Source organism: Chenopodium album, chromosome 3 (genome assembly GCF_948465745.1).
Source record: "Chenopodium album chromosome 3, dcCheAlbu1.1, whole genome shotgun sequence".
NCBI lineage: Eukaryota > Viridiplantae > Streptophyta > Magnoliopsida > Caryophyllales > Amaranthaceae > Chenopodium > Chenopodium album.
The window spans coordinates 58,700,819-58,772,907 of NC_137836.1; the positions used below are offsets into that span (position 1 = coordinate 58,700,819).

At 36.5% G+C, this 72,089-nt stretch overlaps 1 protein-coding gene across 2 annotated transcripts; it reads right to left on the reverse strand.

Annotated features, from left to right (window-relative positions):
- Positions 1-37,254: 37,254 nt before the first annotated feature.
- On the reverse strand, positions 37,255-42,067 carry LOC145614242 (uncharacterized). 2 transcript variants are annotated; one of them, XM_081669265.1, is made up of 5 exons: positions 41,869-42,067; positions 40,364-40,582; positions 39,879-39,955; positions 39,220-39,354; positions 37,255-37,603 (listed from the first exon to the last, which is right to left on the reverse strand). In XM_081669265.1, the coding sequence occupies exons 3-5, from the start codon at positions 39,892-39,894 to the stop codon at positions 37,437-37,439; spliced, it is 318 nt and encodes a 105-aa protein (XP_081525391.1). In that variant the 5' UTR covers positions 39,895-39,955; positions 40,364-40,582; positions 41,869-42,067; the 3' UTR covers positions 37,255-37,436. The 2 variants fall into 2 exon arrangements, 1 of the variants encoding a protein (XP_081525391.1); XR_014107080.1 differs by lacking the exon at positions 37,255-37,603 and having other exon boundaries at positions 39,043-39,354.
- Between the last annotated feature and the right edge of the window lie 30,022 nt (positions 42,068-72,089).

Genomic DNA, 72,089 nt, shown 5'->3' on the forward strand with positions numbered 1-72,089 from the left:
TTTTCTCATCTTGTGGACAAAATTGTTGAGAGAGTTACCGATTTTCTTCTCTCTCACTGGATTTAGATATATGCCTCAAGTCCTGAGACATGTATTTTTATATTGTGGACACCGAGTATTGCGTTTTGACAAGCTAATTGTCGAGAACTTTATTTACATGTTGGGCTGCAAAAGCCGAAACACCCTTTTTTATCATCCTTACAACTTCTTAAACTCAGGCTAAGTTTCAATGACATATCGGGGGACTTTAGACCAACGATGACATGACTTAGAGGATATCCTCCCCTTTACGCCTTTTTAAACCGATTTCTTCTCATCACGTGACATCACCTAGAACACCTTTACTCGTAAAAGCGTTCTCCAATTGCAAAGGATTAATCTAGATTCTTTAGCGCGTTAAGACCAGAAAATACTTTTTTCTAACCTTAATAGATATTTGTCTCAAGCACTTAGCAAATCAAGGAACGTTTCGACATCCTTAAACATTTCTGAAAGATTCTCTATTCTTTGAGAACTTCGCAAAATAAGTCTCGGATCTATTTCCTTGACTACTTTGATCCAGATCAAAGTGGGGGCTAACTGTAGACATCTACTTTTGGCCTCTGGTCCCGACAGGAAGTGCAATGACGATAAATAAAACCAACTTCGTGTTGGATTAACGTGGAGCACACTTATGGATAACTCATTGAATCACAAGAACATAAAAATAAACTAGCCTAACCCAAAAACAAAATCATTAAGGTCCAATCAACTAAGCCCAATCATAATTAGGCTTAAGCCTAAGCTTAAACCCTAAAAATGACAGATTTAAAAATCAAAGCTGCCGCAAAGAAATCCGCGCACATCTCACTGAGTCGCGCTGGTCTGGTGCGCTTAACTCACAAGGTTGCGCACAACACCTAGCGCAACTGCTAGTGATGCGCTTTCCGAAGATTCAAAATTTCATAAAAATATGAAATCGAATCTTACCACAATACCGCGCGGAAGACAATTAGTTGCACTGCCTATAGTAGCGCAACCTAATTACTTGCGCTGGGATGCCGCGCGTAACCCTTTCAGATGCGCGCGACACCTGCTACGACAGAATGTTTAAAACACTAATCATACCCATTCCCTATAAATAGGGGCTTCATACGAGGCTCAAACAGATGGAAATTAATCTAAAACTCTGGAAGAAACTTTGTGAACTTGTGTGCTGCCAAACCCTCTTGTCCTTAACACTCACCCCTTTTAATACTTGTTACTACGGTGGAGGTTCCCGAATAATAAGGAGTCCATAAAGTTTAATAAACAAATATCTAGCAAAGAGAAATGGTAAATTCCCGAGCACTTAGATCAATCACCTTTATTTTATTGTTTACAACAACTTCAATTAATTAATTGGCGTTGTTTGATCACTTTAAAAGGATTTCTTATTAATCAATTCCACATAGTATACTGCGTTAAATAAGAATAGAATTGAATAATTAATTATTGGTTGATCACTTAAGCTAAGGCGAATCTTGTTTCTTTTGTTTAATTCACGAATATTGATTAAATAAGAATAATGACTTTTGCAATGTAATTCCTACGTGATTAATGCATGTAAATAAAATCAGCTAACTTAGATTTAGGTATCACATTTCATATATTATTTTGGTGATGAAATTGTGAAAAAGGAAGAGCTAGTAGAGGTCGTAACTAGGGCTAGAATAGCGATTCCTCCCTAAAAGGAACGTTATTTTAGTAGCCTCGCTCCCGAACTCATTTCTGGTACATGTAGACCAATTTGGGCATTGGTAAACTTACGATTCGTGTTAATTATCCCTTGAATTCTACTTGGGAGAAAGGCATGAACGAGGTTTATGAGTTTTCCTAAAACTCATTGGCGACTCCTACTTGTTTCTTACAATAAAAAGCATGATGAGAGGATCATTTCTAATTCAAGGTCCCCAAAACAATCAAGAATTCAAATCCTAGGCTTTTAAAGGGCCATGGGAATTTAAGGAGAAAGATCCCCTACAATGGGAACACCCTCCTTACACTTGTGCATACCTTACTTGTGATGAACTAACCTCTTGTGTTGAGTTGTGTTTGTAAATAAAGTCTAAAAAAAGTAATCATTGACTAAAAGGACTTTGCTTTTAAAATTGGTTAATTAATTTGAATTAATAAAGTCTAAACATACTTGACTTATCAAGACTATGGGCTTACCACGTTAAAAGAATTACTGAAAAAAAATTACACTAATGTTCTAGTTTTCGTGCGGAAGTTGGTTTATACTGTAAAACGTTAGCCTCATCGTGACGTGATAGTCTTATCGCGCCGCGATAGAGTTAGCGTGTCGCGATGGTTTAAATTTTTATTTTTAGTCTTCGTGTTGAGTCTAAACTTCTTGATTAATTAATTTGATTAAATAACTGAGGTCTTAACTTAGTCTTTGTTTGAGTCTAATCACATAATCAGTCCCATGGTCATTACACGAGTCTTGACATTGTCACTTTCACTCACAAGTTAATGCAAACGACTTGTATATGTGTTTTCACTATGACCATGTCTAGAATATTGTGTGCGTTTTTGCGTTATTTTTTAAGGGGGTAAGTCGGATATTAACCTAGCCTCCCAACATAAACCATGTTGTTGCTTAAAACTTGATTTGATCCCCATACTAGATTCCCAAAATATGCACCCATTTTTTTGCCGTTATAAAAAATAGGAGTCAATTTCAATCAAATCATTAAAAGAGTCAATGGTTTAATTTAATATAGCTTGGTCAAGGAGAAAAGGGCATTCAATCAAGGACAACACTTTCGTTCAAGTACTACTCTTTGATATACTGATTCGACGCAGGTAAAAGTTCGTAATTGTAGACACCCATTTGTGTCTCCCCAAAACCAAACCCAGTGATGAGTACCTTTCACGTCGAATCATAATCGAATGCAGTGAAAGTGTGGAAAGTCTAGTGTTTCGGTTAGTTTTTATTTCTTTTCTTTTTCTCTATTTTTGAAAATCTATTTTAAGAAAACAATCAATCTAGTTTAGTTTGGTCCATGACAAGGGTCCAATAATAGTGTAGTTGGGTCAGGTTCGAAAACAGCTTTCCAACGATATATTATAAGCCCAATTCCAATGAATAATGAGGAAGTTATGGCAAAATTACTAAACTGGGCCCGGTTTGATCTTTATATGCGGCCTAATGATCTAGAGGAGGGCCTAATATTGATTTATCATTCCTAATGTGATTAAAATTGATTATAGTCTTCTAGGTTCTTCTAGAAAGTTCTTTTCATTCTTAATTTAATTAGCATTGATAAATTGACTTTAGTTGACTTTTTAGAGTTTTAATCAGAATAAAAGAAGTGATTTGAAGGAAAATACGATTTTCCCCTCTCGTACGATTAAAATTTTATCAAAATAAGAAAACGCGTGGAAATTTATTTCCAGCATCTGGCGACAAGACCAGCGTCTTGCGACAGACCTGGCGTCTGGTGTCAGACCTGGTGTTTGGCGCTGCACTCCAGCGTTTGGCGACACGCGCGTGTTTGGTGCTACGGTCGTGTATTATTCTTTTCGAAACTCTAATTCGTTTTTTATCATATCCGGCTGATTTTCTCTATAAATAGCCTCCTAAAACCTCCGTTTTCCATCACCAACTCTCATCAAGAATTTCTTGATTACTCTCTCTCTCTTTTCAAAACTAGCCTTTTACATACAAAATTCCGCATTCACAAGATCTAGAAACACCTAGCCAAATTCGAAGTTGTCGTCGCCTTGGACGTGAAAGATTTTGATTTCTGAGGGTTTGGTCCCAAATCTAGTCTAAACTTTCTTAATCTCTATTTCAATTATTTGATTTAATTGTTTGATTATTATTTTCCTTGAAGTTACTAACGTGTGTATTTTGTTATTAGAAAGAGATACGAGGCATCCAAGTAAGTGTTTTAATTGTTTTCATTGTTATTATGATATAAAAATCATGTTTAGGATGTTATTTTGATTCCTAATATCATGTTAGGATGCTTTTCTTAGTATGATATTTATGGTGATTTGCAAATATGACAATTGTGATTCCTACGATGCTTCCTATTTTCTTTCCTAATATTCATGTTAGTATCATGTTAGGGCTAAAGCTTTGATTTTTATTGTTTAGTGATATGCTAGGGTTTGTTATTAATCTTGTTAATATCATTCCTAGGATCTTACTATCATTAAGCTTTAACATGATTATGCTTATGATTGATATTATGATCTATCATTATTGTTATAATTATTATTATTATGTTGCTTGATATATATTTATTGTTATTGCTTGATCACACCTTTTATGCATGTTTAAAGGAATTTTTACTTGTAATCACGCTTAATACGATAATTAATAATCTTGTTTAGGGTTAATGTGATTATAATTCAAGTGATCTCCAATAATAGATTTATTTGTGCATTAATATTCAACCAACATAGATTAAACAGGTTTAGGATAAACCTATTTAATGATTGCATGTTAGTCAGAAAGCGCACATGAATACGATCAGAATAAAGTAGAGGCCTATTATTAGGGCAGGTTCAATCTCTTTTAGGTTGGATTTATACCTTCATCCCCGAATTTCCAGTCTTGGTTCCAGACCTATTGGAGTTAACGATCTCCTGGATTGTTAAGGGGTGTAACCTTCACCTTGTGAACGGTTTACAAGTTCCTAAAACTTGTTGGCAACTCTTTTGCTCTATCTTCATTCCCTTTGGACGCCGTCGTACTTTAGTGTATGATCACAGTGGGATTCAAGTTTGGGGTAATGCTTGAAATATTCCCTATACTTTTTGGCGACTCCACTGGGGAGGATTTCTATTTTAATTCCTAAAATTTATTTTGGCAATGATTTAGAATGAGTGGATGAGACTCGAAAAGTTCTAAGTATTTCCTGTGCGTAATTTTGATTAACATTATTATCATATGCATAAAAAAGTTCTCATTGGAAAGACCATCCGTAATGAGTTAAAACATAGGATTTTTACACGTAGGAAATTTGAGGAATATCTTTCACAACTAGGATAGAAAAAATGCTGCGCAAAACTGGAAAATTTTATCGAGCACAGAAAGCTGCTGAGGCATGTAAGAACTAGCGTCAGAAAACAGAGTCTGTCGCCAATGATTTGACTCTGGCGCTAGGCGATACTCTTGTCGCCAGAAGCCAGAGCCAAATTCCGGGGACGCCCTCTGTTTGCTGGCGCCAAGTTCTTCCAATACCGAGCCAGAAATATGCATCTAATTTTGACCGATTTTGTAGCACTGTTTGCTCGATCCTACTTCCTGATTGAGTTTTTCTCACTTTTTTTGAAACCCATATGTGTTCTACATATGGATATAACCCTCTGGGAATTCATGCTCCATCTACCTGATTGAACGCTTTGTGCAACAAAAGGTACATCCGAGAATGTTGAATTCACCAAACCATGGAAGCGAGTTTTTAACTCGCGGTGTCCCATCCACTCGCGCCAACCCTTCAAAAGGTAAGGCTTTTGCACGATGCATCCGGACAATTAACCTTGGACCCTCTTTGACTAACCCATATCCCTAACTTTAGAGAACTAGAGCCATGGTTAGGTTGCAAACTCATTGCATCATATTGTGACTACTTGACTACTTGTGCATCTCTTACTTGTGCATACTTATTTTGTGATTAAACTAACCGTTTGGTTTGACTTGTGATTAAGTCTTAATAAACTAATTAATGAATAAAGGACTTTGCTTAATTAATTAATTTGAGTTAATAAATATGTCTAAAATCGAGTCATAATTCTTTTGAGTCAACCCGGATTTTTATTCACGTATACTGCACAAGCGTCAACTTGTTTTGGTCATAGCCGGAGTTATAAGAAGAACTACGAGTCTTAAAACCTATGGATCTGTATCCCCAAGTTTTATCTCTAATTTGGAGTTTGTTTCATCCCAATCACAGTCACAGATCAAAAGTTATGACTAAAATACCACAGTCTGTCCAATTTAATGCATATACGTGAGGTCTTAACTTAGTCTTTGTTCGAGTCTAGTCACATAGTCTAGCCACATGGTCATGACACGAGTCTTAACATGTTACCTACACTCACCAGTCTTAGCACACACTTTGTGTATATGTCACCATGAACATGTTTTAGGTACATGCATGAGTTGGTTTTTTCCGTCATTTGAGTTGGGGGTACATTCTATTCCTAATTTTTTCATATCTCCCCGTCTGCATGATTCCTTCATATCACAATATTCATTTTTCCAACCTCCTTCCATCTATTGAATGTTGAATAGAGTTTGAGTCAAATAATTAACAAAGAATATCTTTAATTTCCCTTTCCACAGTACTTGGTCAAGGAGAGAAGGGCGATTAATCAAGGACAACACCTTTATTTAAGTTCAACTTTTTGATAAACCAGTGATTCGGAAAAGAAAAGATAAGAAGATAATAGCAAGTCAAGAAGAAGTCAATGAACTCAAGAAGCAGTTGGCTAACGTGACTGAGACATTGAAGGCTTTAACCCTCAAAATCAATGACCCTATGAAGCAACAACAAATGGAGCTCATGCAAGAGAGCTTGAGCAAGATATCCAATGATTATAAATTCCAGGGCATTAGTTCACAAGGGGTCTCGGTGGACAATGAGCTTCTTCCGCAGAAGTTCAATGCCACTGAAATCCCTAAATTCAAGGCAATAGATAGTCCTTATCTTCACTTAAGAGCCTTTGAAACTATAATGAACATTAAGGGGATTGATAAGAAAGTCTTTCATTCCTTGTTTTCCTTGTCTCTTGAAACCGTTTGCCAACAATGGTTCCTCTCCCTTGACAAAGAGAAAACTTCTACCTGGGAATCGATAGTAAGCGCTTTCATTGATAGGTATAAATACAATATTCAAATCGAAACCGATTATAGACAACTTAAGATGCTAAGACAAAAAGAGAATAAAGGCTTTACCTCTTTCTTCAATAAGTGGAGAGAAACTTCCACTAAAATGATTAAGGTGCCCTCTGAAAAAGAATCTATGAGGATGTTCATCAAGAATTTAAAAGAAAAGTATTCAAAGCACTTAAAATATCAACACAATTTGAATACTTTCAAGGCCATCTATGACATAGGCATCGAGATTGAAGATGACCTTGCAAAGCAAAAAGCTACTAACAATAATAACCACAGTGGCTGGAAAGGAAAGAAGAACAATAATCCTTCTTCTTCCGAAAACGCCCACTCTAGTAACAATGTTAGTACCTTTGATCTCAGTGAAGTTTTAGCCATGGATAACCAAGGATCTAAGAAGCAACTAAGGAAAGACTTCACCCCCATTGGGATAAGCTACGATACCGCCTTCGATCAACTCCATGCTAAGGGACTCATTACTCCCATTGGACCTATTCAAGATCCCGCACCTGAAAAGAGATTGCCTAGTTGGAATCCAGATGCACATTGCAAATATCATCGAGGTAGGGGTCATACTACTGAGAGTTGTTGGACGCTAAAGGAGGTTATCCAACATTTGATCGATAACAACAAGCTTCCCATGCCTCCAGCTAGCAAGAAGAGCGAGTGATGATAAAGCAAACGACACAAGACAGAGGCGAGTTTCAACAACGAGATTTCGTGACCTCCTCTTTTCTATTTATTTTATTTACCCTTTCCCCAATAAGTCTAGAATAGGCACCTTTTTATTCTCCTTAGATTTATTTTGTAGGAACATTATTTCTTCTCCTTTAATAAAATGAGAATTTATTTGCTTGCATATGATCATTTCATTACATTGCATAAAAAAATAAAAAAATAAAAAAGAAATTGTCGAACTAAGCACAAGATATACCAATGATTTGAGGCACCCCTTGTAGCCACATCATGTCACCTTTCACCCTTCAAATATACAATCCTTTTTTGATAAACCACTTTGAGCCTCGTCTAACGATACACCCTTCATTTCTCAACCCATATCTACCTAACTTTGGGATGGGATTTTGTGCAACTTATGCAATTTTAAATTTCATAAAAAGCTTGAGTGACTTCAAAAGATTAAAATAGAAAAAAATAAATAATAATAATAATAATAATAATAATAATAATAATAATAATAATAATAATAATAATAATAATAATAATAATAATAATAATAAAAGTGTACAAAAGGGCAAGTGTTCCATTGTCTTTGATATGAAAATATCTTCAATAAGAACACGTCTCGGATTGCGTTTCTTATCGAGTGCTCGGTACCGTGCATGAGAAACATGAATGCCAAGTGAGTGATAAACCGCATGATCGAGATTGTCCACACTTATAAAAATAAAATAAATAAAGCAAAAAAAAAGAGCTAAAAAAGAGTGAGAAACCTCAAGCATGAAAATACAAATATTCAAAAAGCAAAGTTGCACACCTTGGGGGCTTATCTAAGGTCTTGAGCCTTTTATCCCCTTCTTCAACCTTTATCCTAACTACGTTACAACCCTTAAAAAGACCTTTTTGAGGCATACACACACTTGTGCGAGGTTCGGCTAGAGCTACGTTCGACCTGATTCCTAACGGATACGTAGGCAACCTCACACCGAGGTGTGGCCGTAATAAAAATGCATTCACATTCACATTCAAACATCATGATCGTATCAAGGGATCTCCTATGCTCATCCCTATCTACTTAGAGCTAGACTTGGGGGCTTGATCCCTACATCATTAGCTTACCTAGCCTAAGAGTCACCACCATTTGACTATTTTCAATATATATTTTTCCACACACTTAGCCCTTGCGGCCTAACTTTAGTGTCATTATCACATACTGCACAGATACATGACCAAATATACTTCCCGTAGAAACCCTTTGTCATGAAATCTTAATACAATGTTGAAGCATGCCTTGTCATATCATCATCAATCATCATTGCATAACAAAGTATGAAATACTTAGCTTCCTCGCCTAAGTTGCCTAAATACTTTCATTATCGAGTCAACTAGGATAGTCTAAGATGTTACAATCCTTGTACTATGAGAGACAACGTTAACGGATTAAGCTCATTCAACATGCACCATAAAAAGCTTCTTCCTTTTTGCATCTTTCTTTTTCGGGAGAAAGTCAATACCCTCCACAAAAATGACAGAAATTTTTATTTTTCTGCATGAGTCAACACCCCGCACACACGAGTCATATCGAGTCGAGTCAACCTCGAGTCAGTCAATCACGGTGAGTCAAGTTTATACCTTGAGTCGTGTCAAGTCAATAAGTCAAACAACGCTAAGTCTTAGGTCAACCCTAATATAATTAAAGAGATGAGCAAAGTCCTATAGTCAAAAATATAAATGCAGGTGCATCCCAGCAAGCAAGAACATTCTCGAATTTTTTCGAAAAAACAGCAAATACGCTAGATGAGACCCTTCTAAGATGAAAGGAGTTTGAGAAAAATTACATGGATTAGTAAATTGGAGATGAAGATCTTTAATTTACAAATGATTTGAGCGGATTTGATTAAAAGGAAACGAGCAAATTCAAAGTTTGAAGTGAAACCGAGCAACGAACAGCAAGGGAAAAATAGGGAAAACCTGACTCTAGCGCCAGGTGACAAGGTTGTCGCCTGGAGACAACATCTGTCGCCTGGCGACAAAAGAAAAGCACTGCGCCAGAGTCCTCCAGCAGGCGCCAATGCGGCGAAACAATGCGCGGTCCCCATATTGGATTATGCAGACCTCATACAGAAATTTCGGGTTCCTTGGTACGCCAGTTAGCCCCTATAAGCAATTTAAAATGATTAATTAGTCGACTTGATTACAATCACATAAAGTGATCGACTTGATAAAAGATCGTCTCACTTAGCTTAAAGAGCCTAAACATTGGCTCAATTCAAAAGCACCGACATAATGGTTCACAAAGAATTCCTAGGATGGAAGATTTTCATAAATCAAGTTGAAGCCTTTAAGAATCGCAAATATGGTTCTTGAAAAAGATTTTCCAAATATGGAAGGGTTGATTTGAAGATTTAAGATGACGAAGCTTTTAACAGGGGGGCTTTAAGTCTCTCGCTTGGATTTGAGAAGGACAGTTTGAGATGAAGCGACCTTCGATAGCTTTCACTATGATTGAGGAGGTTATTATTTGATTTGAGAAAAGAACAATTCCAGATGAAGCAATCTTTGATAGCTTCCGCTATGATTGTGGAAGTTATCACTCGATTTGAGAAGATAGCACGAGATCAGCGGTCTTCGACAATGCTCGCTAAGATTGTGGAGGTTGTCACCAAGATTTGAGAAGATAGCACGAGATGTGCGGTCTTCGATAGCATTAGCTAAGATTGTGGAGGTTGTCACCAGGATTCGAGAAGATAGCACAAGATGGGCGGTCTTCGACGGCATTCGCTAAGATTGTGGAGGTTATCACTGAAATTTGAGAAGAGCGGTTTTTAATGAGGCGATCTTCGACGACTTTTGCTATGATTGGAAATTTTGTCACTATGATTCAAGAAAAAGGCTCGAGATGTAGCAGTATTGATCGACGGCGTTCCCTAGCTTGTGGAGGGTTGTCACAAACAACTGGAGGTGATTTCAAGAGAAGTTATCTTCGATGGCATTCCCCTAGATTGTGGAAGGTCGTCACAACAGCAAAGCAACAAATTGGTTACGCCTTTAGAAACGTGTGCTCGACGGTGCAAGATACGCGTTTCTTAACTCTCTTATCTGTTTAACTAACGCTAGTTTTGTAGGTATCGGCGTTACAAGAGTGATTTAGGATCGCAGAACGTTCTGAATCATTCTCCGTCCCTATCGATACTTTGACTTTTGTTTTTGAAACTTGCGTTTCTCCAAACTCAGTCAAAGTGGGGGCTTATGTAGACACCCATTTGTGTCTCCCCAAAACCAAACCCAGTGATGAGTACCTTTCACGTCGAATCATAATCGAATGAAGTGAAAGTGTGGAAAGTCTAGTGTTGCGGTTAGTTTTTATTTCTTTTCTTTCTCTCTATTTTTGAAAACCTATTTTAAGAAAACATCCAACCCATTTTAGTTTTGTCCATAGGGTCCAATAATAGTTTAGTTGGTTCGGGTTCAAAAAGAGCTTTCCAACGATATATTATAATCCCAATTCCGATGAATAATGAGGAAGTTATGGCCAAATTACTAAACTGGGCCTGGTTTGATCTTTATATGCAGCCCAATGATCTAGAGAAGGGCCTAATATTGATTTATCATTCCTAATGTGATTAGAATTGATTATAGTATTCTAGATTCTTCTAAAAGGTTATTTTAATTCCTAATTTAATTAGCATTGATAAATTGACTTTAGTTGACTTTTTAAAGTTTTCATCAGAATAAAAGAAGTGTTTTTAAGGAAAAAACAATTTTACCCTCTCGTACGGTTAAAATTTTATCAAAATAAGAAAACGCGTGGAAATTTTTTTCCGGCGTTTGGCGACACACGCGCGTGTTTGGTGCTACGGTCGTGTTTTATTCTTTTCGAAACTCTGATTCGTTTTTTATCATATCCAGCTGATTTTCTCTATAAATAGCCTCCTAAAACCTCCATTTTCCATCACCAACTCTCATCAAGAATTTCTTGATTAATCTCTCTCTCTCTTTTCTAAACTAGCCTTTTTCATACAAAATTCCGCATTCACAAGATCTAGAAACACCTAGCCAAATTCGAAGTTGCCTTCGCCCTGGACGTGAAGGTTTTGATTTCTGAGGGTTTGGTCCCAAATCTAGTCTAAACTTTCTTAATCTCTATTTCAATTATTTGATTTAATTGTTTGATTATTATTTTCCTTGAAGTTACTAACGTGTGTATTTTGTTATTAGAAAGAGATACGAGGCATCCAAGTAAGTGTTTTAATTGTTTTCATTGTTATTTTGATATAAAAATCATGTTTAGGATGTTATTTTGATTCCTAGTATCATGTTAGTATGCTTTTCTTAGTATGATATTTAGGGTGATTTGCAAATATGACAATTGTGATTCCTGCGATGCTTTCTATTTTCTTTCCTAATATTCATGTTAGTATCATGTTAGGGCTAAAGCTTTGATTTTTATTGTTTAGTGACATGCTAGGGTTTGTTATTAATCTTGTTAGTATTATGCCTAGGATCTTACTATCATTAAGCTTTAACATGATTATGCTTATGATTGATATTATGATCTATCATTATTGTTATAATTATTATTATTATGTTGCTTGATATATATTTATTGTTATTGCTTGATCACACCTTTTATACATGTTTAAAGGGAATTTTTACTTGTAATCATGCTTAATAAGATAATTAATAATCTTGTTTAGGGTTAATGTGATTATAATTCAAGTGATCGCCAATAATAGATTTATTTGTGCATTAATATTCAACCAACATAGATTAAACAGGTTTAGGATAAACCAAATTAATGATTGCATGTTAGTCAGAAAGCACACATGAATACGATCAGAATAAAGTAGAGGCCTATTATAAGGGCAGGTTTAATCTCTTTTAGGTTGGATTTGTACCTTCATCCCCGAACTTCCAGTCTTGGTTTCAGACCTATTAGAGTTAACAATCTCCTGGATCGTTAAGGGGTGTACCCTTCACCCTATGAATGGTTTACAAGTTCCTAAAACTTCTTGGCGACTCTTTTGCTCTATCTTCTTTCCCTATGGATGCCACCGTACTTTAGTGTATGATCACAGTGGGGTTCAAGTTTGGGGTAATGCTTGAAATATTCCCTACAGTAATAATGGCCAGTCAAGAAGCTTCAAGAGACCGTGAATGGACTTGCTGAGATGCTCAAAGGACTCATCACTTGAGTCGACAACCCTAACAAGAAAGTACCAGTCGAAACCATAAAGCGCATGGAGGATAGCTTGAGTCAAATTTCCAATGACTACAAGTACTTTGGAATAAGTTCTGAGGGAGATTCAGTGGATAAAGTGTAATACCTCGTATTTTATACCTTTTTTTAATTTAAATAAGTACTTTTTTAAAAGTAATTAAATAAGTTGAAATTAATTATTTATGGGGTTTTATTAATTTAAAGAGTTTTATTAAAGATCTAATTAATTTATTTAATAATTTTGGAAATACTTTATTTTATAATTTGAAGATATTAGGGCATATTATTTGATAAAAGGTACTTTTTGAAGTCAATGATATTTAAAGAAAATTTAAAATAGTAGTTGGAATAGGAAAGGGATCATTAAGGGTAAGAAAGGAATTTTAAGTAGGAGATTATTGAGAGAGGGTATAAATACCCATCATATGAGCAAAATCAATCTTTGTCTAAGGTGGAGAATACCCAAAGGTAACTCTCTCTCTCTCTCTCTTTCTCTCTCTCTCTCTCTCTCTCTCTCTCTCTCTCCTCTTATTTTCTCTTTCTATCTTTTATTTATTTTGATTTTTATTCCACCACCACCGCCGCCGCCCACCACCACCAACACTCGTCGACAACATCAGCCACCAGGTAGGCACGGCTGCAGCAGGCCATGGTGGTTTGTGCGCCGGTGGTGTTCACAAAAAAATATTATTCTTTTTGTTTTAATTCCTAATCTAATTATTGTTTTTAGTTTTTGTGATGATTTTTAGATGTTTGATTATAAGTATGATGTATATAAATTTATAGATTTGGTTTTGAATTAAAAAGCCCCAAATTACAAACCCTAGATCTCTAATTTTATGAATATTGATAGAAATTGATTATGGGTTTAAATTCTTGAAATAGGTGTTTTAAAACATAAGTAGTCTTGTAGAGAATATTTCAAGCGTTAACCCCTAGCTTGAACCCCACTGTGATCATACACTAAAGTACGGTGGCGTCCAAAGGGAAAGAAGATAGAGCAAAAGAGTCGCCAACAAGTTTTTTAGGAACTTGTAAACCGTTCACGAGGTGAAGGTTACACCCCTTAACGATCCAAGAGATCGTCAACTCCATAAGGTCTTGAACCAAATAGGGTTCGGGGATGAAGGTACAAATCCAACCTAAAAGAGATTGAATCTACCCTAATAATATGCCTCTACTTTATTCAGATCGTATTCATGTGCGCTTTCTGACTAACATGCAATCATTAGGTTTAACCCTAAACCTGTTTAATCTATGTTGGTTGAATATTAAATGCACAAATAAACTATCATTGGCGATCACTTGAATTATAATCAAATTAACCCTAAACAAGATTATTAATTATCTTATTAAGCGTGATTACAAGTACAAAATTCCCTATGAAAACATGCATAAAAGGCGTGATCAAGCAATAACAATAAAATATCAAGCAACATAATAATAATAATTATCATAATAATAATATTCATGTTAAAGCATAATAATAGCAAGATTCTAGGCATGATACTAACAAGATTAATAACAAACCCTAGCATGTCACTAAACAATAAAGATCAAAGCTTTAACCCTAACATGATACTAACAATCATAAATATTAGGAAGAACATAGGAAGCATCATAATAATCGTACTTGGTATTAAAGTTACCCTAAACATGATACTAGGAATATCATAATAACAACCTAAACATGATCCCTACATAATAACATCAATAAAAACCATTAAAATACTTACTTTGGTGCCTCGTGCCTCTTTCTAATAACAAAATACACACGTTAGTAATTTCAAGGAAAATAATAAACAAAATAATTAAATTAATTAATTTAAAGAGAGATTTGGGACCAAACCCTCAGAAATTAAACCTTTCTTGTCTAGGGCGAAGGCAACTTCAAATATGGCTAGGTGTATCTAAGTCTAATGAATGCGGAATTTTTATATTTGAGAGAAGGCTAGTTTAGAAAAGAGAGAGAGAGAGTAATAAAGAAAATCTTGATGAGAGTTGGTGACTGAAAACGGAGTTTTTATGACGTTATTTATAGAAAAAATCAGCCAAGTTAGCGCCAAACGCTGACCTTAGCGCCAGACGCTAAGGCTAGCGCCAGGCGCCAAGCGTAGCGTCAGGCGCTACAGCTGGCGTTTGGCGCTGACTCAGAAATTCACGCGTTTTCTTAAAATCAGATAGAAATTGGCGTACGGGAGGATAAAATCGTATTTTCCTCAAAAACGTTCTTTGATCTTAAATAAAACTCTAAAAAGTCAACAAAAGTCAATTTATCAATGCTAATTGAATTAGGAATGAAAAGAACCTTCTAGAAGAATCTAGAAGAGTAAAATCATTCCTAATTGCATTAGTAATTATAAATCCATATTAGGCCCTCCTCTAGATCATTGGGCCGCATATAAGGCTCAAACCGGGCCCAGTTCAGTAATTTGGGCATAACTTCCTCAATATTCATCGGAATTGGGCTTATAATATATCGTTGGAAAGATCTTTTCAAGCCCTATCCAACTACACTACTATTGGACCCATATCATGGACCAACCAAACTGGATTGACTGTTTTCTTAAAATAGGTTTTCAAAAAACAGAGAGAAGAGAAAAGAAATTAAAACTTTCCGCAACACTAAACTTTCCACACTTTCACTTTATTCGATTATGATTCGACGTGAAAGGTTACTCATCACCGGTTTTGGTTTTGGGGGGACACAAATGGGTGTCTACAAGTCTTAAACCGTGCAATGCACGCCTGTCTAATGTATTATAATATATATTTTTGTATTTGAACGTATAATGGTTTATTGATCTAAAAACTCTAATAAATTTTTAAAAATTCAACTATACCATTAAACAAATTTATCCCCAATAATATAAATATATGAAACTGAATTTCATTAAATCAAAAAAGATGTAAATTTTTAACCAAAAATATTAATATATTTAAGTGAAATTCATAAAATGGAAAAAATGTATGTATATTCTTGTCAAATAAACACTGGAAAAAAGATGGATAATCAGATGATCACGAGAATTCTGCCTAATAATACTCAATATTTTGACGGAAAATAAATTAAATTTCCTTTCCACGTTAAAAATAAATTTATTTAATTTATTAACCAAAAATAAATTTTTCAATTGACAATTCTTATTAAATCACTACTACAAAAATGGTCAAAGGAACCTATAATAAAAGACCCATTGATTAATTCAACGGCTCTCTTTAATATAACAGATCTGATATTAGAGATAACGGATCTCTTATGTATCAAAGGGCCCACCAAAAGATGGAGGGAAAAAAATAAGAGACCCGTAATTGACTTAACAGGTCTCTTATATGTGTAAGGTCCCACCACTTAAAGGATTGATAACAAAACCCTACCTATATCTTTCTCTTCATATTCCCCCTTATTCCCATCACTATTCTCCTCTTCACGCCGCTTTCATTCTCTTTGAATAAATCAAGTCTAACTTTCAAGAGAGGGAAAATGATAAAGCTCTCAATCTACAATAATAATGGGTTCTTCATTACAATCCTAGATCCACTTTCTCTCTCTTCAGAAACTGCTCATTCGGTCATTCCCTTTCTCGGTTCTCATTCCTCCTTTTGATCCGTCGTTCCACGGCTTCTCGTTGGTGGTGTGGTGGTGTGAGGTGTCCACCTCTGAAAACAATTTCAGATCATATTTGGTATAAATGGTAATTGTTCTTCGGTATTCTCTTCTTTGTAGATTATGATTTTAAGGTTTTTTTTTTTATTTTAATGCTTATTTTTTATTTTGATTTTATTTTGATGTATTTTTCTTAATTATTCAGCAAATTGGGTTTCAAATTGTGTAAATTTCCTTACTTTTCTCGTCAATTTATAGTAATCTTCTTGTTAAATTTGTTCATTGTTTTTTTTTTCTGCAAATATATCGATCGAATCAATTGATTCTCTTATCTCCTTGTTGTGATATTAACTTTCTTTGATTTCGGCCTCAATACCCTCTCTTTTGCATGAACTTCCAGATCCACTCATCCACACAAATTGAGGACACAAAATTCATGATTAAATTAATACCTCGGCTTCTCACGGTTTCTCATTCCAAATTAATTTCAAATTGATGAGTAAATTGAGTAATTGAAAACAATTTCTTCTAGTCAATTTGCATAATTTTTTTTAAAATCTTCTTGGTTTCTTTGCTTAATTTGCTTTTGTTGATTGAGTATGTAATCTGATTGTTTTTCTTGTAGTTATTTGTTTGATTAATTGATTTGCTACAAATTATAATATTGAAATGTTTCTCGATTTATTACGGAGTAAAATGTAAAATTTAATTGGGGATTTTCTATTCTCTAATTTATTTATTTATTTATTTTTGGGGATTTTAGTTCCATTATTCATGAGTATTTATTCTATTTTGTAGATCTACTCATTTGTAAGGGAATTGCATCAATTCAATTTGCTCATTGAAGATCTGCTACTTTTGTCTTTTTTTAAAAAAATAAAAATAAAAAATTTGTTTATATGGAATTCTCAATTATACTCGTGATATTTATTATTTTAATTTTGTTTTTTCAGATCTGCTTGATTTCAATTCGTTATAATCAAACAAAGAAGGTAGCAAATGGAGCACTCAAGTCTAATTATGTAATTATAATTGTAAATTTCAATAAATTCAAAAAAAAAATTTGTTGGGATTTTATGTTCATTGATTTTTATTTTTTTAATCTCATCAATTTGAAGTGTAATTTTCATGTTACATACAAATTAAGTGTACAAATTACTAATACCAATTAATATTTTAGCTCCTCAATTCTGCCAATTGTATAAAGCGTAAAAACAAAATTAATTAAAATGCAAACCGCAAAAAAAAAAAAAAAAAAATAAATTATTTTTTTTTTTCAAAATATAAAGAACAAAGAGACCCGTTATTTGACCTGACAGGTCTATTTCATCCAGTTAAACAGACTCCTTATATCAAACAACGGGTCTCTTTCTCTTCGAAACTATCAATCTCATCGCGTAAATAGCAGACCTGTAGTCACTGGCAATGGGTCTCTTTGTCCGCACAAACAGACCCCTCATGAGAAAGGGTCTCTTAATCAAAGAGATCCCTGAGATAGAGACCCGTCCAGAGGTGGTCTCTCAAGCATATTTCAACGGGTCTCTTTGCCCATTTTTGTAGTAGTGAATAAACATTGCAAAGAAAGTGAATTTCATTATAAAACAAAAAAAAGATGTAAATTTTGAAAAGATATACATTGCAAATAAAAAGGATGATCAAATTTATCACAACAATTCTACATACAAGACACTCACAATTTTCTATTTTTCTATGAAATTAATGGCAATTGGATACAAAATTTGTGACAATGTTAGATTGTAGATTCACTACTTCTCACTGGCTTACTTTTATCAAAGCAAATCCTTCCAAAACAGAATAGTCGTCTAATACTATAACAAAAATTTTATTCCCGTAAAAAAAAAAGAGAGAAAAAAAGGGGCATGCAATTCAGAATTTCAAAATCCTAAAGTTCTTAAACTCAAATTTTAGACCAAAATAGCCAAAACAATCCCAAGAAAAATACAATTTAAATTCATATTATCACAAATTTTAAATTAAAATCATACAATCAAAAAATTCACAAATTCGATTGTGAAATTGACATCTAAACTAAAATTCGTAGATCGTTCCAAAAATAAATGTTAATTTCACATAAACATACCTTTATTTTCCCTGCAATCTTTATCGCGAAATTAGTATAAATTGCTGCAAAATTTAAATTATTTGCGAATTCATCTCCAGTGATCCGCTTACAGCAAGAAAGAGAGAATTAAAATTCTGAATATGCTAATTCTTGGTTCTAATATTAAGATAATACATTAAACAGCAAAAAACGATGATGTGACACTCTAAAATTTCCTTAAGTTTCCCTGTTTTAAAATAATATAGTATAGATTTTTACAATTTTATATGATTTAATAAAGCTGGAATTTTTGTATATAAGCCATAATTAAGTTTCTTGAAATTATTTTTAACCACCCATTAATTGGGAATAAAAGTGAGGGTTTTAAATTAAATTTCAGCTTATTTTAAAGGATTTATGAGTGATTTAAGAAGTGTATTATTGCTGTAATTTTTTGTGAAAAAGATAATAATGCCTCTTTGTAATTTTGGATTGTAGGAAATTTTCAAGTGAGTGATTTTGTGTAGTTGTGGCGATTTTGAGATCATATTCGGTACGTTCGCGTACTTAGCAATTATATGAATATGTAGAAGCATGATAGGCTTTGATTTATAAATTCCAAGTAGTTTCATGATAGGTATTGATTGGAATTGTGGATTGGTTTAATATTGGTAATTAAATAGTGAAGTATGGATTTGTGGTGATTTGATGATTGGAATTAATTATGTTGGCATGTTGAATATGGACCACACTTTTAGTATTGGCATAATTGAGATTACGTTTAATTAAACTAAATGTTTAATTTAGTTTGGAATATTGAAAGAGAATTTTACCATGGTTCATATAATTTTTATTGATTTTATAAGCATGAGGATGGAGCTATTTAAGTGTCTATGTACATGAGGATTAAATTACATTTTGGTGCCTAAGTACACTTAAGGTGTTTCTAAAACCGAGGGATAGGATTTGTGGCGCATTATGCGTTTAAGGTGTCAAAGGTGTCTTTGACACCGAGGTAGATTAAAAAGGGTTCAACATTAAACATTATGTGGTTACTAATTATCCAAGAATTAATTAAATTGGTATATTTGATTGCTTGAATTATGTTAGTTATTGATTTTTCATTGTGATTTGTGGTTCATCTAAGTCTAATAATGTGTAAATAACGTAAAGTGAAAGAGATTATCCACCAAAACTCTTGGAACGTATATACTCGAGTACCACTACTAGAAATTGGCCGATTTCTGACGGACACGTTTTTCCGTCGTAAAAATCAAAATTTCCGACAGATTTTTATTCTGTCGAAAATTTTCGACGAATTTAAACAATCGGTCGGAATTTTTCGACGGAATATAAGTCTATCGGAAAATATGTACTTTCCAATGGAATATTCCGTCGGAAATTTCTGACAAAATATTCCGTCGAAAAATAATTTTATAAAAAAAACAAATCAAACCCTTTAAACCTTACCCCCTTTCTCTTTTTTTCGCTTCTCCTTTCCCTTCTCTTCTCTCTCATGTTCTCATTCCCCATCTTGTCTTTCCTTTTCTCTTTCTCTCTCCTCCGCTCAACTCTTTATCCATCTACTCACAGCCTTCTTCTCTCTCCTTCTCTCTCTTCCGCCCTCCTTAGCTTTTTTCTTCTTCTTCCTCCTTTTATCTCTCTTCTTCCCTAGACATTTAATTTATATAGATTAAAAAAATTAGTATGAAGATTTCAGAATATGAAATTCATTGAAAGAAAAGAAGTAAGAGAGATTTATCATGGTCGAAGTCTGGAAAGCTTAAATTGGCAAGAGAAATTCAAAGTTTCATGGTCAAAACGAAGGTTTTCAGGTCAAATTCGACCATGAAAACCCTAGATCTAGGGTTTTCGTGGTCGAATTTTGCCTTGTAAACCCAATTTTGAGGTTTTGTGCGGTAGAATCAAGGTATGTATCTCTTTTTTTTTAATTATTTGTTGTTTTAAAAGATTTTTTTGTGTATTCATGGTGGTGGTGGGTGGTGGTTGTTGGAGTTTGGGTTTTAGGGATTGGCAAGGTGGATATATGGGCTACAATGGTGGGTTTTTGTGGTGTGGTGGGAAGGGATTGGTATGTCTGGGTTTAGTTTATTTTAGTTTGGGTGGTGATGTGGTTTGGTTAGAGTGGGTGGTGATTTAAATTTTTTTTTCTTTATTTTTTTGTTAATTTTTGGGTTTTGATGCTTTGTTTCGGCGGTAACGATGGCGGTGGTGGTTTTAGGTGGGTGGTGGGGTGGTTTGCTTAGGTTGGGTGGTAGATCTAGGCTTGTTTGTGCAGGTTAGGGTTAGGTGGGTAGGGGTTCTGGTGGTTCTGGGTGGTGGAACGGGTTAGGGGGGCTGGTGATACGGGTTAGGGGGGCTAATGGTGTGGGTTGGTAGCTGGTGGTGGGGGCGGCTTTTTTTTAAAATCATTTTCCGATGGAATTTCCCTCGTGAATTTCCGACAGAATTGTGTCTGTCAGAAATTTCAAACGGATTTTCTCGGTGCCTGAAAATCTGTTACGACAAATGAATTCCGTTGAAACAGTGTTTTCGACGGAATTTTCCGTTTGAATTATGTCCCTTTTGGGGGAATGTGGATCCTAACTATTTTTTGCAGATGATTCGGGTCATAGAGGTGTTGTCTCTAGCCATGGTGGTGACTATGCTAGGATGGAGGAGGATGAGGATGATGATGATGAGGAGTAGCTAGTTCTAGCTACACTCCCAAGTCAATGAGGGCATTGCTTGATTTGGCTTGGGAGGAGATGATCTTGTATATATGGTATTACTCTCTCTCTTTTCTTCTTTTTATTGCATTATAATAATTTTTTTTTTTTTGCTGTTAGAGTGTTTTATTACTTTAAAAAAAACAAAAAAAATGAAAATAAAAAAATAAAAAAAAAACAAAAATACGTTCCAATGAATAAAATGAATCATGCTTCCCTGTGCCCCTTGAAAAAAAATTGTTTTGACTCTTGGTTGTTGATAACGAATGTTGCGGATTAGTTGGTTATGATTTGATGTTTGATTGCCTTGGAACCTTAACATGCGTTAATTTTGTCCAACTACTTGTGAATATAGTGCTTGACTAGTTGATTTGGTAAGGAATGTGTGTTAGTTCCTGGTATATCAATGAATCTGAGTATTGATTTGTGACTATGAGTAATGTTTATATGATTCACTATTATGCACAATGTGAAGGACAAAGGCGTTCATTCTTGTAGGTAACCTTCAGACGATTTAGATACATTTGTTTTCTTCTTGCTACCCATGTTGTTGCTTGTGCCCTTTCATTGTTTATTTAGCCACATTACAAGCTTAATTAAGCCCCATTGGTTAATAGTCCCAAGCTTGGCTTGGGGGAGCTATTAGTTAGTGAGGTGAGAGAGTTGTGATGTGCACATAATTTGCACAATGTGAAAAAAGAAGAGTCATTGTTCTTTTGATATTGTGATTGGAAAAAAATATTGACAATTTATGTTTCAAAATTGAAAAATTCCAATGTGAGATATAAAGAAAAAAAAGAGCAAAAGGAAAAAATTGTTTCAATGTTCAAATGTTCTATGTGAAGGTTGCTCAAAAGAAAACGAAAAAAAAATAAAAAAAAAATTCAAGAAAAAAAAAGTTCAAGTAAAAAAGAAAAAGAATGAGTTCAAAGTTTGTTTATTCACTCTAATTATTTAATATCATATTTTTATGAGTGAATTTGTAAGTGATGGTGGTTATGTGAGATATCAATTTGGTAGTTTGGTGAACTTTTGTAGAGTTAAGTTGTGATTGGAGGTGATTTGGTCATTACTTGTTTTTTACCTTGGGTTTTATTAGTATATGGCTCCCTTAAGCATGGCTTTGCTCTCACTTTTTCCCAAATATTTCCTACCCTTTACCCTAGCCTTACATTACATGCTTTAAAGATCTTCCGACCTTTGTGCATGGAATTGTGTAGATGTGAAAGTAGTTGTTTATCAATGCGAAGGATGACTTGATGTATTCCGGGTCGACTATCTAGGTTGAGTGCTATTCTCTTTAAACACACGAGTGTTGTGAGTTTGGGAGGGCATTGTTCACAATAAAGGGGTGGTTGGAGAGCGATCGAGTACATTCTTTACTCGCCACATAGTCTTGAACTTTATATGCTCTTGTGGCTTGCTCTACTTGACAATTTCTTGGGAAGATAGGAAGTCGGATGGATTTGAGTGATTGATTTTGATGCATGTTTGTTTGATTGGCTTGGAGTTATATTGTGGATTTTTTATTTGATTTAGGGTGAAGTCATGGTTTGTTTTTCATTTCCTTGCTTAGGGACAAGCAAGGGTTTGGCTTGGGGGAGTTTGATATGTCTATTTTATATAGTATTTTACCCCCGTCCCTTGGTCATAATTGGTAGTGTTTTTGGCTCTTTAGAGCCACTTTTATTAGTAATTGGTTTTTATCGTGTTTTCAAAGTTTTGTTTGAGTTTTTTAGGGAATTGCACTTTTGGAGCATTTTCTTGGGATGTTATGGAGCGACTACGAGCATTGGAGGAGCACGACCACTTTTCATAGCCCAGGGCCAGTTATAGTCATCGACCCGGTGATTAAGGGTTCGACATGTGAAATACCGAGCATTGGACACCGAGTATTCAAGCCCCAAAGTTGAAATTCGGAATGGGCTAAGAAGTGAAGCCCAATCCAAGTCCAAGCATAGCCGGGCCCGATCAAGAAACCTTTGGCTCGATCGGGCGGCTTCCCAGATTCAGGAGGTGAAGAAAAAAGGAGGGCCCGATTCGGCGACCCTTTGCCCGATCGGGCGCGTGTTTCTGATGGGGTGTTTTCAGCGATTTATTAGTTTAAATTAGGATTTGGTAGGAGTTTTGTATAGGTACGATTTAGTGTTTTTAGTATTAGTTACCTCTTCTCTTAGACTTTCTCTCTCTACTTAGTCTTATTTTCTCTCTCTACAACTTTACTCTTTGTTTATTGATTCAACTCATTATTTCCATCAACTTTGGTAACGATTTCTTCTCAATTAATTTCAGTAATTTTATTTCTCTATTCCGTCATGTCTTGTTTAATTGCTTTGATTAGTATAGATTTAATTATGCGTAAGTAGTTTTCTTTCTAGGGTTTATGGGGATCCATAAATAATATGAAGGGGTAATTTTTTTGTTGATTTTCAATGCTTGATTAATTTCCTATTGATTGATTTAATGCTATGCAACTAGATTTGCGCAGATCTTTTATGTATGAGTTTAGCAATATTGATTCGAGATTCGAGAGATGAGAATCGATATTTAGGCTTAGTTTCAATAGGCAGGTTAATTTATAATGGTAAAGTCGAGATTTGAGAGATGAGATTTAATACCGGTAGATTAATTCTGTGATTGTAATACGTAGTGAAAGCCCTTTATGATCTGATTAATTGATGCATTGATGATTGATTATTATGTTTTACCGTGGAATGTTATTTATTGGTGAACCTATGCCCTAGGCCTTTATTCCTTGATTTTCTCTACCCTTAATCTTAGTAGTTTAGTTTCCTTTTGGTAAAATTATTTTGTTACTTAATAATTTAGATTGCTTGGATTAATTAGGAATAGAAAGACCAGTTTCCTTGTGGATTCGACCCTACTTCCCTATCTACTTTATTTAGAGGATTTAGGTAATACTTTTGATTAGGTGATACGAATTTAGCCTATTAGAGAGAGGAGAGAGAAAGAGACGGTGAGGATTGGGGAATAATTAGATTATTAGGGTTTGGTACTTGGGCCTTTGGGGAGTTTCTAAAAACTGATGGATATTAGAAAGAGGCGGTGATTTTTTCGGATATTCGGATATCCGAAATCGAAATTCGGATCGGTTATCCTAAATTTTCGGATCAGATGCGGATCGGAATTTTGAAATTTTGGATTATTAGATAGTTTTGCTCAGCCCTAATTGCCGCTATTCGAAATTACATGTTACCGATTTTGTTTACTTTCCACTTAAAAAAATGAAACGATAAACTTAAAACAAATAAAAAAATTCTAGAATTAGATTATTCAATAGGTTATGGGGAAAAAGTAGTAAATAAATAACAAATACCTCATTTTTGAGTAATATGACTGATTTTTCTCATTGAATCAATTTTGTTCTTTAACCGATTAAACAATGACTAATCCAGTTAGAGAAATATGGATTCATTTGATACATACTCCTTTATAGCTTATTAAACTTCTTTTTTATTAGAAGCAATTCAAGGATTAAGAAAATACTACTCCATACTCATAACTAACCATTGAATAAGAAAGGAAGGTGGACCGGTGGGATTAATATATTAAATTTGAAATTTCAATATTGTTTTGGTAATTACGTGAGAATTAATTACTGATTAGTAATGGAGAATTTATCAAATTAATGGAAAATTTTACAGTACCACATTTATGGGGATTGCAAATTGACCAGAGTTATTTATGGAAAAGATGAATTTAGAGAATTACGAATAAATTGCAAACTAGACTATTTGACGCTCCGATGCTCTGTAATGCCACACACATATAGGAATGGAAATTGATTGGATTTGGATCGGATGGAGCTTCACCCGCATCCACCCGCTCACTCCATCTGCTTAACCCGATCCACCCGTCACCCGCAAAATCCATCACCCGCATCTGATTGATTCGTCATCCGCTAGTGGATCGGGTGATAACAATTAAAAAAAAAAAAAAAAAAAAAAAAAAAAAAAAAAAAAAACTGAATTCTTGTAATTTTTAAAAATTATCAGAAACTTCAATTAATCTAAGAACTATTACATGAGTAGTGATTACAGTATATAAACTAGAAGAATAAATTAGAGGGAAGTGTGTGAGGAGTGTCGCGCTACCACTAGTGAAAGTAGCCGCTAGAGTGTCGCAGCCCGCATGTGAGGAGTGTAGTGCTGCTAGTCTGACGGAGGTCCAGTAAGGCGGTGAGAAACTAAGAGAAGGAGAGTGACAACAGGTTGAGAGTTGAGTTAGAGGAAGATAGGAGAGTGAGATTAAAGAAAATGAGAAATAGAGGCTAAGAGGTGGCGTTCAAAAATATTAGGGGTTAGGGTTTTAGAAATTAGGGGGATTTATAATATGTTTTGGAAATTTATATATTAAAGTAATATAATATTTATATTTATTATATATATTAAGTTAAGAAGAAAACATATATATTGTCAAGAATAAGAACATAGAAATACTGTAAAGAGTACATTACATTGTCATTTTTTTATATACTTATATACATCGGGTGGGTAACAGATCGGATGATAAACGGATAACAGATCGGGTGACGGATGAAACGGAGCCCCACCCGAATCAGACCCGATCCGTCACCCGCTTCATCCATCATCTGCCCTTCATCCATTTAACACGGATTTTTGTCCATTTAATTTATTCGGGTGGATCGAGTTTGCGGATATCCATTTAAAATCGCCATCCCTACACACATATAAACCTTTTTTTTAACAAAGCTGGGCTCCAATATAATTGGGCCCTCAAGATTTTAGAAGCCTATGCTAAGGGTCTATTTGCACAGGCCCTTAGCCGGCCCTAAGGCCTGTGTGGATAGACGGGTCGCCTAAATGGCTCTCATGCACGGATTAAGAATACCTCATTGAGGTATTCTTGAAGTTGTCTGGGAAACTTGATGTGGATGCCGAATTAGACAGTTGTTGGTTTTTCTTTTGCTCGATGTAAAACCGAGCATCAGATAACATCTTTTTGGTGCCATCCGTCTTAGGTCTGCCGAATGGCCTTCCACTTACCCGGCTCGGGCAAGAAAAATTAGGTCCAATCTATCAAGGTCCGAGATTTCTCCTTAGTACTGGGGTGAGGAGTGGGCTCTTGGTCCGTGACAGACTTGTTCTTCTTAGCATGAGAAGGCTTCTTGACCATCTGACCCATGTTGGAGCCAACCGTCCTTAGTCGACCAGGTCCTTTATCTCCTTCTTGAAACTTGTCATGAATTTCTTGAGTTCATCTCGGCTGACAAGGACAGTTCCTTCTACCGTCTAGGGCTGCCTAGTTGCTGTCCGGATGACTTACTTGGACTTGCTTGATTATCACCCTGTTCCCTTTTATCTTTGGGACGGACGCGTCTAGTTATGAGTAATCCATAAGCGGCCGCATATATTTTAACCTAAAAGTCGTCATTAGTATGACAGTATCATGGTCTGACTGGACCAATCATTAGCAGTTGGTATAGGTTCTTGAGAAACCATCTTAGAGGTACTCTCCCCGTAGACGACGCCAAATGTGGGGTTTTTTGTGTCCCTCGAGAGAATTACGTCACCAAGACTGGATTCCGACGGATGTACCAACAAAAAACGAAAGCTTCTGTTGGTAGGAGTTTCGCCTCCAAGATCGAGATAGAACCGTTTGAAGAATAGTAAAAAGGTGCAGAAAGTAAAGTAGATCTTCTCGGATTCCGAGATCAAGTGATTTCTTTGATGTGAGAGAATTGATTGTGTTGTAATAATTGAACGTGTCCCCAAAATGGGGGAAATCTCCCTACTTATAGGGTCATTGGAAAACGTGCCCTTGTCTCTGACCTATACTGATTGGGCTGCACCGTATGTAACACCCCAATAATTCTCCCTTTTTAAACCACTTACTTTAAATAAAAATAGAGGAGAACCATTGGCATGTTACCGCCACGTGTTAAAACGTTAAGGCTTTATCAAAGTATTGCAGCGTAAATCCAACTTAAATCTTAAAATAATATAATTTAGAAAACCAATAAGTCAAAGCTTACAAATTGGAACCATAAAGACCCTTATTTAAAAACCAATAATCAAAATCCCAAAACATAATTAGAATAGTAAAACATAAATAAGTTTAACACAAAGAACGAATACTCTCAATCACACCAATCCCTTGACAATGCGTATGTCAAATCCCCGAACTTCACATCATCAAGATAACCTGTGCAATACTGCTCCCCAATAATACAAGTGTAATAATTGGATCATCATAGGGTCATTGAAAGGCGAAGGCCATGACCAAAAGAAAACACACAATAGCACGCAATCAGCAAAGCTGAGTACATACAAGCTACAACGCACAAAATCTAGCATGCTCAACTAGTTTAAGTAAATAAACATACAACACGAATTCATTAATCAAGACTCCACACTTAAACAATTCAATTGACTCAACATACTTTCTAATCAATTCCAAACACTTGACTCTTTATATTTAATTTAATTAATTTAGTTTGGAGTAAGCAATAGACGAGGTTGTCCAATCCACCAAATCATTTTGGTCCCAAATGACCATTTAAAATAAAAGTTTAGCGCGATGCAAGAATGGGCGCGACTCCATTCTCACAAAGTTAGTCTAGGATCCCATCTAACTTTCATTATAAAATAAAAATGTAAATACCAAAAGAGAAGAGGACATGTTGATCAAACAAGCCTCGGAAAGCCACGGGCTACCACCGTGTACCCCAACCCATAATTTTCAAAACTCTAGAAGTGCACACTTTCCAGAGTTTTATTGCTCATCCATGTTTCACTTTACGTGATTACAAATTTAATTAATAGCCGACTCAATCAAGTAGAACATACATAATAATCATACATCAATTTATTTTTAATCTTATTTAGGACAATGGTGATCACATCACAAGTTGACCTTTAATTCCATTAAACTTCCAAATTATTCAAAATTGTTGAACATAGTCAACCCACCTAGCCATTTCGGCTTAATCCACCTTTACTCAACATACTAACAATTCATGATTGAGTAATAAAATAAATAACAACCTTGTGGAATAATTAATAAATTCATTCCACTTAAACCATTCAGTTTCAATCCTTTAATAATCCAAATGTGGTTAACAAACCGATCCAATAAAAATATGTTTGTATCAACATTCCATACAAACAATTAATCCAATATAATTCAACATGTTTGCATCCATAATTCCATACAAACATAATCAATTCACCAAAACATGTTTCATAAACATAAGCAAATGAATTAATTAAATGTATAACCAAACAATTTTCATCCAAGTGTTCTCTAATCATGAAACTAAGTTCTTTTCTTTGGTACCTAAACATGATACTACTTACAACGAAGTAGACATGTACGTACCTCGTGTAAACAATTCGGTTTGCCACTTAAAAACTAGAAATCACCTTCAATAAACTCCTCTCCTAAACCAAAAAATAACATCTCAATCAATACCCAATCAATCAAATTTACAGCAACACTAACTTACTTTAAAACCTTCAAAATCCAAATCAAACAACACTTTAAAACCCTCCCTTTAGTTAAAATTAAAGGCTTATATATAGTTCTTTAAATTTTCTTCATAAAAACCTTAAAATACACTCTTATAAATGAAATTACAACAAGTTTAAAGTTTAATAAAAATCTTAAAATTATTTAAAAACCTCTAATAATCTCCCTTTTTAATGGGTGATTAAACCCTCTTTATAAAACATCAAAAGTAGTACTTAGGAACTATTTCCAGCACTTAAAACTTCAATAAAAAAAATATATTTATGCTTAATTAACTTTAAACATAATTAATTTTATTAATCAAACTCAAGGATAATATTTTAAGAATAAAAACCTTCGTTAAAATAAAAAAACTGCCCGAAAATCATATTTAGAGGCTGAATTTGGCCACGAAAGGGTGGTGCTCACTACCAAAGGTAGTGAGTCTTTGTTAAAACGTTGTTTCCACATGGAAAACACTACTTTTTTTTTATCAAAATCGGATGAGTTCACAACCTGATCGGGATTAAAACGAGATTAATATTAATGAACGGAAATCTTAAAATTAAAACACGAATTTAAGTGTTCAAAACAATCTGGAATTAAGTTAAACTAATTAGTACTTATAATCACCAAAATTTCAAAACATCATTACTATAAAAGCCCTAAATCAATTGTTCATAAAAACCCTAAAATCATGATTTTCAATAATTAAAAACCCTAGGTTATAAAATTTACAAAATCTGAAAATTATGACACTTATAAAATCTGAAATTGTAAAGTTTAATCATCAAAATACAATTTGATACTAATTAAATTAATTTCAAACAATAAAATCAAAACTCATAATCAATAATTATAATTACACAAATTAATAAAACTAAGGAGAAAGAAAATAAGACTAACCTTTTTGTGTGGGAAATTTTTTTTGGGGATTCATGGGGTATTTATAGGAGAGAATTGTAGGGTAAATAAGAAGATTGGGCCTCATAAAAATAATGGGTCGATTACAAATGGGTTAGGCTTGTGTGATTGGACATAAATTGTAGAATAAAGGTGCATAAAATAATTTGTTCAAATAAATTTCGACCCAGATTAATAATTTGAAACTTTTGAAATTAAATTATGAAAAATAACAAATAAATATTATAAATAAAATAAATTTTCATTTATAAAATATTTAAAAAAAATACGGGGGATTACAATCTACCCCTCTTAAAAGAAGTTTCGCCCTCGAAACTTAACCCAAAAGTCATAAATTTTCCAAAACCATTCAAACTTTTGTGTTTTATATTGCTGTAATTTGATTGATCCTCAACATGCACACTCAACAAACTGAACTTTATGCTTAATAAAATCGTCTTGGCCAAAGTTTACATACTTTAATTGCATGCAAACACAACAATATTGTTCAATAATGAGCAAAATCATGCAAACTCAAGCAATAAATAACATAATTGGGGTAAAAAGCGCGAAATTACATCGCATTCTACCCCCCTTAAAAGAAAAGAGTTACGCCCCCGTAACTCACCTCAATAAATAACATCACCAAGCATTTCATTATAATTTCGTAGGTCGTAGTTCTCCTCTCAATCATCTCTCAATCCTCTACAAAACACTCGTAGTTTAACTCACGTATTCACACTTTAATACTTATTAACTAGCTCACCAGTGCTCTTCTAATTTCCCAATTAAACTTACTCAATTCCTTCAAATCATAAGCTTATTCTCACAAATTCCCAAGTAATAACCTTTTACAAAAAACAAGAAAGTCATAACTCAATTCTCAATTCAGTATTTCATTATCACAACATGTTTCATCCATTCTTCAAGTAAAATAAACTCTCATTGGGTGTAACCCCCCAAACAATAAATAGCATCATTAAATAACCATAAATCAAACTCACATAACTACATGCTTCACATACCCCATAATGATCACTCAAGTTTGCAACATTAGATAAAACATATACAATTAAACAACTTGCATAATCACTTCATACAATAATAAAAAGACAAAAGAATTAATTACAATGCATATAGAAAGAAATAATCTATCCTATAAGCCCTTTCTAAAGCTACCCAAATCTCACCGATAAAATGAAACAAGCAAGGAAGTTAAGAAAATAAAATAAATAAATAAATAAATTTTATTTCAAAATAATTAAATAATTCAAAAATTAGATAAAATAAACAAATACTTTTTTTTATATAAATGCCGAAATAAATATAATAGAATAGAATAATTTTTTTTTTTTTTGAAAACTTAAGTTAACTTTAAATAAGGTAGTTAAATAAAACTTATTAAATTTAAAACATTAGGCGCCTAAAAACTTTAAAATTGGCTTTAGTGGTAATTAAATCGAACCTAAGCTCCCAGATACCACTTTACTAACTTGGGAAAGCCGTCATTCCTCCAGTAGATATATGCACGCCACGTGTCATACTCAAAGAGGTCCATTTGGATTCCTGAGAAGATGCCACGTGTTGTACTCTCACCTCTACTCTTCCAGAACAAATTTGACCCAACAAGACGAAGAGAAAGAAAGATGCTCACTGGGGGAGAGAAATAAATAAAGAATCTGAAAAAAAAAAATGGAGTAAATTTTAATTGGAGAAGGTAGCATAATTTGGGTGTGCGAATTTGAATTGAGAGAGACGAGTAAAGAGTAATTGAAAAGTGGAGGGAAGTTAATTGGGTGGGCCCCAAAAACGTTTACAGTCACAAATTCCGTAATTTGGTAGTAAATTAAAAGGTTTATGAGTTTGAGTGGTAGTTGAATAATTTTTTTTTTAATTAGTTAGTAATTTTTTTTTAAAAATTGCATTTTAAAGGTAGTTATTTCAAAATTTTCCTTAGTATTTTATTATTTCGATTAAATATTAAATGTTAAGTTTCACTAAGAATCTAGTAATATCTATTTGTCGTCGACGTGGCTTGACACTTGGCAAAAAACTGTAACAGAAGGTGTCGTTGTATCGTGGCCTGGCCATAAGACTGACATTATTTATTATTAGTGAAAGTGAAGTGATATAATATGATACGTAATATTAGATTTATTTATTTTTTGCTATAGTCTCTGTTCAAATAACTTCTACTACCTCCGTTTCACATAATGTCAACAAACTCCCTTTCACATTCCCAAAGACAAAATTTGGTAAAAGCATAGCGATTTTCGTAGATAATGCTAAATTAAAAAATAATACCGTGTCCACGTAGGCTCGGGTTTTTAGTTCTTTTTTGTTAGTAATAAAGCGCTAATAAAGATTGCGGTTATACACAAATTAGAACCGCTAATGGTATTAGATGTTCTTTAAAGCGGTTCTATTTGAAGAACCTCTAATACCATTAACGATTCTATTTGAAGAACTTGCAATGGTTAAATATTCTTTAAATAGAACCTCTAATGGTGCGGTTCTATTTGAAGAACCTCTAATACCATTAGAAGTTCTAGGTAAAACCTAAACATAAAGCATTTTATGTAACCTGCACTCTTTGCACCTGTTGTAGTTTTAAAATTTACTTCATAATTCAACAGATACATTTATAATGTAAATAAAATTCATCAAAATCAATACCAAACCACCATTTGCATCACATATAGTCAAAAAGCCTAAGTACATATAAAAATGTTAATGAGTCAAAATGATAAATATTTACATATACAAAATAATCTTAAATTCAGCTATGATCCACGTTTCTTTTTATGATGTGCTGAAGATCCCATATCAGATTCATCTACCTCTGTAATAGTGTCCAACAAGGAAAAATCAGAAGATGTCGAGGTGGACTTGCGTCTACAATAAGTACGAGGAAGCGGGGAAGATAATAATGATGGAGTAATATTGAAAGAGAAAGGTGACATGGGTGAAGATTATAATGACATAGGAGACAAAGGAGGTGGAGGTGGAGGTGGAGGTGGAGGTGGTGGTGGTGGTGGAGGAGGAGGAGGAAGAGTCAGCAAGCTAGGAGATGGGTCGTGTGAGGAAGTTGAGGTGGGAGCTCTACGAACCCCACGTCGAGAAGTAGGTCGAGAAGGAGAAGAGGAGTGCATTGCCATGTGACGAGATGTATTAGAGGAGGAGGATGTAGGGTGGGAAAGGCCTAGATCATGGAGAAGATGCCCCTTGACAATTGCATGTAATGTATAAGCACAAGAAGTTGCTAGGCCTTGTAGAGTATGCAATGTGAGCTATAAGGCCTTGTCATCCGGCAATTCAGATGTAGTCTCTGAATCTCGAGTGCATTTCCTTACCACATCAGCTAATTCTTAAAGTTAGTGATTGTATAATAACAATATAACCTAACACAATATGATTAAGACAAATAATAAACTCAACAATTTAGTTTTAAATACTACCAGTACAAACTCGGTCGAAGCAGGCTTTTAATGAGTCCAAGGGCGCTCTAGTGTAGGCGGGGTGATAACAAGCCTTGTAATATTTCGATACCATGACATATATTCATGTAACCATTCAGTTTGACCCCTCATTAGGTTTCCCATGACAACTCTTTCCTCGCGCTTTCGCCACTCCTCCAAATATTTAGCATGCATCATTTCATAGCTCTTAGTACGTACTCCTCGTTGGTCTATACGATGTAGTGACTCGCTTGTGTTACATGGAAGTGGGATGGTCTACTCGTATCCGAATTGGCGCATTACTCGATCAGGATGTTGTTATTCCACAATATCAAAGCAGATCAACGATCAGTATGTGCGCCAAATATGTTTATCAGCTCGATATATCTCTGGAAGTGTAGCAAGAATCTATTCGGTATACAGCTGCCATGTCATATATCAACAACCATAAGTACAATAATTATGAACATAACATAATTGAATTAAGATCGTTTTTAAAAAAAGTAGTGTTGGTTTTTCGCATAAATATACCTGATCATCTGTTTGGCAATCTAGTGCATCACGATAATATGAAATGCAACTAGCTGAGTCCACTCGTGTAAAGTAAACATGTAGCCAACTATAAATGCAAATATATTAGTTTATACTTCATATTATAGTAGGTTAGATAAACATGAGCAAAAGTCAGGAAAAAAAATGAACACAATGATTTTCCTCCAAGTTAGAAGCCACATTTTTAGAGATATGCAGTAGATGAATTTAGTGCAGAGTTGAAACATAGTTTCTCACTTGTGTAGCTTCTAAGAAAGTGGTATAGAAGGCAGATTCGTGAATTAAAGTACTTTTTAGGGTATAAAAATATACCAAAATAAATCTGTGAGTGGTAACCATGTGTAAAATAAATACCTGCATGCTAGAGAGTCAACTCCATACTGATGTTGAGAACTAAGTATCGGAGGGGTCGTTGTCATCATGTTGGTCCTCTGGAATAGGCAGTCTTAATCGAGAGATGGTAGGTCTACCGATGTGAATATGCTCCCACGACCACAATTGTAGTAGTATCAATGCACCACCAATCACCTTTGCCTTGCGTTTAGATGCTCGACATAATTGCCGATACAAGTAGGCAAGAGTAGCACTCCCCCAACTATACCCACCAGCCCTCTGAAGATCTCTAAGCAAGGGTAAGTACAAAAGTTGCACAACATCACCGCTCTTGTCAACAAATAGAATAGATCCCATCAGCATGATAATATGAGCTCTTGAATACATCTGGACAGTGGGGTCATTGGCTGTAGGGGGTAACTATGAGAAGTGCGTCCTTAACAAATATAATTTGATTGATGAACCTATAAGTACTGATTTTCCACTTCGTTCATTAACCCCGGGCTTTACCCCTAACAACTCTTCCACTAAAGCATACCAATTATATGAGATAGAGCCAATGACAGCATCACTGTGTACTCTCAATCCTAACAATACAGCAACATCCTCTAAAGTGATTGTAGCCTCATCAACTGTCAAGTGGAAGGTATGCGTCTCATGCCTCAACCTCTCAATCAGCGCAGCAATTAGAGGCCGATCAATCTCAACACCACATGTCAATCTATGTACACTATAGAATCATGCTTCCTTAACATAATGTAACATTCGATCGTCTACCTCCCATTTATGAGTTGGAGAAAACAAATGCTCTCTACACGACAACACTCTATCTGCCTCCCCCTTCCACACACCTTCAATCCTATGGTCTGCTTAAAGATTAAGTACCGAGGGATCTTGAGGGCCCGGCTGCATTAGACCTAAAATAAATATAAGCAATGTTAGTTAATATAGTGAGTAAGCTATAAAACTATAAAAATAAAAGCAATCACACAATTACGGATTACAATATGAGGTACAAAAATTACCTTGAAGTACCCTCGTTATTCCTAAGTGAACACGTTTTTTTATTGTGTCCTTTCCTATGGCATAAGCTTCATGATTTTCGTTTCTTTTCTTGTCTACTCTCATCCATTTCATTTGGAAATCTTTTAAAAATAGGGCGTCCTTGACCACATTTATCTCATGGAGGAGCAATGATTTTTGGCCCTAATAATCTCTCCAATACGAAGGATCTGATAAAGGTTTGAAGGATTTAATATAAGATTTTCTATGCTTATCAGTACTGGAGAAAGGATCAACAAATTAGGCATATATATGACAAGCTTAGATACCAACAAACCGCTAGGACATGAGAGCATGGCAGCTTATCTATGATTAATTTCTGGCAAGTGCAAGTTTTCCTTCTAAGATTAACAGTGTGCACCTTACCACCTTTACTAGAAGGGCGATTACCTTGACCTATAGTCACATATACAAACCTTGCTCGTTCACAATCAAAGTGTGTGCTGCTGATTTTTGTAAGTTCCATTCAATTACTTTGGTAGCCTTTTCACAATACTCATGACCTTCTTCAAGTCTCCTCTTACTCCATCCCCTCCTAGTCACAAAGTAATAATTTACTCGATATAATGTCGTTTTAACTAGAGCAGTGATAAGTAAACACCGAGCTCCTTTCATCACGTCGTTAAAGGCCTCAGGAATATTTGTGGTCTTTATGCCATATCTGAAGTCCCCATCATGTAGAAGTGACCATTAATGTAATGGTTTATTGCTAACCATTCACGAGCTTCCAACTTTATCTCACTAATCCTCTTAAAGTAATAGTTGAACTTATTTTGTTGGTATGCATCAGTTGCACGACCGAACAAGTTCTTCAAGTGAGCATTTTTTAATTCAGAATTGAAATTGGAAGCAAGATGGCGGATGCAAAACCTGTGATGAGAATGAGGCTCCTCCCATCCACTGACTACCTCGGTCATTGTTTTCAAAATTGACTTAGGAAATTACACAAATACCTTGTCTTTGTGTAACAACTTGTCTTATACATGCCATAAACCATTCCCAAGCCTCACCAGTCTCTCCTTCAACAACAGCAAAGGCAAGAGGAAACAATTGAAAATTTGCATCTGTAGCCATATCAATGAGAAGTGTTCCTTTATACTTTTCATAAAGATGAGTGCCATCAATGGTGATAAGAGGTCGGCAATGATGAAAGCCATCAATGGACGACTTATAAGACCAAATTACTCTCTTAAACACGTGAATAGAAGGATCTAATGTTTGTATCGTACACCAATGAACAACGGTTCCTTTGTTTGCCTCTTGAAGTGCTTGCATATACTTTGGCAACTCTTCATATGATTGCTCCCAATAGCCAAAAATGCTAGCAATTGTCTTTTGCTTCCCTAATTAATCCCTCTTATATGTTATGGAATAGTGAAAGCGGTCCTTGATGACTTGTACTATAGCATGTACTTTAAAAGAAGGATCGGCTCGTATGAGATCTAATATGATACTACAATAAAATCAGAAGTGATAAGAGGGTGGTCAACTTTGTTGATGTCAAATACATAGTTAGATGCATGAGGTCCCCCATATTTGACAATTGTAAAGATATGAAGGGCTATTTTTTTTATTGCACGTAGCCTCCAAAGACAATTGCATTCCTTCTTTCATTTGCACTCAACAACATATTTGTCCGACTCCACCTCCTTCACTTTATATGTTTGATTTCTTGTTAAGGAGTACAATTTCAATGCATCTTTCAATTGTTGTAAAGAATAAAATTCTTGGCCAACAACACACTAGTGGAAAAAAGACTATTCGTAACGGGCAAAAATAAATCATCCGTAACGGGCAACAAGCGCTACGTATACCACCGTTACGGATAGCAAATGTTATTTGTAACGGGCGGTTGCCCGTTACAAATAGGTAATTATTCGTAACGGGCAAAAGAAGTGTTGTAAAGAATAATTTCAATGCATCTTTCAATTGTTGTAAAGAATAAAATTCTTGGCCAACAACACACTAGTGGAAAAAAGACTATTCGTAACGGGCAAAAATAAATCATCCGTAACGGGCAACAAGCGCTACGTATACCACCGTTACAGATAGAAAATGTTATTTGTAACGGGCGGTTGCCCGTTACAAATAGGTAATTATTCGTAACGGGCAAAAGAAGTGCCCGTTACAAATAACGGGCATTTCAAATGCCCGTTACAAATAACCCCGTTATTTCGGACACCTAAATGCCCGTTACAAATAACCCTGTTATTCGTTACGAATAACGGGGTTATTTGTAACGGACATAAAATATGCCCGTTACAAATAGTGTTTGATCCAATTATAAAAAAAAATCCATCAAATGCTGGACAGCTTGCTTTCAGCCTTGCACACCATTTTATCAATTAATGAGAGATTTATATTTTATACAAATATAGAATACAATTAATATACAATCAACTAATACCTAAAACTTATTAGAAGAGCTAAAAGAAATCTCAATTATAACAAAAATAAACAAGTTTACTTAAGACTAATAAGAATTAAATGATTTTCCTCTAAATTAGTGTTGAATAATTTACATTTTCCAACTCTTTTCCGAGTTGCTGCAACTTTGATCTCAATTCCGAGGATGTCTTCCACCATTTCGACAATCTCTTTTGCCATGTCATCCAATTTGATCACTCTACCTAAAATGGAGTGCAAAAAAATGTTAGATGTATAAAAATCAACTAATAATTGAGCAAGAGAGCATTATAAAGGCATTAGGTATTACTTATTTGTCTTTGTACAGTTAATTTAATCCCAATAAAACTAGATACATAAAGATAAAACACTATAATTTTTTTTTTTTTTTTTTTTTTTTTTGCATTTATGCTCCCACACCAATGTATGTTCACATAAAAGCTACTACCCCGATTCTGGTAAGTGCAACCACAAGATTGCACACTGCTGCCACCATATATTTTTTCAAACTACCATTATCCCCTACTAAGTCCCAAACTCTCCCTCTCTCTGGCTCTAGCTAAGCTCGGTAATTTGGGGAAATTATTATTTAAAAAGTGTGAACTAACCAAAAGCACTTAGTAACAACCCTCTATGTAACACGATACATTCATATGCACAATTACATTAAATAAATCAGAGCTAGTACAATATACAAGTTGATTTCCAATTTAATTCAGTTAAAGAATTCATCAAACTTTTACAATCACATAATAACTTCAAAATGGGTGAGGTAACAGCTCTAACAAAGACATTTTTGTCCCCAAACTTCAACCATAATAAAGCTCAAAGTCAAATTGATGATAACTAAAAGCAAATGAACAAAAGCAAACAACAATGTTTGAAAACGCTAATAAAGATCAATATAACAGGGAATGCAATTAAAGGTTCAAAAACTATTACGGCGTATTCCTTGCATATCTCTATTTTGAAATACTTCCGAATAATAATTACTCCTATTGGGAACAAGCCACCCATTTTAGCTAGAGTAATTTGACATACTTGTTATACTATGTTAATGAGAAACTTCAACTAGTCCTACATACTCATATTGCAAACAAGCCACCCACTACTAACTACATGACAAGTCAACCAAAACCAAATTATACTTGTATGCTTACAACTCATTCAGTACTTTTCATAATAAAAACATTTTCTGCTCACTCTCATTAGATAAACGCATTAACACGACAATACCAGTATCATCTTTATGTAATTTACATGTACTCCGTATGTCTCCATTCGTAAAGTTTTCAATTGAACTTTTTAAGCTATGTTTGCATTTTAAATCCACATAATCCAAATTATACAAAATCCACATTTCTCCACTCTGAGAGCTGACAAGTGACCACACTATCCTCCATCTCACCATTGCTTTACGACAATTCGTAATGCTTGAGTTAATGTTTGTTCTCAAGAATTCAAGATGATTTCCATTAACTCCATCTCTCACAATTTCAATTCAAGCCTCAATGCCTTCACATTTCACTACAGGGCTTCAATTGTGAAAATAGCTCAATAGTTAAAATTATTCCACTAAAATTACAAGCTCGTGCAATTCAATTTCCAATTTAATCAATCAACTAACAAAACTCAATGCAGAAAAATCAGCACAACCTTTACAAAATCAGTATGAAATAATTACAAAATCGACTCAAAATGCTCAATATCATCCAATTCAACTAGTTTTCTGGCACAATTAATCAAAAATTCAAGGTAAAAACATCGATAAACAAACACAGACGACAGCAAAACATCACCAGAAAAGGATAACTTAGAAAAGAGAAGGTAATAAACTAACCGAAGAATGACCGAGTAAAATGATGAGGCAATAGAGCTTGAGTTTGTAAAGAAAAAGTCGATGACGACGCCATTGAAGTAGCTGGAGAGAGGCGAGGACCTCCTCGATTGTCCACCATTGAAGGAGGAGTAAGGTCTGCAAAATCCAAAATTAAATGGTTAGTGTCATCAGGGACAAATTTGTAACCCTAACCACCAATAATTAATTATTTTTACCCAAATTACTCACAAAATCATCTCATTTATCTATAAAATCAATCAATAACCTAAATTTAAAGCATCAAATTTAAAAAAATCTAAATATAATTACAAGTGAAAAATCGAAGACAAACATCAACGAAAACAGAAAAATATATATATTTTTTATTAAAAAAAAAAAAACCTTTTTCAAATGAACATCAGTAATTTGAGAGCTTAGAAACACAGATGTATATAATTTCAAGAAATACTGACAATTAAATGTTATAAAAATTCAGTAATTTGTGGTGTTGTATGTAGTTGAGAAAGGCACAATTTCAATGGAGAAAATTGAATTAAAATCAAAAATTAGAAAACCCTTAGTTCCGAAAACATGAAATTGTAAATTTAAGCAAAACAAAAACTTAAAAAACATGAAATAATGAAATTAAATAATTTAAAGAGAAAAGATGAAACACGAACCTTCAAGAAAAATCATTTCAAAAAGGGGAAAATGAGAGGTGGGTTTGTATCAAGTCCTTGCGCCATTGTCGTCATTGCTAGCACCGACCGACGCGTCGGTAACATGAATGAGGAAAAATAGAGAGGAGATAAGAGTAAGAGAAAGGAGGAGAGAGAGACATCTTAAGGAAGAAGATAAGAGGAAGAGAGAGAGAGCACTTGAGGAGAATAGCGGTTGCGAGAGAATAAAACCCTAGCACTTGATTTAGGTGTAACGACCTTTTGATTTGCCCGATACAAATATTAACTATTCGTAACGGACATTATTTGCCCATTACAATTATTGACTAGTCGTAACGGGCATTTACTCGTCCGTTACAAATGAGTTATTTCCGTAACGGTCATGTGTTTTGCCCGTTACAATTACTGCATTTGTAACGAATTTTATCATGTTCGTTACAAATAGGGTGTTACAATGACAATTTTTCCACCAGTGACAAACTCACCATTACCAGCATATGTGTTGTTCCCTGACCATGTTCTCCAAGCATCAATTAACTTTTGGTCAAACTCAGGAACATTGTTGAATTCATGTGAAGGTGCACTTGCTTTGATAGCAACTTCGTTAGCCTCTCTTACCTCGTCATCTTCACCATCATCAGTATATACCCCAACATCATCAATGACTTGCACATCAATCTCGGGTTGAGTCGAGTCCTAATCACCTAAAAAGGTAGTTTCAATGTGTTGTGAGGGATGTGAAGATCCAAAATCTGACAAGTGCTCACTAATGTATTGACCATCTGTGAGCATTCTTATGAATGATCCCATTACTACACTTGAATTTGTCAATTTCATGGTCGTTTTCATATCTGACCATGAATCCGTGATAAGAAAAGAACCCAAGTTAGTCACCACACTTGGTATTCTAGGAACCTGGCCTGTTCCAGATACAATTTTATATTGGACATTGTATTCTGTCTCACGGTATCCCACATAGCTACTAATGAATTATCATCGTTCAACTGAATAGCTACATGAGAACTGTAAATCAGATGCCTTATTCTAATTTTCAGCTCCACATCATGCGGCATTGGATCACAATCCACAACTTCATATATTTTATCTAAAACATACACAAATTTCAAAGTAGAACTTATAAATGCAAACTTAGTCTCTCCGCCCATGTATGAAACATCACCTCCTTTTTCAACAAGGTCCCCACCCATATATCATAGAAGAGGGAAATTTGAGAACTCAATAATCTAAAAAACCAACTTCAATGAGTGGGTAGTAAGTCAGTCGTATGAATAATAGATTAGTTGATAAATGACATATAAAATACATTGAACACGATACAATAAAAATTACCAAAACACTACCTATTAATTATAAACTTTAGTGCAATTGTAAGAAGTATGAAATTATTATATATCTACAAACTAAGTGCATTGTTCGTGATCATAGTAGACTATATATTAAAGCACTAAAATCAACAATAGATTGGAAATTCAATGGTATGGAGACAATCCAAAAATCCACACTCCTAACAGAGCAATACATACTAGATTATTAGCTCTAGTGATATCAAATTGCCCATTTATTTAAAAAAAAAAAAAAAAGCCTTAAAAGCTACCCATTTAACAGCATACAGTATGATTTCATAGGTTTCAATCTAACAATGATCTTGCAATGAAATAGATGTAATACCATCCTAGATAAATTCTATTAACAAAACAATTATATAATTTACAAAGAAATTATATATATGATGTGATAATCCGATAATGTAGCCAACACGAAACATTGCATGTAACAAATTAGAACATCTCTAACTATCAATTTGGGGTTTTTATGAATTACGAAATTAATTAAGGGTTATAAATTAGAAATTGCAAGTTTGCAACTACTTTTGATCAAATTTTGATTAGGATTTAATAGAATAAGTAAATAATTAGAATTGTAGACTCGAAATTATTGTAAAAATAAATAATTCAAAATCAGGGCTAACCTTTCAATCAGGAGAAAGATGGGTGAATTGAGTTCCTGCACATAGATGCTCGGTCGATGGCGGCGGCGGCAATAACAGGTGGTAGGTGGTTTCGACGGCAATTTGGAGTAGTAGGTAGCTTTAGAGTATGGAGTTGCAATTTTATAACTAAAAATATGAAGGAGTGGAGTGGTGTCATGCCTTTTTGTATTTGGCTTTGGTGGAAGATGAAGGCTTAATATTTTTAAATTTCCCACAAGTTAGTGAGTATTTTAAGATAAACTGCTAATAACATTAGCGGTTTGTTTTTTACAAACCTTCACTAAGCCTATGTGTACGGTATCACGGGAAATAGTTTTAAAACTGACATATATTCGGAATTTTTTTTTTTTTTAGCATTATCTATGGAAATCGCTCGATAAAAGTACATTAACAAAAATAAGATGAAGTGACTAAAGATTAATGAGAGAGAAAGTGGGGACCAAAATTTTACCCCCACTTGCTGCTGCCAGTTTGTTTACACAAAAAGGAGGGAAACTTTTCGAGAAAATTTTCTATTTGGGCACCAAATTTAAATTTTTCAACTTCCTCCAAAATTCAAATTTGGGTCCCTGATTTCTGCCATAGTGTAGACACCCAAATATGTCTCCCCAAAACCAAACCCAGTGATGAATACCTTTCACGTCATTTAATTATTGAACAAAGTGAAAGTGTGAAAAGTCTAGTGATGCGGTTGTTTTTATTAAAATATCTCTCTTTCTGTTTTTGAAAATATTTCTTTTTATACTCTATTTATGAAAATAGCCAGTCCAATTTATTTTGGTCCATGATAAGGGTCCAATAATAGTGTAATTGGATTGGGCTTGAAAAGAGCTTTACAACGATATATTATGAGCCTAATTTCGACAAATAATGAGGAAATTATGGCCTAAAAACTAAATTGGACTTGAAATGAATTTTATATGTGGCCCAATAATCTAGAGGAGGACCTATTAATAATTATTCCTAAAGTTATTAGGATTGAATTTAATCTTCTAAAATAATCTAGAAGGTTCTTTTAAATTCTAATGGAATTAGGATTAATAATTATATTTGTAAAGAGTTTTATGATAAATAAGTGTCTTATGATAAATTTAATCTTAAAACTGTTTAACACGGATTCTAATTACTTAACTATATTAGGAAAAAGATTTTGTACAAAGCGCGTTTTATCTTTTAACTAGCGCCAAACGACAGAGTCTGTCGGCTAGCGCTGGTGCTGTCGCCTACTGCTAATACCTGTCATCTGGCACTAACTCCTGTCGTTCACGACAGGAGGTTTTTTTATTCCGAATGGGTCTTGATTTCTTTTCAATCGATTTCCGGACTATTTTTCTATAAATAGGGGTCGTATCTCCCCATTTTTATTCATTCACAACCATCTAATTCTATTCTCTCTTCTCTCTAAAGCTAGAAGCTTATTCTCTCTCTATTATTTTTCTAAACCTTCCCTCTTACAAAATTCCACATTCATTAGTTCTAGACACGCCTTGCCAAGTTCGAAGTTGCCTTCGCCCTAGACGTGAAAGGTTGAAAATTTCTGAGGGTTTGGTCCCAAATCTCTATTTCAATTATTTGATTTAATTGTTTGATTTATTATTTGGAAATTTTGTGTAGAACTACCCTAAAGATAGGGGCATTTGTGAACAACTACCCATTTTTTTTATTTGTTTAGAACTACCCGCAAGTTTGGAAAAGTTTGGGTAACAATACCCACTAACGTTTTTTGTCCAATTAAAACGTTATTTTAGGCCAATTTTTCACTTTTTTCAATTACAATGGCCAATTAATGCTAATATAAGCAAAAACCCCAATTCAATTAAACCCCCAAACCTTAGAAATCAAAATCCCCAAATAACACTAAACTCATGAACCCTAGAATGAATTCTAATTAAAACCCTAATTAGGTTAATTAAGGTAAATTAAAACCTTTATACAAATTGGGAGAGTTAATTGGGTGGCAAAAGTGAAAAAAGTAGGCTCCAATAACGTCTTAATTGGACGGAAAATGTTAATGGGTAGTGCTACCCAAACGTTTTCAAAATTGTGGGTTAATGGGTAGTGCTACCCAACGCTTAATAAGATAATTAATAATCTTGTTTAGGTTAATATGATTATAATTCAAGTGCTCGTCAATAATAGTTTTGTTTGTGCATTAATATTCAACCAACATAGATTAAACAGGTTAAGGATTAATCTATTGATCGTATGTTAGTCAGAAAGCGCACATGAATACGAGAAGAATAAAGTAGGGGCCTAATTTTAGGGCAGGTTCAATTTCTTTTAGGTTGGATTTGTACCTTCATCCCCGAATATCCAGTCATGGTTCCAGACCACTATGGAGTTAGCGATCTCATGGATCGTGAAGGGGTGTAACCTTCACCTAGTGAACGGTTTACAAGTTCCTAAAATTTGTTGGCGACTCTTTTACTCTAGTTTCCTTCCCTTTGGACGCCACCATGCTCAAGTGTATGATCACAGTGGGGCTCAAGTGTGGGATGCTTGAAATATTCCCTACACATAGCCTAAGTTATAAATACACCATTTACTACACCACTATCCACATTAAAAAAAATTACACACCACCATTTAATACAGCATTTGCTACACCCCATCATGTTCAAAAAATTACATGCCACCATTAAATTCCTAAATTAATATAGTCAACAGTTCAAGCTTCCAAAAAGTCAAGCCTTGAAGCATAATCATCTACATCATCAGCTTCCAAAAAATACCAGCTTTGGCAGGGGTTAGTGGTGGGCAGCCTACTGTCTCAAAGCAAAATCTAAAACCGAAACAAAAAAAAATGGAAGAAGTGTTTCATGATGATTATTTCAACATGGAAAAAATTTCAATGGAAGAACAACTCCTCCAACCAAATATTGAAGCAAATCAGAATGGTCAGCAAGAAAGTGACAGAAAACAACTTACTCTAGGTGAAAAAAAGTGGTATTGTTGATGAAATTTTAACACAACTTAGAGAGGATGATACACTAGAAAGAGGGATGCAAACAAAAATTGTAGCTAAATTTGGGGTGCATAGATCAACAATTAGCAGAATATTCAATGATGTAATGACTCAAAAATAGAATCGGGGGCTAATTGATGTCAGGAATAAAAAAAAAATTGGCAAAGTTGATCCCAAATGAGAAGAGTATTCTGAGGAATTCCTCCTTTCAGTCCCACTTAGATTGAGAACCACTGAAAGGAGTTATGCAGGTGCTTTAAAAATCTCACATGTTACAATACACAGAGTGAAGAAAAAGGGGCTGCTAAGGACTCATACAAGCACCAACCATCCAAAGTTAACTGATAATCATAAGATAGAAAGACTAAGATGGGTGTTGTCACAACTCACCCCTGCCACAAAGATAGAAGACCCAATGTATACAAACATGAGCAACACCGTTCGCATTGATGAGAAATGGTTTTATTTGAACCCAGAGACAAGAAGGTTTTATCTTCTGCCCAATGAAGAAAACCCTTATAGGTGTGAGCATTCTAGGAGGTTTAAGGTCAAGGAAATTTTCATGGCCATGATAGCAAAGCCATAACACAACACAAATGGTGAGATGATCCATGATAGCAAGTATGGTATATTTGGCTTTGTTTATGAGCAAAGGGAAAAGAAATCAATTATGAATAGAACAACAGGTACAATGGAGATGAAATTAATGCAATTAGACACAAAGGATGTCATTAGAGACATGTTGATTAATAAGGTCATTCCATGCATAATAGAGAATTGGCCAGCTCATTTGTCTAAGGACATTCTCATTCAATGGAATAATGAAAGACCCCACAAAATTCCAAGTGATCTAGAATTTGTGGCAGCTTGTACACAAAATGGGTTCAACATTAAGATGGTGTACCATCCACCATAATCTCCAGACCTAAATGTCCTTGATTTAGGGCTTTTTACAATAATGCAATCAATTCAATATAAGTCTTTCCCAAAAATGTGGAGGAGTTAGTAAAAGGGGTTGAGGATGCATACAATACATTTGAACCACTATCAAACAAATTCACATGGATCACATTAAAGTCATGTATGACTGAAATTTTGACAAGGATGGGAGGCAACAACTTTACTCCACCCCACATGAAGAAGAGAAGGTTGGAGGAGCTAGGTATTCTACCTGAGAGGGTCACAGTAAGCCCTGACTTGGTAGCTCAAGCAGTTAACTACCTTAATGACAGGTTTAGGCCAGTGAATGAAGTTCAAGGACAAGAGGATGGTGAAATGGAAGTAGATACTGATTGAAAAGAAGCCACCACAAAGGGACTCACAGTAAACAAACAGATTATGCTTAAATTAGGTATCATAATATGTTTTTTTTTTTTAAAATTTCCTTTAAGGTGTCAGTTTGATTGTGAGAAGTCATTAAGACCTAGATACAGATCTTGACTGCCATACATAACCATGATGAGATATATGGGTATGTATATGTATGGTTATGTGCATCTTTTGTGGGACTCCAAATGATGTATGGATGGTATGAAACCTTTTGTGAATGTAATGGAATAGTGATGTTTATTTTGCTGATCCATATTACAACAACAAAAGCACCCACAACTTCTTCCTTTAGGTTGAAAAAAAAAAGCATAATTCTATCAGAAGGTTATTTTTCATCAACACTAAAAAACAATGTTTGTTACCTTAACACTATATGGCTATGGAAAAATAACCAAAAAGTGGAGCAAACCAAATAGGTCTTTCATTATGAAAAGAGTCCCTTCATCATATAGAATTTAGTGTAGTTATTGATCTCTCACAAATGTTTATTGAGATCGAAAAGGGAGTTAAATTAGGTCACCAACCAACAAAAAAATGATTTGTCTAAATTAGATCATTAAGATAAAAAAAGAACTCTATTTAGGGGATCAACCAAGGACAATAATGATCTCTCAACACTGGTCATTGAGATCAATTTGGAACTCCAACTAGGATATCAAACACAACAGAATTCTTACAATCATCATCCATCAATCAGCAACCCCACTAAGTCATAACAACTCATAATCAGTTCATGTATCAATTACCATCATAATCAGTTCATGCATCAATTATGAGATCAGAAATTATCATCACAGTTTAAGCTAAATTATGCCACATCAGGGACTCAAAACAACAATAAAAAAAATAGCCAAAATTAAGCCACATCAGGGACTCATAACAACAACCATAAATTATCATAAATTAACCCACATCAGGGACTCATAACAACAACATACAACATAACAACAATCACCAATTTGATCATAAAAAATTATCATAAATTATGCCACATTAGGGACTCATGAATTATAAGAAATGAAATTGAAATTAGGGGTAGAGAATGTCACACTGGAAAATCACCCAGATGGGTGAAATTTTCGATCCACATACTTCATGAACTCAAGCAACTACCACATTAGGTATTTCTCCTCCTCAACCTCAATGCCAGATCTGACCCTTTTGTTCCCAACTCTTGCATATTCAGAAGGGAAATACATTTTGGGTGGAGGACTAGATATGGATTAACCCCACCATTCCTCTTCTTCCTTAGGTGCTGCAGCCACCATCTTAGCCCCATTCTCTAATTTTTTCCTTCCCTTTTCCACTTAGATCTGAAACTCCATCACCCCCTTTCGCTTTCTCCTCTTCCTCAATTTTGTCAAATATTTTTACCCCCTTCCCACCAACCTTCCTCATAATCTCACATTTTCCAATTTTCCTTGGTTTGAATGTAGGGAGCTTTGGTTTCAGTTTCACAGTAGCCGGCAAATCCACCACTTTTCCCCTCCCCCCTTCGCTTCCTCTATGGAGTTGAGGACTTGTCCTAGAGCTTCCAAACCTGCATCAAACAACACCTTTCAAGCTTCATCACTTTCGTAAAAAGGCGAGGCGAAGAAGACCCCTTCTCAAGGGACATGATAAGATCAGCAACAACATGAAGCTCGTTCTCGCCGGTGGTGGTGTAATAAACCTTTTTTAATAGGGTCAATTCAGCGATTTTACGGGATTCTATGGTTAGATCGTGCAGATCTGTTGGAAATAAGGAAATTGAAGCAGATTTAAAAGAAACAAGAGGTGCGATTTTCAGAAATGGAGAAGATGAAGGACTGGATGAGGGAAATGGAGTGAAGAGAGAGAAAGAGGGGAGTAAAAGAGGGAAGAACAAGGGTTAGGGTTTCTGGAAATGTTTAATGAATGATGAATATGGTTGACGATTTAATTGGGGATGCGAGAAATAAAGGAAAGTAGGTGGGAGTTGATTTAATTTTGGTGGGAGAGATTACATTAATTGATATATTAGTATCAACTAAACTATAAGTGCTAAAGTCCCTTGAGTAGGGTTTGAGTTTCTCTCTCCTCTAGGGTTTGCAAACCAAGCTTTCCTCTGTTCTGTCCTGCAAATCTCCTCCATGTTTCTCAATTTTCCATTAGAAATTCTATTATATAGGCTCCTGATAAGATGGACGATCAATTGGTGAAAGATTGGGAAAAATTGAAATTGACGGAAGAACATAATTTTGTTCTTGAAGGGTCGAATGTGATGGTTGATGATGAATTACCGAATCAGAAAATTGCTCTCTCTCTTTGGTGGGGAAACTCCTCATGAAAAAATCATTCAATATTAAAGCTATGAAGTGTATTGTGAAAAACCTTTGGCGGATTGATGACAATGTTGCGATTCGTTTTGTGGAGACAAACCTTTTTGTATTTCAATTCTTTAATTTGGAGGATAAGAAGAAGGTGCTTAAAGGTAGACCTTGGGCTTTTGGTAACCAAATTCTGCTAATGAAGGAAATCTGTATTGATGAGCAACCTTCGGATGTTTCGTTTGATCACTGTCCCTTTTGGATTAGGCTCATGGATGTCTCTTTTGGTAGGTGCTCTCCCTAATTTGCTCCTGATGTTGGGGACTGCATTGGTGAATGTATTGAGGTTGACGAGTCAGAACCCCTTGGCTGAAATAAATACATGCGTGTGAAAGTTATGGTGAACATCAACAAACCCCTTTAGAGGGGCATGAAGGTTGTTGTTGGCTCTGGTAATGCGAAATGGGTCGGTTTCAAATACAAGAGACCGGGGGACTTCTACTACTATTGTGGTAGGATTGGACACATCGATAAGGATTGTGAAGAGAAAGAAAATTATGATGATGTTGAATCACCTTTAGTGTTTTAATATGGCCCGTTCCTAGTTGCTTCTCCTCATCGTCCGAAATTTTCTGCCATTGAAAGGGAGAAAGAGTTAAAATTGATGTCTAGTTTGTCTTCGAAAGGGGGGGTTCATAGGTATAACTATAATGATCCCTCGGCGATTCGTCTTGGGCCCCCTGGGGCTGCTAGAAAATTGCTATTTTCTTCCCCAAAGATGGACGTTGCCACTACTCTAAAACCTCGTGAGGTTTCCTTGTGAGCTGTGACTGTTGCGGGTGGGAATAAGGTTGTGCTTCGCCCTGTAGCTGCTGCTGAAGGTGGGATTGTGATGGTGAGCAAAGTTTAGATGCTAGTACCCCCACTCGGCTGGAGGATATCGTAGTGTCGGGGTCTGCTGCTACTGATGCTGTAGAGCTGCAGGTGGTATCTATGGTGAAGAATGGCCAAGGGTTAAAATGTGATAGGAAATTGGTTCACAATGATGGTATGGCTGCCATGGACACGTGTAAAGGGGTGGGTACACAAATCTTTTTGAGGAAGAGAAATGTGGAGTATGTGAAAGAGAACCAACGTGCTCGTGCAAATCTGCCAGAGAAGAAAATGAAACTAAGTGTGAGTAGTGAATTTTCTGAATTTTCTTTTTCTAAAGTAGAGGGTCTTGGGAATGCCCAAACCCTTGAAAAGCAATGAAAATCTTAAGCTGGAACTGCCACTGGATTGACAACTGACAGGCTAAAGTCGTATCACCCAATCAACAGTATTACCTAAAACCACTAACTAAATATAGATAGGGAAGTAGGGTCGAATCCACAGGGAAACAAGTCTTTCTATTCCTAATTAATTATTATAATCTAAATTATTAAGTAAGCAAGTTATTATTATCCACAGGGAAACTAAACTACGAAGATTAAGAGTAAAGAAAAATCAATGAATAAAAGACCTAGGGCATAGGTTCACCAATAAATAATACTCCAGGGTAGAGTAAAACATAATAATCAAACATCAATGCATCAATTAACCAGATCATAAAGGGCTTTCGCTATGTATTACAATCACAGAATTAATCTACCGGTATTAAATCTCATCTCTCGAATCTCGACTTAACCATTTATAAATTAACATGCCTATTGAAACTAGACCTAAACATCAATTCTCATCTCTCGAATCTCGAATCAATGTTGTCAAACTCATGCATAAAAGATCAGGCCTAATCTAGTCACAGAGCATTAAATCAATCAATAGGAAATTAATATAGCATTGACAATCAACAACAATAAATTACCCCTTTGTATTATTTATGGATCCCCACAACCCTAGAAAGAAAACTACTCAAACATAATTAAATCCAAACTAAACAAAACAATTAAAGGAGACATGATCAAAGAAAGAGAATAAATTACTGAAATTAAATCAAGAGTTGTAGAGAGAGAAAGTAAGACTAAAAGTTTAATTAAAAGGAGAGAAAGAGAAAAGTTAGAGAGAGAAAGAGAAAAGAAAACTAAAACTAAAACTAATTAATAAAACTAAACTAAACTACTGAAAATCCTATGTGAAGAGCTCCCCCCTAGAAACTCACTAAAAGTTAACATAAATAGGCAAAGTAACCGCCTCACCTAGGAGTCATAATCCTAACTAAAGACAACTAATAAGCCTACTTGGTTTTAAAAACAACAAACCCAAATCCAATTAAATGGAATAAACAAAGCAGCTACCTAACGAAATTGAAGTGCATCCTAACGGCCCAGATACAAGCTCACCCGATCGGACTTTGATCCACTCGATCGGGCCTGCTTATTATGCCTAGCAGCCCAACAACTGATATCTTGTGATTGGGTTTGTGTTTTCCTTGAGCCCAACTCTTAACTTGATTGATTAGCTTCTAAGAACTTGAACCTCTTTAATAATCGAGCCCTTAATCACCAAACTAAATAAATTTAGTTCGGCCTTGAGCTTCATATATACGGTCATAAAATACGATCAAACTCCAATGTCTTCGTAGTGGTCTAATAAGCTATGAAATTGTCACAATTCTGCAAATTCCTACAAAATAATATCAACTCTACAAAAACACTAGAAAACGTATATTAGTAATAAAAATAGCTCCGCAGAGCTCAAATAAGCACAAATATGACCATGGGACGGGGAATAAAATATATATAAAATAGACTTATCAACCCGTGGACAGTTAGGGCTCTCCGTGACCGTTGTTGGAGAGATAGGCCAAATGTTGTTTTTGTTATGGAAACAATGATAGATGATAAGCGTTTGAATAAAGTAAAAAATAAATGTGGCTATGTTGATGGTGTTTGTATTAGTAGTATTGGTAAATATGGGGGGATGGGAATGTGGTGGAAAGATGTGAAGGTTAATGTTGTCTCATATTCTGTTCATCACTTTGCTATTGATATTTTGGACAATAATAACTGTGCGATATGGAGAGCTATTGGTATCTATGGTTGGCCTGAACAAGCTAACAAACACTTGACTTGGTCTCTCATGGATTCTCTTAAGTCGGAGTGTGATCTCCCATGTATTATGTTTGGTGATTTTAATGAGATGATGTGCGTGAATGAAAAACAAGGAGGGGTGCCGAGGAGTGATCGTCTCTTAGATGCCTTTAGAGATGTTATGGATAATTGTTCTCTTCGTGATTTGGGATACAAGGGTAGTATTTTTACTTGGGAGAGAGGAAACTCCATTGACACTTTTATGACGGAAAGGTTGGACAGATTTATGGCTGATGAGGCTTGATGTAATCTATTTCCGAATTTTGAAGTCCGTAATATGCCCATTTTCAAGTCCAATTCTGATCATGCTCAGATTATTTTGTCTACGGAAATAGGAGGGAATAGGTGGAGCGGTAGTTCGGGGTTCAAGTTTGAGTCTTTGTGGTTGTCTCGTGAGGACTGTGGGACGGTGGTGGCAGATGGTTGGGGTGCAAGTGTGAGGCTTGATATGGGTCGTAGAGTGGCCGTGTGTGGTGTAAAATTAGCATCATGGGCAGCCACTACCTTCGGATCCTTCAAGAAATGCATTAAGGATGGGGAGGAGAAAATGCGTGAATTAAAAGTTAGGGTGATGGATGGGGCAAAATTGGAAGCATGTAATACCCCTGCTGCGGAGCTGGAAGAGTTGTATCGTCTGGAAGACTCTTATTGGTATACTAGAATGAGAGGTAATGAGCTTAGAGATGGGGACAAAAACACGAAATATTTTCATCATAAGGCGAGCCAAAGAAAAGTGCATAATAGAATTAATATCCTTCAAGATGAGAACGGTGTGTGGTTAAACAAGCTGGTGGATTTAAAGAGGTTGATTTCTGCTTACTTCTCAAATCTGTTTGCTACTAGCTCTCCCACTGGATTTCAAGATGCTTTGGAAGGGATCGATAGGGTTGTTACTAAGGAGATGAATATGATGCTGGATGAGGAACCGTCTACAGAGGAAACAAAAAATGCTCTTTTTCAAATGCACCCTAACAAAGCTCCCGGCCCTGATGGTATGCATGCTCTTTTCTTTCAAAAATTTTGGCATGTTGTTGGTCATGATATTATTGTATTTGTAAAGGGATGGTGGAGAAGGGATGTAAATTTATTGCAGGTTAACAATACTTGCATTGTCCTTATTCCGAAATGCGACTCCCCGTCGCAATTATCGGAATTTAGACCTATTAGCTGTTTTAATGTTATTTATAAAATCGTATCTAAGACAGTAGATAATAAACTTAAGGGAATTTTGGACAAGGTGATTTCCCTTAATCAAAGTGCATTTATTCTGGGATGCCTCATTTCGGATAATGCCCTTGTTTCTTTCAAAAGTTTTCGTGTTATGAAGCGAGGTGGTGAGGGAAAATATAGTAGCATTGCGTTGAAATTAGATATGAGTAAGGCATACGACAGGGTTGAATGGGTTTTTCTGGAGAAGGTTATGGATAAAATGGGCTTCTTTGAAGCATGGATTGGTAGAATAATGAGTTGTCTGCAGAGTGTACAATTTGTTTTTAAAATAAATGGGCAGATTTCTGGTTTTGCCACTCCTACTAGAGGCCTTCGCCAAGGTGACCCGATTTCCCCATATTTGTTTATATTATGCGCAGGTGCGTTCTCGTCGTTGCTAAATAAGGTTGCCTATGAGGGTTTAATCCATGGTGCAAGGGTATGTAAGGGTGCTCCTCGCGTATCTCATTTGTTCTTTGTCGTGACAATATTCTTTTTGCTAGACCTAATACTCAAGAGTGCTATGTGATAGCTAATATTATTAGAAAAGCGTCAGGCCAGAAAATTAATTTGAATAAACTGAAGTTGCGTTCAGCAAAAAGGTTTGCAAAATTCGTTGGAAAGAAATTGTGGATACTCTGGAGGTTCGGGAGGTTGATAAACATGAGACATATCTATGTTTACCAATGAAAATTTGTAGATCAAAGAGAGCTATTTTTGCAAGATTGAAGGAACGACTCTGGAAAAAGTTGTAGGGTTGGAAAGAGAAGTTACTATCGACACCCGGGAAAGAGGTTATGATTAAAGCTGTAGCCCAGGCAATCCCCACTTATATGATGAGTATACTAAAAATCTCTGATGGTGTGGGGAATAGTTTCAAGCCTTTAAAATCCCACTAGCTTGAACCCCACTGTGATCATACACTAAAGTACGGTGGCGTCCAAAAGGGAAGAAGATAGAGCAAAAGAGTCGCCAACAAGTTTTTAAGGAACTTATAAACCATCACGAGGTGAAGGTTACACCCCTTAACGATCCAAGAGATCGTCAACTCCATAAGGTCATGAACCAAATAAGGGTTCGGGGATGATGGTACAAATCCAACCTAAAAGAGATTGAACCTGCCCTAATAATAGGCCTCTACTTTATTCTGCTCGTATTCATGTGCGCTTTCTGATCAACATACAATCAATAGGATTAACCCTAAACCTGTTTAATCTATGTTGGTTGAATTTAATGCACAAATAAACTATTATTGGCGATCACTTGAATTTATAATCATAATTAACCCTAACAAGATTATTAATTATCTTATCAAGCGTGATTACAAGTACGAATTCCCTTTAAACATGCAATAAAGGTGATCAAGCAATAAATAATATAAAATATAATACATATCAAGCAACATAATAATAATCAATAATAATTATAATTAAAATAATCATGAACAATAACGAATATCATAATCATAGCAATCATAATTAATAATAATCATAATTATAACAATATTCATTTTAAAGCATAATAAAAGTAAGATCCTAGGCATGATACTAACAAGATTAATAACAAACCCTAGCATGTCACTAAGCAATAAAAATCAAATCTTTAGCCCTAACATGATACTAACATGAATAAATATTAGGAAGAACATAGGAAGCATCCTAGGAATCATATTTAATATTAAAATTACCCTAGACATGATACTAGGAATCAAAATAACAATATAAACATGATATCTACATCATAAATCAATTAAAACCAATAAAGTACTTACTTGGATGCCTCGTACCTCTTTCTAATAACAAAATACACACGTTAGTAACTTCAAGGAAAATAATAATCAAAACAATTAAATTAAATAATTGAAAGAGAGATTTGGGACCAAACCCTCAGAAATTAAAACCTTTCACGTCTAGGGCGAAGGCAACTTCGAATATGGCTAGGTGTTTCTAGATCTAATGAATGCGAAATTTTGTATTAAAAAGCAAGAAAGAATATTTATTCTAACGAATGAATGAAAATTGATGAATGAAAGAGAATTAAAAGAATTGATGAAGAATTGATGAACGCTTCTTGATGAATGAATATTGATAATTGGTGAATGAAAACGGAGTTTATTAAAACTTAAGAATAAAGAGAATTGGTGAATGAAGAAGAGAACTGATGATTCTTGGGGATTGGTCCCTTAAAACGGAGTTTTTGATACGATATTTATAGAGAAAATCATCCAAAAAAGATAATTTATCAAAACAGAGTCTGAAGACCGCAAAACCATCTTGGCGCCAGCCCTGGCTAGTTGGCGCCAGCACCAGTGGCTAGCGCCTGGCGCCAATCCTGGTTCCAGGCGCCAAGGCTTGGGGTTGGACGCCAAATCGGCTTTTAACGCGTTTTCGAAAATCTGATAAACTTACCGTACTGGAAGATAAAATAATATAATTTCCATCGAAAATGCTATTTGATCTTGATTAAAACTCTGAAGAGTCCTAATTGAATTAGGAATGATAAGACCTTCTAGAATGTTCTAGAAGACTAAAACCATTCCTAATTATATTAGGAATGATAAATTATATTAGGCCCTCCCCTAGATCATAGGGCCGTACTTAAAGCTCAAACCGGGCCCAGTTTAGTAAATTGGCCATAACTTCCTCAATATTCATCGGAATTGGGCTTATAATATATCGTTGGAAAGGTATTTGCAAGCCCCATCCAACTACACCACTATTGGACCCATATCATGGACCAACCAAACTGGATTGGCTGTTTTCTTTAAAATAAAGTTTTCAAAAACAGAGAGAAGAGAAAAAGAAATAAAACTTTCCACAACACTAGCCCTTTCCACACTTTCGTTTCATTCGATTATGATTTGACGTGAAAGGCACTCATCACTGGGTTTGGTTTTGGGGAGACACAAATGGGTGTCTACAGAAGCCCCCACTTTGACTGAGTTTGGAGAAACGTAAGTTTCGAAAACGAAAGCCAAAGTATCGATAGGGACGGAGAATGATTCAGAACGTTCTGCGATCCTAAATCAATCTTATAACGCCGATACCTGCAAAACTAGCATTAGTTAAACAGATAAAAGAGTTTAGAAATGCGTATCTTGCACCGTCGAGCACACGTCTCTGAAAGTAACTGATTGTTGCTGTTGCTGTTGTTTTGACGACCTCCTGCAAGCTAGAGAATGCCATCTCGCCTGAAAACCGCTACGCCTTGTAACTGCTTCCAAATTAGAAGATTGCTTCGCCTGAAACTATCCTCTTCCACTTCAGTTTGTTCAAGACAACTTTCCGCAAGCTAGGGAATGATGTCGAAGACATCTTCTCTTGAAGTCATCCTCATTTGATGCGATAATTTCCCAAAGGAAAATACCGAAGATCCACGCCTGTCGATCTTTAAAAGTTCGCCTGAACTTTGCTTTTGCTATGCCTGTACGTCGGCGCTCTTTTGCTTTGAACCTATATGTCGGTGCCTTTTGCTCTTGAACCTATATGTCGGTGCCTTTTGCTCTTGAACCTATATGTCGGTGCTTTTCGCTAATGAGCCAATGCTTAGGCGCTTTAAGCTAAGTGAGACGATCTTTTCATCAGGTCGATCACTTTACGTAATCAAGCCGATTACCTAATCATGTCAAATTTCTTAGAGGGGCTAACTAGCGTATCAAGGAACCCAAAATATATTGCAGGAGGCTAGCACAACCTCAACAAGTGGCTGGCTGCTTTGGCGTCGCTTAAAAATAATCAGCGCCAGCCTTATGGCATTAGCGCCATGCGCTGGCATTGGCGTCTGGCGCCAAGCACAGAATGTGACTCCAATGCCTAGGGACTGGCGCCAGCACGGATTCTTCTTTAAATTCAACTTTCCGTTTTATTTCTTGCTCTGTTCGTCGCGAACGGCCCGAGAGAAGTCCGAAAACTTCAATTGATCGTTGCTCACTCATTTCTCAACCGAATTCGCTCAAATTTGTTGCAAATCAAAGCTCTTCTCATCCATATTCTCGATCTATGTAAGTTTTCCTCCAACTCACACCGGTTTTTATGAATTCTTGGCATGTTCATTCACGAATTTCATGAAAATTCGAAACTTATAATGCTCAATTTTCTTTGTTTATCAAGTTTTATGCCATGAAATTGCTTGTTTATGTTTGTATATTGCCTTGGGAGTAATTTGAGACTTGTTTGACTCAATTTGGTGAAGAAATGAGCAATCCGCCATTGTTAGACCTCTTAAGGTCGTGAAGAACAATATGACTCGTTCTTGATGTTTTTGCTAGCAATTCTTGTTCAATTTGTCACAATAATCACTATAGTGTTGCAAGAAATTGTTTGATTGCTTGAAAAAATGTTGTCATGCTCAATTTGAATTTGTGCTCTGTTTTAGTACTACGTACTCTGTTTTTGCGAACATAGTATCATGCGGCTAGGAGAACCCTTAGATACTATAGAACCTTAATTTATGATGATTCTGCACAATGTAGCATGGCTAGACAAAGAGGCTCAGGTTCACGGTCCCGAAACACTAGACGGGAGCATGAGCCCGTGGAGGACGACACTACACCGTCCACTTCGCTTGGTCGGTTCCCAGAGTGGGATGAGCAGACCTTGTTCTTTGCCCCTGTCCACCACATTTCCGAGAGGGTGAGACGGGGAACCGAGCCTGGGAGGACACGGCATCACGGCTCTGGCTGTGATGGTCTAGGCAATTTGTATAGGATGCATATCGCCAGAGATTGAGAGACGAGACTCTTATGGGAATCTTGCGGACTGGTTGCCCTGTTCGAGACCTCCAAGGCTATGGTCGCCTCCAGCGGTGGTCACCACGCAGTACGCGCTCTGGTGGAGTTCTTCTGGGACACCACCAACACTTTTCATTTTCCATGGGGTGAGATGATGGTCACTCCTACAGACTTCAGTCTCATCACAGGACTGGAGTTCTCTTCTGTGCCGCTGCCATTCGACGGTAGTATCGACGTCTTTTCTCCGCAGGTCGAGGAGCTGTTGGGGCCGATTGCTGTTCGGGCCCGAGCTGAGGTCGAGACGACTCAGTTCAGCGCTAGAGGGATTCGCCGCTCGACGCTGGCAGCGGCTCTTGATGACGATACGACCACCCGATAGCAGCGGGTGCGCATATTCGTGTTGATGTTGTTGTCAGGGACACTCTCCCCTGACAGGGGTAGTAGGGCATTGCTTTACTACCTCCCTGCTGTTCGCGATCTCCAGCGGATCGGGACTTATGACTGGGCCAGCTTGGCCTATACTGACTTCGTTCTCGCGCTGAGGGACTCGTGTCGCCATCGGTCCTTTAGGACGAACGTTGCTTTGTCTGCTTTCTGGAAAGTCGTAGAGGTAAACATTATTCCCTATAAAGTTTAGCCCTATATGTTAGTTAGCATTTACTCACGCGTTTAATTTCTTGTAGATCTGGTTCTATGAGTACTTTCCTTCCATCGCGCCGGCGAGACCATCGCCGATGGGGTATCCGGTGAGCGCCTCTTAGGGCGGCCACCATGTGGACCTGTCTACTGCACGCGTCCGGAGTCGGATCATCTCGGTACGACTTTTAGTGTTTATCTTGCTCTTCTGCGACGTTTTAGACATGTTCTTACCCGATTGGTATTTTTATAGGGACCTGAGGTAGTATACCGACCGTGGGGTGGTTGGACAGTTCCTGGATTAGCCGCACAGTACTCTGCTGAGCGCCGTTACTTTCTGGGGACCTACGGAGCGGTTGTGTACTTAGGAGAGAGAGTTGCTAGACAGCACTCTTCCGATGTTTTTGTTGTTCCTGCTCCTCCACCACGTCACGTGTTCGACGAGAGAGAGTTGTCGAGCATGGCTGAGGAGTCTGGTTCCCTCTGGCGGTCCCATGTGATCCTTGGGCGGAGTTATGCTGAGGAGCTACTTCCTTTGTTGGCTCCAGCCCCTGTACCGGCCAAGGATGTGAGGGTAAGATCCTTAACTTTTTGTTTTTCGCTGAGTAGCCCCCAAGTAATACCTTACTGATTTCTTTCTGTTTTATCAAGATGGTCCCACTGAGTTTGTGCCACCCCGTATGTCCATCCACTACCAGGGGATGTACGAGCCGATCGAGGTGATGATTTCTCCAGCTCCTAAGGGCGAGCGCTTCGTGGAGCGGTCGATTCCTCGTCACCAGACCAGGGTAAGTCTAGTTCTAATTCAGAATCTTGTATTCAGTTATCATGCATTTTTACTGACTTAACTTTCCTTGACAGTTCTCACGCGAGGTGGTTTCGGCTATGGCACGATGCATAGATGCCTTCCGGAGCCAACTCGTTCGGATGAGGAATGCGGCTACCTGTCGTCGAGACGACACTGTCCGAGAGGTGACTTTTCTTTACTTATTATTTCTGCATTATGCTTCAGTTTTTTTTTTTACCTTGTTTCTGATTTAATTCTTTTTGCAGGGTCAACCGATCGCTTCTCATACCCGCACGAGGCCTGAGGGGCGGAGAGATCCGGCGAGGTCTAGCTCGAGACGTCGTCGCACTTCGTCCGGAGGTAGAGGTGGTCGTTCTGAGGCTGCTCGAGCCGATGTTGCTGAGGGCTCAGGGTCTTCTTCTGAGGGTGCTCCTGCTGCACCGGTAGGAGAGGCTACCTCGGCTTTCAGAGGTGGTGGGATGTACGAGGTTGGCTCGTCATCGCAGCAGCCTCCGCGGTCTCAGCCTCAGGTTGACCTTGGCTGGAGCGGTCCTGTCTTGAGTTTCCCTCCTCCTGCAGAGGCTGGAGCTGGTGCTGAGGCCGGAGCTGGTGGAGAGGTGACTCCTCGGACGGCGCAATTTTATGGCATGATGGGCCTACGTCCTCCAGCGTCGTAGTTTGTTTTTGTATATGTATTTTATTTTGACTTTTTATAGAACTTTGCCTTTTGACCTATTACTTAGACACTTTGTACTTTATGTTATGTTATTGTAAATTCATTATTATTTATTATTATGTTAGTGTATGTTAGTGTGATTTTGCGCGCAAAAATTCCGTCATTTTTATTGTTGATGGAGGGTATTATCCGACTCTCTCCCCCAAAAAGAAAAAGAAAAAGGAAAAATAAAACGGAGAAAAAAGCTGATTTTTGAAAATTAATATAAAATTCAAAAAGAAATAAAAAAAAATTAACTAAAAATAATTGTTATATTTAATTAATTAATAAAAAAAAATAGAAAGATATTTAGAAAAAATAAAACGGGGTCATAAAGTCATTAAACCGACTCCAGTTTTAATATCAAAACGCAACTGAGCACGCGCGACCTCTCTGCTGATTTGGCGCCAGCTGGCGCCAGCCTGTGGTGCGTGGCGCCAGCCGCTACACCTAGCGTTTGGCGCCAAAAACTAATGGGTGACGCCAATTTCGGGTGTGTGACGCCAATTGACGCTGACTCCGTATTCCAGTCAGATTGAAATTCCTCGTAATTTGTGCATAAATAGCCCCCTGCTCAGGCGATTCTTCATAATTTCATCGAGAAATATTCTTCTCTTTAGAAAAAATAATAATCATCATGTCTTTAGCCACTAAAACCTTCACCCAATATTCTCATGAATAGTGTCGATCTCTTAATGCTAGAGAAAGAAAAGAATTGGATTTATTTCACTTGGGGGGAATTTATGGCATCAAAGGGGTAGATCTAGACATAGACTTCATACATACCGCTTTGGAATATTGGAACATTGATACACATTGTTTTAGAATAGGGTATGATGAAATTAGCCCTTTGCCAGAGGAATTTGGTGCTATTTTAGGCTTCCCTGCAATAGACCTGGTAGTAATCCCTAGAGTAGATGCATATTACTATAAGGAATTTGAGCGCTTTTTTAACTTGAAAGAAAGGGATTTATCAAAGATAGTAGATGGCAATGTAGTGAACTTGAAAGAATTCGCACGCTACTATTTTGATAAACCGCTTTTTGAATCTTTTCATATATATAGAAGAAGGGCGTTTTTATTATGCATGCTTAATCAATATTGTCTTAGTAGTGGTAAAATTAATGAGGGACAATCAATTATAACCACCGTGCTAGAACAAATTGAATCAGGGAGAAATCCAATGCCATTGATAGTTGGAGAGACTATGCTTAGTCTAGATGAATTGAAAAGGGGCCCAAAAGCATCTCTTCGTGGCTCTCCAATTTTATTACAGGTAGAAAAATAATATTTACAGAAATCAAAAAAAATATTTTTGTATTGTAATATTAATTTATTTACATTGTAATTTTTTACAGATGTGGTTAATGGAGAGGCTAGGATTAATTAGCCCTCCGGACGACATTGAAAATTATACGCCCACTTGCTTTGTGAGAAGGAAGAAACGCATTCCCAAAATTGGGCGCCATGGGTGGAGAAAAGTCTTTGAATCACGTGATTTTGCTATCAAGTGGGTCGTCCCATGGTGGAAAATAAAAAGGATGGTTGGTGTTAACAAGCAACCTTTCTGCCGTCTCCCAAGCTTGTCTCGCGTGACATATTATTATCCCTGCAGGGTAAAGAGACAATATGGCTTGCTCCAAAATATTCCTTCCGGGGACCTTCGTTCTCCCTATGAGTATCCCATATCTCAAGAAGTAGATAAATTTGACACTTACTGGAGCGTTAGACCTTTATGGGAAGTGATTACCCAAAAGGTTCCCCCTTCTTTACCTAATGATGTAAAGAAGTGGTTGCTGAAGAAGTCTTCAATTGATCAGGGTAGGACCGATGTGAAGAATCGTCTAGGTGACAAGGTGACACCGGCCAAGGAACGCTTAGGTGCAAGAATTGAGTTCAAGACACCTACAATGCCTAAGAAGAAGAATACTACTAAAGACAAGGGGAAAAGGAAAGCTACAGACAAGAAGGTTTGGGTGGAAAAGAAGCATAGGGTGCTAGCTGAGGGAGAAACAATCTATTCTAAGATTGAATGTAGGTCCTCTAAAGGATGCCTACTAGCTAAAGTAATGGATGAAGAGGAGGAAACGGAAAAGAATTGGAAAAGGGCAAAGAAGGAGAAGAAAGACTAGAACCTTGCTTAGCTTTAGATTTATTAGATTCTTAATTTTTATTTAAAGTTAATTTATTTCAGCCTTATTTAAATTCCATTAACAATGTAATTTTATTTTATTAATGAAATTTCAGCTTTCAATTAAATTGGTTACTTTAAATTTATTTTATTAAAGCAATGAAAAACTGAAAAAATTAATTTTCCAGAAATTCTTCGAGTACGGAAGTCGAAAATTTTCCGAAAAACACCGAAGTTCGCCCAGATTTTATTATCGAGCTGGCGCCTGTAATTGTAGATTGGCGCCAACTAGCGCCAGGCGCCAATACCGTCGGCTGGCGCTAATGGCCTATTGCTAGCGCCAGGTTCTGCTCTGTGACGCCAGTTGCTTTTCCGACTTTTGTTGACTTCTAGTCGATTTTGGAACGCGGAGATGTCGAAATAATAAAGTGGCCGCACCCGTAATGGGTTGCCTACGTATCCTTTCATAAGGAATCAGGCCGAACGTAGCTCTTTTGAGTGTCCTACTCAAGTAATTATGGGTAGTATTTTTTAAGTTGGTCAAGATTGGTCATGTTTGAGAATTCATTGCCATCCATATCAGTTAATTTTGCTGCACCACCTGACAGGAGTGTTTTGACAATGTAGGGGCCAGACCAATTAGGTCTAAACTTTCCCCTTGGATCTAAAACATTTTTCCTTAACGCTTTTAATACCAAATCTCCTATTTTGATATTTATTGTCTTGACCTTCTTATTAAAATGTCTAGCCATGCGACTTTGATAGCACTGAGTGGGATGTAGAGCTTCTAGTCGTTTTTCGTCGAGTAGGATCAATTCTTCATATCGTGCCCTAGTCCATTCGACTTCATCGAGTTTACTCTCTAGCGCAATACGTAGAGATGGTATTTCTAGTTCGACAGGTTGTACGGCATCCATTCCATATACCAAAGAAAATGGTGTATTTCCTGTTGACGTACGGATTGGCGTGCGATAACCTCACAATGCAAAGTGAAGCTTGTCAGGCCAATCCTTATAATTTTCTGTCATTTTCTCAATGATAGTCTTTAAATTCTTATTAGCTGCCTCGACTGCTCCGTTTGCTTGAGGTCTATAAGGGGACGAATGATGATGTTGGATACCATATTTATGTAGCAATTCTTCACATTCGGCTTGAAAGTGAGTTCCATTGTCACTTATCATTTCATGTGGGACTCCATATCGACAAATGATATTCCTCTCGATAAAAAGTGCTACATATTTTGCGGTAAGTTTAGCATATGATTGCGCTTCAACCCACTTCGTAAAGTAATCAATTGCTACTAGAATAAATTCATGGCCTCCTGTCGCTGGAGGAGTGATCTTGCCAATTATGTCAATTCCCCATGTAGAGAATGACCAAGGTGACGTGTAGGTGTAGAGCAAAGATGGAGGAACGTGTTGTAAATTGGCATAAATTCGACACTTAGGGCATCTTTTCACATATTGATGGCAGTCCCTATTCATGGTAGTCCAATAATACCCTTCTCGCATTATTTTCTGGACTAACATTTTGCCATTTATATGAGTTCCACAGATTCCTTCGTGGACCATTCTCATTACTCTTTGTGCATCCACCTTCCCTACACATAGGAGAGCTCGACCTTTAGGTACCCTTTTATGTAGCTCATTGTCTATGAGTACTTATTGAGAAGCCAAAAGTCTCAAGGCTCGTTTCGCTCTTTTGTCAGCATGAGGGGGGTATTCTCCATTGGTGACATAGTTGAGAATGTCTGTGTACCATGGTTCTTCTTCTTGTTCTTCATCTTTGTCTTGGACTGGGTTGTCGTCTTCTATAGCCTATATATATGCTGGTTTATGCCTTTTTTCAATAGTTAGAGGCATTTGCTCGATATCCGTGGGAATTCTAACCATTGAGGCTAATCTTGCCAAGGCATCAGCAAATTGGTTTTCTTCTCTAGGTAGATATGTGTATTCCACCTTCTCTAACTGATCGGTAAGAGTTTCCAGATAAGTTTGGTAAGGGGCTAGGCTTTTGCTCCTTACTTTCCACCTTTTAGATATTTGATTGATGATTAGAGAGGAATCTCCGAATATCCTTAACTTCTTTACTCCCAATGCCAGAGCTGTTTCAAGGCCTACCACACATGCTTCATATTCAGCAGCATTGTTGGTAACGTCGAAATCAAGCTTTATTGAGATTGGGACATGTTCTTCCTTAGGTGATACTAGTAGCACTCCGACACCACATCCCTTTTGGTTTGAGGCTCCGTCGAAATACAAGGTCCAAGTATCATCTTCGGTGACCATCAAATCTTCATCTGGAAATTCATTGTCCTATATTGGTGTCGAGTCTTCTATTGGAAAATCTGCCAGAAAGTCTGACACCGCAGATCCTTTAATAGCTTTTTGTGGCATAAACCGCACATCGAACTGGGCTAAGTTGACTATCCATCTTGAAAAACGTCCATTGAGCATTGATTTCTCGAACAAGTATTTGAGTGGATCTAATTGAGATACCACGAAAACGGTATGCACCAACATGTAATGTCTCAACTTAGTTGTGGCCCACACCAAAGCGAGGCACAATTTCTCGAGTGGTGTATAGCGTGTTTCGTATTCGAGCATCTTCTTACTTAAGTAATAGATTGCATTCTCTTTGTTTTCTACCTCTTGTGCTAGCATGGCTCCCATTGTCTCCTTGGTAACCGTTAAATATAACCTTAGAGGTATTCCGGGAAGTGCTGGCGCTAATACGGGAGGATTTGCGAGATAGGCTTTGATCCGGTCAAAGGCTTTTTGACATTCGTCATCCCATATTACTGGTACATTCTTCTTGAGCTTTTTGAAGATTGGTTCACATATCGTTGCCAGTTTTCATATGAACCTACTTATGTATTGCAACCGGCCAATGAATCCTCGAATCTGTTTCTCGGTCTTGGGCGGTGGCATTGACATGATTGCTTTAATCTTGGTTGGATCTATCTCTATTCCTCTAGAGCTTATGACGTACCCCAAGAGCTTGCCTGAGGTGACTCCAAAAGCACATTTTGATGGATTCAACCTCATATTGTATTTTCTTAACCTTTCGAAAAATTTCCTTAAGGCTACTTGATGGCCTGGACGGTCCTTTGATTTCACAATCATGTCGTCAACATATACTTCAACTTCTTTGTGCATCATGTCATGAAGCAAGGCAGTTGCTGCACGTTGGTAAGTAGCACCTGCGTTTTTCAACCCAAATGGCATTACCGTGTAACAGTAAGTGCCCCATGGTGTGATGAAAGTTGTTTTTTCCATGTCTTCTTCTGCCATGAGAATCTGATTGTACCCTGCATATCCGTCCATGAATGAGAGAAGCGCGTGATTTGCCGTGTTGTCTACCAGAATATCGATGTGTGGTAGAGGGAATTCGTCCTTTGGACTTGCCTTATTTAGATCTCGATAGTCGACACACATCCTTACCCTTCCGTCTTTCTTTGGAACTGGGACGACGTTGGCGACCCATTCGGGGTATTTGGATACCTTGATGAAACCTGCAGTTATTTGTTTTTGAACTTCTTCTTTTATTTTAAGTGCTACGTCGGGTTTCATTCGACGCAACTTTTGTTTTACAGGTTTCATTCCTGGGATTAATGGTATTGTGTGTTGAGCTATTTCTCTGTTAATGCCTGGCATATCTTCATATGACCAAGCAAATACATCGATAAATTCTTTAAGCAAATTAAATCGGTTCTTTCTGGTTTATTCAATGTTAGTCCGATTTTAACTTCTCTTTTATGAGTTGAATCATTTGAGATGTCAACTGTTTCAGTCTCTTCAATTACTGGTGTTTTCTTTTCAAGTGTTTCCATTGCTTTAATAATTTCTTTATCTTTTTCATCGTTAGCTAAGCAATGTTCGTCATCTTGGGTTAGGGAAGAACACGAGAAGTAAGGAGAATGAGAGATATTATTATTCTCTGAGATCATTACATCAAAGAGTGATATGTCTTCAGGGACTGGATCACTAACTATCCTAGGAGAAGAAATAGGAAGGGGAGGCATTATAGCTAAAGACTTAGAAGATTCTATAGGGAAAGACTCTAACTCTGACTCTGACGATTCTTCAAACATCAGCCCTTGCCCTGTCGTGATCGATATCTTCCGTCCACTCGGAGTAGTCACCTTGATGGTCTTGCGCCACCCTTGCAGTGATCCTTCGGTTGGAGTGATTAGCTTTGAGGGGTCGAAGTTTTCGCTTTGTAGGACCGTTTGAATGAGTGAGGAGTTATCTTCTTCATAAACTGGCTCATTCTTTTCTCGCCCAAACAGTAATCCCATGACGTTAAAGTCAAAGTATGGGGGTGCTTTCTCCTTATGGACAGGAGTTGGGATTTCATCAGTGAAGTAGCAATCCAAGAAAATCTCGAATCTTGGTTGTTGTATGCCATTTACGACAAATGGTTCGGGAAATTCATGGCATGGATAGTCCTCTCCTTCTTTTATAAACTGACCATTAAGCGTAAGAGGGTATTGATCCATTGGAATTGCTTTCTTTTGAATGCAAGCGTCTCTACGTGCTTTCAATTTGTCCTGGGCTCGCTTGAGATCTTTCCGAGTCGGTTCGAAACCAAGTCCGAAAGTATCTAGTTTAGGGAGGCCAGGTGACTCTATCGATTTTGCTATCCCCTTCTTCTTTCCCAAGGTCATCCCAGGGAAGTGTCCTTGTTTCTTCAGCATGGTGTTGATAATCATGTTGGAATGGGGGTCATGACAAAGAGATTTCCTTTCATCCTCTTGGATTAAGGAGACTTCTTCGTTAAAGCCCCATAGGTCTTCATCATCTTCGTCGTGCTCCACGTTGATGATTGGATTCTCTATTGATTTGATCCTCATTGGCGAAGCATCAATAGTGATGGGGATTCCTCCAACTATAGCTTTCACTTGCTGGTGGAGAGATGAAGGGACGGCCTTTAGATCATGGAGCCAAGGGCGTCCTAACAACAGATTGAATGAGGCTTTGATGTCTACCACTTGAAAAGTAGTAGCATGTTCTATTGCTCCTGCCATCACATTTAGGGTTATTTTGCCAAGAGCTTGACGTCGAGTATTATCGTAAGCTCTTATTCCTTGTGTGGACGGAGTTAAATACTCATCTCTTATGCCAAGCATCCTTGCAGTCCTAAGTGGACAGACATTAATAGCCGATCCATTGTCTACAAGAGTCATGGGAACATTCATCCTTTTGCAGACTACCGTGAGGTTTAACGCCTTGTAGTATTTGTCACCTTCCGGGGGTAAGTCTTTATCAGAGAAGGTAATTAGATTAATCGGACTAGGGAGGTCACTCGTGAGGAAGTTAGCTAGTCCCTCAGGAGTGGTGTCAGAATCTATCCCGATTTTATCCAAGGCATTCATCACAGCTAACCTATGTTCTCGAGATGTTGCCAGAAGCTTCCATACATTCATCTCAACTTTTGTCTTCTTGAATTGTTTAACGATGTCATTGTCTTCGATGATAGGTATGGGAACTTGTTGTACAGTAGGCATAGGTTGTGTTGAAACGGGAGGTTGTATTCTCCCGGATCTTGTGAGGACGTCTATTGATGAATCTTCTTCAGCCCAAATGTCGTCCGTGGTGTATGATACAGAAGGTGAAGGTCCTAATATGTCTTTTAGATAGACATCTTCTTCATCACTGTCCCATACTCCGTTAACATTTATGTCCTCTTCTTGTTGGATTTGGACTAGTTCCTTTCTATCAATCATTTTCTGCACCAAATCCTTGAACTTGAAGCAGTTTTCTAGGGTGTGTCCTCCTGACTGATGGTATTGACAGTAATATCTATCTGTCCTTTTTAATGATTCAAATGGTCTCGGTTCGAGAGGTTTGACCTTGCCATTCTCAGAGAGCATTTCAAACATTTGTGTATACGGGATCCCAATTGGAGTATAAACTTTATTGCTCTTCTTGGGTCTTTCGGTGACTTGTAAGGGAAAGTGTTTTGCCTCATAAGTTGTTTTTACTGGTGTGAATTCTCTCTTAAGTTCATCCATAATTTTGAGAGTTTCACGTAATAGTTGCGATGTCTCCCTCATATACAGTGTGAGCACTCGTATCTCTACCTCATTTGCTGGTTCTGGAAGATTATCTTTGACATCGAAAAAGATCTCTTCTTCTTCCTCTTCGACATTGGTTGTTTTGATAGGCTTAATGAGAGATGAGGGGTCAACTTCGCTTTCTTCATCAGAGATAGCCAAAGTATGAGCCAGAGGTGCATTGTCAATACTCGGCTTCTTACTGGCAGGGGGCAACAGTAGCTTGTTACTGTCAATTAGGTCTTGAATAGCTTCCTTAAGCTTCCAACAGCTTTCAGTAGAATGGCCCCTACCTTGATAATATTTGCAATGTGCATTGGGGTTCCAGTTAGGCGACCTCTTCTCGACTGGTGGATCTCCAAATGGTCCAATGGGAGTTATAAGACCTTTTGCATTTAGTCGATCAAACGCGGTGTCATAACTCATGCCAATAGGAGTGAAGTTTCTCCTAAACGGTTTCTTTTGTCCTTGGTTGTTCATGGCGAGGACATCTCCCAGGTTAAAGGCGCTAACATTATTTGAGTGGGCGGTTTTGGAAGAAGAAGGATTGTCGTTCTTCTTTCCTTTCCAGCCACTGTTGGAGTTATTGTTGGCAGCTTTAGATTTAGCCAAGTCATCTTCGATATTAATCCCAATATCATAAACAGCCTTAAAGGTATGAAGGTTATTTTGATATTTAAGATGTTTTGAATATTTTTCTTGGAGGGTTTTAATGAACAGTCTCACAGACTCTTTCTCACTTGGTACCTCAATAGTTTTAGCTGAGGTTTCTCTCCACTTGTTAAAGAAATATGTGAAGCCTTCATTCTCCTTCTGTTTGAGGATTTCAAGTTCTCTATGGTCAGTTTCGACTTGAATGTTGCACTTGTACCTATCAACGAAAGCGTTTGCTATGGATTCCCAGGTAGAGGTCTTTTCTTTTTCAAGAGAAAAGAACCATTGTTGGCAAACGGTCTCGAGAGATAGCGAGAACAGAGAAGGGAAGACTTTCTTATCGATACCCTTGATACTCATTATTGTTTCAAATGCTCTTAGATGGAATTATGGGTTGTCGATTGCCCTAAATTTTGGGATGTCGTTGGCACTGAACTTCTGCAGAAGAAGATCTTTATCCACCGAGACCCCTTGGGATGTGAGTTCTTGAAACTTGTAGTCGCTGGACAACTTGCTTAGGCTTTCTTGCATGAGGTCCATTTGTTGTTGCTTCACGGGATCCTCGATCTTAAGTGCGAGAAGCTTCAGTGTCTCGGTTACAGTAGCCAGTTGGTTCTTGAGATCGTTAACTTCTTCCTGAGTTGCCATTATGACTCTTGCTTTCCTCTTGCGGGCTATAGGTTTGTCGAAAAGTTGGACTTGTACGAAGAGGTTATCTTTGATTAATCGTCCTTCCTTTCTTGACCACGCGCTATAAATTAAGCCAGTTTGCGTTTTAATTACTTGACTCGGATCAAATTGACTTTATGGGTTTTTTTTTTTAAAAAAAAAATATGTATATTTTTAGGGAGCAATAATGTATATGTGTTTAGGGAACTTAAGTATTATTATTTATTGGAGGATTAATATCCGACTTACCCCTCTAAAAAAAATGACGAAAAATAACGCGCGCACACAAGACTCCCTTAATCATGGTCAAGACATGTGGATTGGTGTGTGTATTGAGTGTAAGTGACATGCTTGGACTCTTGTGTAAGACCATGGGACTTAGTGCCTAAACTCGAATATTAATTAAATTAGGCATTATAATCGGCAAAGTTAATCGAGTTAAACAGAAAATAAACATTAGGTGATGACTCGACAAATAATCCAAACTGTCGGCCAAGCAACAGAACTGGCGTCACCATATGGTGATTGGCGCCATACCTTTTAGTAAATGTCTGGCGCTACACACCATACAGTGGCGCTACAACTCAGATTTTGGCACCAATATTGGAGCCTCGGTCTGGGACTGTTTTCGATATTATTAGTCAACTGGGGTATGCCTAAAGTCGTACTAGGTCAATTCCGATTAAAAGAAGAAAAAACTTTATTGACTCGAATTAATTAATTAATTAATTAGGCAAAGTTCTTTAAGTCATTAATTATAATTTCAACACAAATCAACAAACGGTTAAGAGGAGCATAGGATATATATGCACAACAAATAATGCACAATTAGTCAAGTAGGCACAACATGATGCAATGAGTTCGCAACCTAACCATGGCTCTAGTTCTCTAAAGTTCGGGATATGGTTTAGTCAAACAGGGTCCATGGTTAATTGTCCATATGCACCGCGTAGAAGCCTAACCGTGAAGGGTTAACGCGTGTGGATAGAACACCGCGAGTTTTCTAGAAAAAAAACTCACTTCCATGGTTTGGTGAATTCAACCTCTCAGATGTACCCTTTGTTGCCAGGAGCGTTCAATCAGGTAGATAGAGCATGAATTCCCAGAGGGTTATGTCCATATGTAGAACACATATGGGTTTCAGAAAAGTGAGAAAAAATTCAATCAGGAAGTAGGATCGAGCAAACAATACGAAAAACCGGTCGAAATTAGAACGCATATTTCTGGCTCGGTATTGGGGGAAATTGGCGCCAGCAAACAGAGACTGGCGCCAACTTTTAACTGTAGCGCCTGGCGCCAATACTGGCGTCTGGCGCTACGGCTAAAAGTTTGGCGCCAAGCTCTGGCCCCTGACGCTACTTCCCACATGCCTCAGCAGCTTTCTGTGCTCAATAAAATCACCCAGTTTCGCACGGTGTTATTTCAGTCCTAGTTGTGAAAGACATTTCTCAAATTTCCTACGTGTAAAAATCCTATGTTTTTGACTCATTACGGATGGTCTTTCCAATGAGAACCTTTTTATGCATATGCCACAATGTTAATCAAAATTACGCACATGAAATACTTAGAACTTTTCGAGTCTCATCCACTCATTCTAAATCATTGCCGAAACAAATTCAGGAATTAAAATAGAAATCCTCCCCAGTGGAGTCGCCAAAAACTGTGGGGAATAGTTTCAAGCTTTTAAAATCCCACTAGCTTGAACCCCACTGTGATCATACACTAAAGTACGGTGGCGTCCAAAAGGGAAGAAGATAGAGCAAAAGAGTCGCCAACAAGTTTTTAAGGAACTTGTAAACCATCACGAGGTGAAGGTTACACCCCTTAACGATCCAAGAGATCGTCAACTCCATAAGGTCATGAACCAAATAAGGGTTCGGGGATGATGGTACAAATCCAACCTAAAAGAGATTGAACCTACCCTAATAATAGGCCTCTACTTTATTCTGCTCGTATTCATCTGCGCTTTCTGATCAACATACAATCAATAGGATTAACCCTAAACCTGTTTAATCTATGTTGGTTGAATTTAATGCACAAATAAACTATTATTGGCGATCACTTGAATTTATAATCATAATTAACCCTAACAAGATTATTAATTATCTTATAAAGCGTGATTACAAGTACGAATTCCCTTTAAACATGCAATAAAGGTGATCAAGCAATAAATAATATAAAATATAATACATATCAAGCAAAATAATAATAATCAATAACAATTATAATTAAAATAATCATGAACAATAACGAATATCATAATCATAGCAATCATAATTAATAATAATCATAATTATAACAATATTCATGTTAAAGCATAATAAAAGTAAGATCCTAGGCATGATACTAACAAGATTAATAACAAACCCTAGCATGTCACTAAGCAATAAAAATCAAATCTTTAGCCCTAACATGATACTAACATGAATAAATATTAGGAAGAACATAGGAAGCATCCTAGGAATCATATTTAATATTAAAATTACTCTAGACATGATACTAGGAATCAAAATAACAATATAAACATGATATCTACATCATAAATCAATTAAAACCAATAAAGTACTTACTTGGATGCCTCGTACCTCTTTCTAATAACAAAATACACACGTTAGTAACTTCAAGGAAAATAATAATCAAAACAATTAAATTAAATAATTGAAAGAGAGATTTGGGACCAAACCCTCAGAAATTAAAACATTTCACGTCTAGGGCGAAGGCAACTTCGAATATGGCTAGGTGTTTCTAGATCTAATGAATGCGGAATTTTGTATTAAAAAGCAAGAAAGAATATTTATTCTAACGAATGAATGAAAATTGATGAATGAAATAGAATTAAAAGAATTGATGAACGCTTCTTGATGAATGAATATTGATAATTGGTGAATGAAAACGGAGTTTATTAAAACTTAAGAATAAAGAGAATTGGTGAATGAAGAAGAGAACTGATGATTCTTGG

Coding starts and splice junctions, on each gene's coding strand:
- LOC145614242 (XM_081669265.1), bottom strand. Junction 37,604..39,219: donor TTTTACTCGGTCATTCTTCG/GTTAGTTTATTA, acceptor ACTCCATTTTAG/GTAGAGTGATCAAATTGGAT.